A 72,089-nucleotide genomic window follows, 5' to 3' on the forward strand; every position below is an offset into this window, starting at 1 on the left:
CTGATTGCAGTTCTGACTGGGGTATTTAGGCATGTAGGATTCATTAGTCCTTGCCAGTTGTCAATTGTTGTTGGGAGGTGTTGGACCTCTGCTTGGTTCCTCCTGCCTTTCTGCCAAATCAGCAAAGATAAGTGTCTGTTTTTGTTTCCTGTGGCACACATGCTATGTGCTTCACAATTCAGTGCTATTCTTTGTGTTTTCTTGTCCAGCTTAGATTGTGTTAGTATTTTCTCAGTCTTGTTGGATTCTCTGGAGTGGCAGATATACATTCCATGTCTTTAGTTAGATTGTGGAACTTTTTGTATTATCTGCTGTGGATATTTTTGGAAGGGTTTTAATACTGACTGCCTAGTAATCTGTCCTATCCTTTCCTATTTAGCTAGAGTGGCCTCTTTTGCTAAATCCTGTTAACTACCTGCGTGTGTCTATTCTTCTCCTACTCACAGTCATTATTCGTGGGGGGCTGCCTATCCTTTGGGGGTCTGCTCTGAGGCAAGGTAGCATTCCTATTTCCATCTATAGGGGTATTTATTCCTCCGGCTGTGTCGAGGTGTCTAGGGTATGTTAGGCACACCCCACGGCTACTTCTAGTTGCGGTGTTAGTTCAGGATTTGCGGTCAGTACAGGTTCCACCGACTCCAGAGAAAGTTTCATGCAGCTCCAAGGTCACCAGATCATAACAGTACAACTGGACAATAATGAGTTAAATGCATCTCAGAAGAAGGGAAGAAAGGTGTTGAGCCATTTTTTTTTCTGCAGTCTGTTTTTGTCTTTTCTTCCCTCTTTATTTATGGGTGGCTGAGGAGTCTTGTGCCAGCATGGATGTTCAGGAATTAGCTTCTCGTGTAGACCAGCTTGCTGCTAGGGTACAGGATATTTCTGATTATATTGTTCAGACTCCTGCTTTAGAGCCCAAGATTCCTACTCCTGATTTGTTTTTTGGTGATAGGTCCAAATTTTGGGGTTTTAAAAACAATTGTAAACTGTTTTTTGCTCTGAGATCGCGATCCTCCGGTGATTCCATTCAGCAGGTTAAAATTGTCATCTCCCTGCTGCGTGGCGATCCACAGGATTGGGCATTTTCCCTGGAATCTGGGAATCCGGCCTTGCTTAATGTAGATTCCTTTTTTCAGGCTTTAGGATTATTATATCATGAACCGAATTCTGTGGATCAAGCGGAGAAAACCTTGTTGGCCCTGTCTCAGGGTCAAGAGGCGGCAGAATTGTATTGTCAGAAATTTAGAAAATGGTCTGTGTTGACTAAATGGAATGATGATGCTTTGGCGGCAATTTTCAGAAAGGGTCTTTCTGAATCTGTTAAAGATGTTATGGTGGGGTTTCCCACGCCTTCCGGTCTGAGTGATTCTATGTCTCTGGCCATTCAGATTGATCGGCGTTTGCGGGAGCGTCAAACTGTGAGCGCTGTGGCGTCGTCCTTAGAGCAAAGTCCTGAGCCAATGCAGTGTGATAGGATTTTGTCTAGAACGGAACGACAAGGATTCAGACGTCAGAATAGGTTGTGTTATTATTGTGGCGACGCTTCTCATGTCATTTCAGTCTGCCCTAAGTGGACAAAAAGGATCGCTAGTTCATTTACTATCAGTACTGTACAACCTAAATTTCTGTTATCGGTGTCCTTGATCTGCTCATTGTCATCATTTTCTGTCATGGCGTTTGTGGATTCATGCGCCGCCTTGAACTTAATGGATTTTGAGTTTGCCAGGTGTTGTGGTTTTCCCTTGCAGCCTTTGCAGAACCCTATTCCTTTAAGGGGGATTGATGCTACACCTTTGGCTAAAAATAAGCCCCAGTTTTGGAACAGGTGACCATGCACATGGCGCCAGCCCATCAGGAAGATTGTCGATTTCTGGTGTTGCATAATTTGCATGATGTTATCGTGCTGGGTTTCCCGTGGTTGCAGGTACATAATCCTGTGTTGGATTGGAAATCTATGTCTGTGACTAGTTGGGGTTGTCAGGGGGTTCATAATGATGTTCCTTTGATGTCAATCTCCTCTTCTTCCTCTTCTGAAATTCCAGAGTTTTTGTCTGATTTTCAGGATGTATTAGATGAGCCCAAGTTCAGTTCCCTTCCACCGCATAGGGACTGTGATTGTGCTATTGACTTGATTCCAGGCTCTAAGTTTCCTAAGGGCCGACTTTTCAACCTGTCTGTGCCTGAACATACCGCCATGCGGAGTTATGTTAAGGAGTCTTTGGAGAAAGGGCATATTCGGCCATCTTATTCACCGTTGGGAGCAGGGTTTTTTTTGGTTGCTAAGAAGGATGGCTCCTTGAGACCTTGTATTGATTATCGCCTCTTGAATAAGATCACGGTCAAGTTTCAATACCCTTTACTAGGGTTGAGCGACTTTTATTTTTATAGGATCGGGTCGGGTTTCACGAAACCCGACTTTCTCAAAAGTCGGGTCGAGTGAAATCGGCCGATCCTATAAAAAAGTCGGGGTCTGGGTCGGCCGAAACGCGAAACCCAATGCAGTGCAATGGGATACTATGGTTCCCAGGGTCTGAAGGAGAGGAAACTCTCCTTCAGGCCCTGGGATCCATATTTAAGTGTAAAATAAAGAATTAATATAAAAAATATTGATATACTCACCCTCTGACGAGCCCTTGTGATTGGTCGCTGAGCGGTCACGTGGGCCGCCGCGACCAATCACAAAGCAGTGATGTCATCTAAGGCCCTGAACACGCTCATTCTTAAGAAGGAAGGCTGCCGGAAAGAAGCAGGGCACGTACGAGGGTGAGTATATACCTAATAGGAATATACTCACCCTCGGCTTCTTTCCGGCAGCCTTTCTTCTTAAGAATGAGCGTGTTCAGGGCCTTAGATGATGTCACTGCTTTGTGATTGGTCGCGGCGGCCCACGTGACCGCTCAGCGACCAATCACAAGCCGTGACGTAATTCTCATGGCCTAAATTCCTAGAATGAGGAATTTAGGACCTAAGAGAATTACGTCACGGCTTGTGATTGGTCGCTGAGCGGTCACGTGGGCCGCCGCAACCAATCACAAAGCCGTGACGTCTTCTAAGGCCCTGAACGCGCTCATTCTTAGGAACGGAAGATGCCGATTACTACCAGGGCTCGTCGGAGAGGTGAGTATATCAATATTTTTTATTTTAATTCTTTATTTTACACTTAAATGTGGATTCCGATACCGATTTCCGATATCGCAAACATATCGGAACTCGGTATCGGAATTCCGATACCAGATTCAGAAGATCGCCGACCTCATGGCCGACCCCACACAGGGGTCGGGTCGGGTTTCATGAAACCCGACTTTGCCAAAAGTCGGCGACTTCTGAAAATGGTCGACCCGTTTCGCTCAACCCTACCCTTTACCTTTGCTTTCCGATTTGTTTGCTAGGATTAAGGGGGCTAGTTGGTTTACAAAGATTGACCTTCGGGGGGCATATAATCTTGTTCGAATTAAGCAGGGTGATGAATGGAAAACTGCGTTTAATACACACGAAGGCCATTTTGAATACCTTGTGATGCCATTCAGGCTCACTAACGCTCCATCTGTTTTTCAATCCTTCATGCATGATATCTTCCGGACTTATATTGATAAATTCTTGATTGTATATTTGGACGATATTTTGATTTTTTCCGATGATTGGAAGTCTCATGTGGAACAGGTCAGGATGGTATTTCAGATCCTTCGTGACAATGCCTTGTTTGTGAAGGGGTCTAAGTGTCTCTTTGGGGTGCAGAAGGTTTCTTTTTTGGGCTTTATTTTTTCTCCCTCATCTATGGAGATGGATCCGGTTAAGGTTCAGGCCATTCATGATTGGATTCAACTCACATCCGTGAAGAGCCTTCAGAAATTTTTGGGTTTTGCAAATTTTTATCGCCGTTTCATTGCTAACTTCTCCAGCGTGGTTAAACCCTTGACTGATTTGACGAAAAAAGGCGCTGATGTGGCGAATTGGTCCTCTGCGGCTGTCTCTGCCTTTCAGGAGCTTAAACGCCGATTTACTTCTGCTCCGGTGTTGCGCCAACCAGATGTTTCTCTTCCGTTTCAGGTTGAGATTGATGCTTCTGAGATTGGGGCAGGGGCCGTTTTGTCTCAGAGGGATTCTGTTGGTTCTTTGATGAAACCGTGTGCCTTCTTCTCCTGCAAGTTTTCGCCTGCTGAACACAATTATGATGTCGGCAATCTGGAGTTGTTGGCTATGAAGTGGGCGTTTGAGGAGTGGCGACATTGGCTTGAGGGAGCTAAGCACCGTATTGTGGTCCTGACTAGGGTTGAGCGACTTTCATTTTTTTAAGATCGAGTCTGGTTTTGTGAAACCCGATTTAGTCCAGAGTCGAGTCGAGTGAAGTCGGCCGATTATCGCTAAAAGTCGGGGATCGACCGAAACACGAAACCCAATGCAAGTCAATGGGGAAGCATAGCCGGCAGTGAGTGGAGGCCAGGAAAACACCTACAGTGCACATTTTACTGCCAAAAACATCCATTCTTGTTTTCTGAAGCTTGTCAATCTTAATTAACTTTATAATAATAGTTGGGCACTGGAAATTGGGGGTCATTTGGCAAAAGTTGTGGGGGTAGGGCTGGTTCAAGGTTTTAGTGGGCCCAGGAAACATGGACTACGTCATGGCGGTGGAGCAGGGAGAGGTAAGTATTTCAACGTTGCAAGTGCTGTGATCCTGAGCAAGCAGGGGGGGCCCACTCGTTCGCATTGGCACTGGCACAGGGCCCCTCAAAGTACGGCGGTGTGTTTGCATGGCGGGGGCGCCTCCCACCAGCAGCGACACTTTTGCGTACTCTGAGTGGCCCTGTGCCAGTGACGTCGCCAACGAGTATGCCCCCCCACCTGATGAAGGAACCTGCACTTTCATCTGCACCTTCCTCTTTGTCCCTGTGTAAGGTGGTATAATATGCGGGAAGGGGAACCTTACTTTCAGCAGGGTCAGATTCTGGCTGTGTAGAGTACAAGGGGAATGTAGTGGTCTAGGTCAATGTACCAGCAGACTCATCTAGCAGTGGCTGGGCAATGGGCAGGATGATGAGGAAACAGATATAGGGCCAAAGAATAAAGTAGGCTAAATGCAGATCAAAATTGGTAACAGGACTAAACAGGCGGCATTGCTTTGTTCAGTGGAGTAGCAAACCCAAGAGCAGCAGACACTGTTTCAAGGGCCTAACCACACTAGTAGGCCAAATGCAGTTTAATATCTGATAGTATAGGCCGAAAGCCAGAATGTGGAAGCTCAGCTTTGTTCAGTTGAGGACAACACCAGGGAGGGGCAGACACCGTTAGTAGGCCCGAACCACCATTTTGTTTTTTAAAAAACACTTAATGAGAGCCAGAAGTTTGAAGCTCAGCTTTATTCAGTTGAGGGCAACACCAGGGAGGGGCAGACACCGTTAGTAGGCCCTAAACACCATTTTGTTTTTTAAAAAACACTTAATGAGAGCCAGAAGGTTGAAGCTCAGCTTTATTCAGTTGAGGGCAACACCAGGCAGGGGCAGACACCGTTAGTAGGCCGGAACCACCATTTTGTTTTTTAAAAAACACTTAACGAGAGCCAGAAGGTTGAAGCTCAGCTTTATTCAGTTGAGGGCAACACCAGGCAGGGGCAGACACCGTTAGTAGGCCGGAACCAGCAATGTGTTTAAAAACAGCAGTTAATCAGAGCCGGAAGGTAGAAGCTCAGCTTTATTCAGTTGAGGGCAACACCAGGGAGGGGCAGAAGCCGTTAGTAGGCCCTAACCACCATTTTGTTTTTTAAAAAACACTTAATGAGAGCCAGAAGGTTGAAGCTCAGCTTTATTCAGTTGAGGGCAACACCAGGCAGGGGCAGACACCGTTAGTAGGCCGGAACCACCATTTTGTTTTTTAAAAAACACTTAATGAGAGCCAGAAGGTTGAAGCTCAGCTTTATTCAGTTGAGGGCAACACCAGGCAGGGGCAGACACCGTTAGTAGGCCGGAACCAGCAATGTGTTTAAAAACAGCAGTTAATCAGAGCCGGAAGGTAGAAGCTCAGCTTTATTCAGTTGAGGGCAACACCAGGGAGGGGCAGAAGCCGTTAGTAGGCCCTAACCACCATTTTGTTTTTTAAAAAACACTTAATGAGAGCCAGAAGGTTGAAGCTCAGCTTTATTCAGTTGAGGGCAACACCAGGCAGGGGCAGACACCGTTAGTAGGCCGGAACCACCATTTTGTTTTTTAAAAAACACTTAATGAGAGCCAGAAGGTTGAAGCTCAGCTTTATTCAGTTGAGGGCAACACCAGGCAGGGGCAGACACCGTTAGTAGGCCGGAACCAGCAATGTGTTTAAAAACAGCAGTTAATCAGAGCCGGAAGGTAGAAGCTCAGCTTTATTCAGTTGAGGGCAACACCAGGGAGGGGCAGAAGCCGTTAGTAGGCCCTAACCACCATTTTGTTTTTTAAAAAACACTTAATGAGAGCCAGAAGGTTGAAGCTCAGCTTTATTCAGTTGAGGGCAACACCAGGCAGGGGCAGACACCGTTAGTAGGCCGGAACCACCATTTTGTTTTTTAAAAAACACTTAATGAGAGCCAGAAGGTTGAAGCTCAGCTTTATTCAGTTGAGGGCAACACCAGGCAGGGGCAGACACCGTTAGTAGGCCGGAACCAGCAATGTGTTTAAAAACAGCAGTTAATCAGAGCCGGAAGGTAGAAGCTCAGCTTTATTCAGTTGAGGGCAACACCAGGGAGGGGCAGAAGCCGTTAGTAGGCCCTAACCACCATTTTGTTTTTTAAAAAACACTTAATGAGAGCCAGAAGGTTGAAGCTCAGCTTTATTCAGTTGAGGGCAACACCAGGCAGGGGCAGACACCGTTAGTAGGCCGGAACCACCATTTTGTTTTTTAAAAAACACTTAATGAGAGCCAGAAGGTTGAAGCTCAGCTTTATTCAGTTGAGGGCAACACCAGGCAGGGGCAGACACCGTTAGTAGGCCGGAACCAGCAATGTGTTTAAAAACAGCAGTTAATCAGAGCCGGAAGGTAGAAGCTCAGCTTTATTCAGTTGAGGGCAACACCAGGGAGGGGCAGAAGCCGTTAGTAGGCCCTAACCACCATTTTGTTTTTTAAAAAACACTTAATGAGAGCCAGAAGGTTGAAGCTCAGCTTTATTCAGTTGAGGGCAACACCAGGCAGGGGCAGACACCGTTAGTAGGCCGGAACCACCATTTTGTTTTTTAAAAAACACTTAATGAGAGCCAGAAGGTTGAAGCTCAGCTTTATTCAGTTGAGGGCAACACCAGGCAGGGGCAGACACCGTTAGTAGGCCGGAACCAGCAATGTGTTTAAAAACAGCAGTTAATCAGAGCCAGAAGGTTGAAGCTCAGCTTTATTCAGTTGAGGGCAACACCAGGGAGGGGCAGAAGCCGTTAGTAGGCCCTAACCACCATTTTGTTTTTTAAAAAACACTTAATGAGAGCCAGAAGGTTGAAGCTCAGCTTTATTCAGTTGAGGGCAACACCAGGCAGGGGCAGACACCGTTAGTAGGCCGGAACCAGCAATGTGTTTAAAAACAGCAGTTAATCAGAGCCGGAAGGTAGAAGCTCAGCTTTATTCAGTTGAGGGCAACACCAGGGAGGGGCAGACACCGTTAGTAGGCCGGAACCAGCAATGTGTTTAAAAACAGCAGTTAATCAGAGCCGGAAGGTAGAAGCTCAGCTTTATTCAGTTGAGGGCAACACCAGGGAGGGGCAGAAGCCGTTAGTAGGCCCTAACCACCATTTTGTTTTTTAAAAAACACTTAATGAGAGCCAGAAGGTTGAAGCTCAGCTTTATTCAGTTGAGGACAACTTGAATTAGGGACTGCATACAGACTTAGCAGGCTGTCCCCTGTGTGGACCATGCATCCAATACATTAACCCATTGAGCCACAAAGGACACGTAACCTTCCGTGGCCATGCCTACAGGTCCATGTGTCTGTTGTCAGGTGTACCTTTGTCAGTGTAGGCCTATTGGAAGGAGGGACCGCAGACAGGCTTCGAAGGCCTAACACAATAAAATGGGCTGGCTGTAGGCACTTTAAAATTGGTTCCAGGGGTACACGGGCAGCAGTGGTCTGGTCAGTGGAGGCCTAGTGGAAGGAGGGACCGCAGACAGGCTTCGAAGGCCTAAAATAACAAACAATAGGCTCATGGCAGTTTTACAGCGGTTACATGGATACACGGGCAGGCAGCTTGGTGGTGAGTGGAGGAGTATTTAAAGTAGGGACCGCAGACAGGCTATCAAAGGCCTAAAATAACAAACAATAGGCTCATGGCAGTTTTACAGCGGTTACATGGATACACGGGCAGGCAGCTGGTGATGAGTGGAGGAGTATTTAAAGTAGGGACCGCAGACAGGCTATCAAAGGCCTAAAATAACAAACAATAGGCTCATGGCAGTTTTACAGCGGTTACATGGATACACAGGCAGCTTGGTGGTGAGTGGAGGAGTATTTAAAGTAGGGACCGCAGACAGGCTATCAAAGGCCTAAAATAACAAACAATAGGCTCATGGCAGTTTTACAGCGGTTACATGGATACACGGGCAGGCAGCTGGTGATGAGTGGAGGAGTATTTAAAGTAGGGACCGCAGACAGGCTATCAAAGGCCTAAAATAACAAACAATAGGCTCATGGCAGTTTTACAGCGGTTACATGGATACACAGGCAGCTTGGTGGTGAGTGGAGGAGTATTTAAAGTAGGGACCGCAGACAGGCTATCAAAGGCCTAAAATAACAAACAATAGGCTCATGGCAGTTTTACAGCGGTTACATGGATACACGGGCAGGCAGCTGGTGGTGAGTGGAGGAGTATTTAAAGTAGGGACCGTAGACAGGCTATCAAAGGCCTAAAATAACAAACAATAGGCTCATGGCAGTTTTACAGCGGTTACATGGATACACGGGCAGGCAGCTTGGTGGTGAGTGGAGGAGTATTTAAAGTAGGGACCGCAGACAGGCTATCAAAGGCCTAAAATAACAAACAATAGGCTCATGGCAGTTTTACAGCGGTTACATGGATACACGGGCAGGCAGCTGGTGATGAGTGGAGGAGTATTTAAAGTAGGGACCGCAGACAGGCTATCAAAGGCCTAAAATAACAAACAATAGGCTCATGGCAGTTTTACAGCGGTTACATGGATACACGGGCAGGCAGCTGGTGATGAGTGGAGGAGTATTTAAAGTAGGGACCGCAGACAGGCTATCAAAGGCCTAAAATAACAAACAATAGGCTCATGGCAGTTTTACAGCGGTTACATGGATACACAGGCAGCTTGGTGGTGAGTGGAGGAGTATTTAAAGTAGGGACCGCAGACAGGCTATCAAAGGCCTAAAATAACAAACAATAGGCTCATGGCAGTTTTACAGCGGTTACATGGATACACGGGCAGGCAGCTTGGTGGTGAGTGGAGGAGTATTTAAAGTAGGGACCGCAGACAGGCTATCAAAGGCCTAAAATAACAAACAATAGGCTCATGGCAGTTTTACAGCGGTTACATGGATACACGGGCAGGCAGCTGGTGATGAGTGGAGGAGTATTTAAAGTAGGGACCGCAGACAGGCTATCAAAGGCCTAAAATAACAAACAATAGGCTCATGGCAGTTTTACAGCGGTTACATGGATACACGGGCAGGCAGCTGGTGATGAGTGGAGGAGTATTTAAAGTAGGGACCGCAGACAGGCTATCAAAGGCCTAAAATAACAAACAATAGGCTCATGGCAGTTTTACAGCGGTTACATGGATACACAGGCAGCTTGGTGGTGAGTGGAGGAGTATTTAAAGTAGGGACCGCAGACAGGCTATCAAAGGCCTAAAATAACAAACAATAGGCTCATGGCAGTTTTACAGCGGTTACATGGATACACGGGCAGGCAGCTGGTGGTGAGTGGAGGAGTATTTAAAGTAGGGACCGCAGACAGGCTATCAAAGGCCTAAAATAACAAACAATAGGCTCATGGCAGTTTTACAGCGGTTACATGGATACACGGGCAGGCAGCTGGTGATGAGTGGAGGAGTATTTAAAGTAGGGACCGCAGACAGGCTATCAAAGGCCTAAAATAACAAACAATAGGCTCATGGCAGTTTTACAGCGGTTACATGGATACACGGGCAGGCAGCTGGTGATGAGTGGAGGAGTATTTAAAGTAGGGACCGCAGACAGGCTATCAAAGGCCTAAAATAACAAACAATAGGCTCATGGCAGCTTTACAGCGGTTACATGGATACACAGGCAGCTTGGTGGTGAGTGGAGGAGTAGTGCAAGGAGTGTCTGTCCCAGTACTCCCAAAATATAAATAGATGTTAATGTCTCGCAAAACAACCAAAACAAAAAAAAAGGTGGCATACTTAGGTACAGGGGTGGGCTCATCTACTGAGTTTCTGACATAGTAATTTGGCAGTAACTATTTAATGGTGCCAATATAGGACACAGACACAGACTACTTTAAGTTGCATCATAGATGTCTACAAATTTGTATTGTCAGTGCCAGACATTGAATGATGTCAGCGAATAGACTAAAGATTGGTGGAGCTGTGCGACATAATTTTGGACGTGGTAGAGCACATTTTGAGCTGGGGTAGGGGGGAACTCTCTTGAGGCCGGCGGGACCGCCCCAGGGCCCCTCATGTTACAACGGTGTGTCTGACGGGTGCGCACCACCACCGCCAGAGACACTACATTGTACTATGAGGGACCCAGTAGCAATGCCGTCAACCAAAAGCGAGCACACCCACCTCTTCAGACAAACAGCAGTCTCACGGGTGCTTGCGCCAAGTCGCGATACCACGGCCCCGTGTGGGGAGTTTTGCCATTTAGGGAGGTGTAAACATGTCGTATGCTGTACAATCAGCTGCAGCAAATTAGACATTAGAAAAGTAATTCACAGGCAAGAGCTTTTCATAGGAAAGCTAGGTGTCGGCCGGGCAAGGTGGGGCAAAAGATTTCGAAAACCAGTTGTGGTTCATTTTAATGAATGTTAGATCGTCAACATTTTGGGTAGCCAGACGAGTCCTTTTTTCGGTTAATATTGAACCTGCAGCACTGAATACTCTTTCTGATAGGACACTTGCTGCCGGGCAAGCAAGCTCCTGCAATGCATATTCTGCCAATTCTGGCCAGGTGTTTAATTTGGAGGCCCAGTAATCAAATGGGAATGACGGTTGAGGGAGAACATCGATAAGGGATGAAAAATAGTTAGTAACCATACTGGACAAATGTTGTCTCCTGTCACTTTCAATTGATGCAGCAGTACCTGTCCTGTCTGCGGTCATAGCAAAATCACTCCACAACCTGGTCAGAAAACCCCTCTGTCCAACGCCACTTCTGATGTGTGCACCCCTAACACTCCTAGTCTGCTGCCCCCTGGAGCTCGTGTGAGAACGATCACGTGCGCTGTGTGCTGGGAATGCCTGAAGCAAACGGTCAACAAGAGTTGATTGTTTGGTTGCTAATATTAGTTCCAAGTTCTCATGTGGCATAATATTTTGCAATTTGCCTTTATAGCGTGGATCAAGGAGGCAGGCCAACCAGTAATCGTCATCGTTCATCATTTTCGTAATGCGTGTGTCCCTTTTTAGGATACGTAAGGCATAATCCGCCATGTGGGCCAAAGTTCCAGTTGTCAAATCTCCGGTTGTGATTGGTTGAGGGGCAGTTGCAGGCAAATCTACGTCACTTGTGTCCCTCAAAAAAACAGAACCCGGCCGTGACACACAACCAATTTCCTGTGCCCCCGGGAAAGGTTCGGCATTAAAAATATACTCATCCCCATCATCCTCCTCGTCCTCCACCATCTCTTCGCCCGCTACCTCGTCCTGTACACTGCCCTGACCAGACAATGGCTGACTGTCATCAAGGCTTTCCTCTTCCTCTGGTGCAGACGCCTGCTCCTTTATGTGCGTCAAACTTTGCATCAGCAGACGCATTAGGGGGATGCTCATGCTTATTACGGCGTTGTCTGCACTAACCAGCCATGTGCATTCCTCAAAACACTGAAGGACTTGACACATGTCTTGTATCTTAGACCACTGCACACCTGACAACTCCATGTCTGCCATCCTACTGCCTGCCCGTGTATCCTCCCACAAATAAATAACAGCACGCCTCTGTTCGCACAGTCTCTGAAGCATGTGCAGTGTTGAGTTCCACCTTGTTGCAACGTCTATGATTAGGCGATGCTGGGGAAGGTTCAAAGACCGCTGATAGGTCTGCATACGGCTGGCGTGTACAGGCGAACGTCGGATATGTGAGCAAAGTGCACGCACTTTGAGGAGCAGGTCGGAGAACCCAGGATAAGTTTTCAATAAGCACTGCACCACCAGGTTTAAGGTGTGAGCCAGGCAAGGAATGTGTTTCAGTTGGGAAAGGGAGATGGCAGCCATGAAATTCCTTCCGTTATCACTCACTACCTTGCCTGCCTCAAGATCTACTGTGCCCAGCCACGACTGCGTTTCTTGTTGCAAGAACTCGGACAGAACTTCCGCGGTGTGTCTGTTGTCGCCCAAACACTTCATAGCCAATACAGCCTGCTGACACTTGGCAGTAGCTGGCCCATAATGGGACAACTGGTGTGCAACAGTGTCATCTGCCGATGGAGTGGTTGGCAGACTGCGTTCTGTGGAAGAGCTGTAGCTTCTGCAGGAGGACGAGGAGGAGGAGGAGGAGGGGGTGCGAACGCCTACAGCCAACTGTTTCCTAGACCGTGGGCTAGGCACAACTGTCCCTAAATTGATGTCGCCTGTGGACCCTGCATCCACCACATTCACCCAGTGTGCCGTGATGGACACATAACGTCCCTGGCCATGCCTACTGGTCCATGCATCTGTAGTCAGGTGCACCTTTGTACTCACAGATTGCCTGAGTGCATGGACGATGCGCTGTTTAACATGCTGGTGCAGGGCTGGGATGGCTTTTCTGGAAAAAAAGTGTCGACTGGGTAGCTCGTATCGTGGTTCAGCGTACTCCATCAGGGCTTTGAAAGCTTCGCTTTCAACTAACCGGTAGGGCATCATCTCTAACGAGATTAGTCTAGCTATGTGGGCGTTAAAACCCTGTGTACGCGGATGCGAGGATAAGTACTTCCTTTTTCTAACCAGAGTGTCATGTAGGGTGAGCTGGACTGGAGAGCTGGAGATCGTGGAACTTTCGGGTGTGCCGGTGTACATGGCAGACTGAGAGACGGTTGGAGACGGTATTGTTTCCGCCGGTGCCCTAGATGCAATATTTCCTCCTACAAAACTGGTGGTTCCCTGACCCTGACTGCTTTTGGCTGGCAAAGAAACCTGCACAGATACTGCCGGTGGTGCGGAAAATGGTGGCCTTACAGTGACGGAAGGGATGTTGCGTTGCTGACTAGCTTCATTGGCCGAGGGTGCTACAACCTTAAGGGACGTTTGGTAGTTAGTCCAGGCTTGAAAATGCATGGTGGTTAAGTGTCTATGCATGCAACTAGTATTTAGACTTTTCAGATTCTGACCTCTGCTTAAGCTAGTTGAACATTTTTGACAGATGACTTTGCGCTGATCAGTTGGATGTTGTTTAAAAAAATGCCAGACTGCACTCTTCCTAGACTCGGATCCCTTTTCAGGGATTGCAGACTGAGCTTTAACCGGATGGCCACGCTGTCCTCCAACAGGTTTTGGCTTTGACACGCGTTTTGGGCCAGATACGGGCCCGGCAGATGGAACCTGTTGCGATGTTGATGCCTGCTGCGGCCCCTCCTCCACCTCCGCTTCTGAACTACTGCCGCCTGCACCCTGTTCCCCCAATGGCTGCCAATCGGGGTCAATAACTGGGTCATCTATTACCTCCTCTTCGAGCTCGTGTGCAACTTCGTCTGTGTCACTGTGTCGGTCGGTGGTATAGCGTTCGTGGCGGGGCAACATAGTCTCATCAGGGTCTGATTGTGGATCTGTACCCTGAGAGGGCAATGTGGTGGTCTGAGTCAAAGGAGCAGCATAGTACTCTGGCTGTGGCTGTGCATCAGTGCACTCCATGTCAGAATCTACTTGTAATGGGCATGGCCTGTTAAATGTTTCACTTTCTAAGCCAGGGACGGTATGTGTAAAGAGCTCCATGGAGTGACCCGTTGTGTCGCCTGCTGCATCCTTCTCTCTTGTTGTAGTTTTTGCTGAGGAGGACAAGGAAGCGACTTGTCCCTGACCGTGAACATCCACAAGCGACGCGCTGCTTTTACATTTACCAGTTTCAGAAGAGGAGGCAAAAGAGCTAGAGGCTGAGTCTGCAATGTAAGCCAAAACTTGCTGTTGCTGCTCCGCCTTTAAAAGCGGTTTTCCTACTCCCAGAAAAGAGAGCGTTCGAGGCCTTGTGTAGCCTGACGACGAAACTGGCTCCACAGCTCCAGACTTAGGTGGAATATTTTTATCCCCACGACCACCTGATGCTCCACTATCACTACCATCATTACCAGCTGACAATGAACGCCCACGACGACCTCTTGCACCAGACTTCCTCATTGTTTTAAAATCTTAACCAAAGTAACTTTATTTGTTGCTGTCAAACAGCTTACACGGTGAGCTATAACTTCAGTATGATTTCAATATCCCTTAACAGGTTGGTGAGACCACAAGGAAAATCAGGCACAATGTTACACACTCTGTTTTCTGTGGCACAAAATCACAGAGATGACACACACGCAGGACTGTCACTCAAGCACTAATGTCAATATTAATCTCCCACCTAATTTTTTTTTTTTTTTTTCTCAGGGAGACTTTAGAAACCAAATAATATTAAAAAAAAAACAAAAAAAAAAAAGGCTTTCTATGGCCCACAATTAGAGAGAGAGAGGTGGCACACCCAGGAGTCAAGACTGGCGCACAAGCTGAAAGGGCAATATTACTCTCCCACTGTTTTTTTAAGTTTTTTTTCTTTTATTTTCAGGGAGACTTTAGAAACCAAATAATATTAAAAAAAACAAAAAAATAAATAGCCTTTCTATGGCCCACTGAATGAGAGAGAGGTGGCACACCCAGGAGTCAAGACTGGCACACAAGCTGAAAGGGCAATATTACTCTCCCACTGTTTTTTTAGGTATTTTTTTTTTTCAGGGAGACTTTAGAAACCAAATAATAAGAAAATAAATAAATAAATAAATAGGCTTTCTATGGCCCACTGAATGAGAGAGAGGTGGCACACCCAGGAGTCAAGACTGGCACACAAGCTGAAAGGGCAATATTACTCTCCCACTGTTTTTTTATGTATTTTTTGTTTTTTAAGGGAGACTTTAGAAACCCAATAATATTTTTTTAAAAAAATAAATAGGCTTTCTATGGCCCACTGAATGAGAGGGAGAGAGGTGGCACACCCAGGAGTCAAGACTGGCACACAAGCTGAAAGGGCAATATTACTCTCCCACTGTTTTTTTATGTTTTTTTTTTTTTTCAGGGAGACTTTAGAAACCAAATAATATTAAAAAAACCAAAAAAATAAATAGCCTTTCTATGGCCCACTGAATGAGAGAGAGAGGTGGCACACCCAGGAGTCAAGACTGGCACACAAGCTGAAAGGGCAATATTCCTCTCCCACTGTTTTTTTAGGTTTTTTTTTTTTTTCAGGGAGACTTTAGAAACCAAATAATATTAAAAAAACCAAAAAAATAAATAGCCTTTCTATGGCCCACTGAATGAGAGAGAGAGGTGGCACACCCAGGAGTCAAGACTGGCACACAAGCTGAAAGGGCAATATTACTCTCCCACTGTTTTTTTATGTATTTTTTGTTTTTTAAGGGAGACTTTAGAAACCAAATAATATTTAAAAAAAAACAAAAAAAAAAAGGCTTTCTATGGCCCACAATTAGAGAGAGAGAGGTGGCACACCCAGGAGTCAAGACTGGCGCACAAGCTGAAAGGGCAATATTACTCTCCCACTGTTTTTTTAAGTTTTTTTTTTTTATTTTCAGGAAGACTTTAGAAACCAAATAATATTAAAAAAACCAAAAAAATAAATAGCCTTTCTATGGCCCACTGAATGAGAGAGAGAGGTGGCACACCCAGGAGTCAAGACTGGCACACAAGCTGAAAGGGCAATATTACTCTCCCACTGTTTTTTTATGTTTTTTTTTTTTCAGGGAGACTTTAGAAACCAAATAATATTAAAAAAACCAAAAAAATAAATAGCCTTTCTATGGCCCACTGAATGAGAGAGAGAGGTGGCACACCCAGGAGTCAAGACTGGCACACAAGCTGAAAGGGCAATATTACTCTCCCACTGTTTTTTTAGGTATTTTTTTTTTTCAGGGAGACTTTAGAAACCAAATAATAAGAAAAAAAATAAATAAATAAATAGGCTTTCTATAGCCCACTGAATGAGAGATAGCACACACAGCAGTGGCACACAAGCCCTGACTGAGGCCAATATTTTTCTCCCACTGATTGATGTAGTGTTTTTGTGTTGAGGTAGATTTTAGAACACAAATCAAGGAAAAAAATAAATAAATGCTTTCTATGGCCCACTGAATGAGAGAGAGGTGGCACACCCAGGAGTCAAGACTGGCACACAAGCTGAAAGGGCAATATTACTCTCCCACTGTTTTTTTATGTATTTTTTGTTTTTTAAGGGAGACTTTAGAAACCCAATAATATTTAAAAAAATAAATAAATAGGCTTTCTATGGCCCACTGAATGAGAGGGAGAGAGGTGGCACACCCAGGAGTCAAGACTGGCACACAAGCTGAAAGGGCAATATTACTCTCCCACTGTTTTTTTATGTTTTTGTTTTTTTTCAGGGAGACTTTAGAAACCAAATAATATTAAAAAAACCAAAAAAATAAATAGCCTTTCTATGGCCCACTGAATGAGAGAGAGAGGTGGCACACCCAGGAGTCAAGACTGGCACACAAGCTGAAAGGGCAATATTACTCTCCCACTGTTTTTTTATGTATTTTTTGTTTTTTAAGGGAGACTTTAGAAACCAAATAATATAAAAAAAAAAACAAAAAAAAAAGGCTTTCTATGGCCCACAATTAGAGAGAGAGAGGTGGCACACCCAGGAGTCAAGACTGGCGCACAAGCTGAAAGGGCAATATTACTCTCCCACTGTTTTTTTAAGTTTTTTTTTTTTTATTTTCAGGGAGACTTTAGAAACCAAATAATATTAAAAAAACCAAAAAAATAAATAGCCTTTCTATGGCCCACTGAATGAGAGAGAGAGGTGGCACACCCAGGAGTCAAGACTGGCACACAAGCTGAAAGGGCAATATTACTCTCCCACTGTTTTTTTATGTTTGTTTTTTTTTTCAGGGAGACTTTAGAAACCAAATAATAAGAAAAAAAATAAATAAATAGGCTTTCTATAGCCCACTGAATGAGAGATAGCACACACAGCAGTGGCACACAAGCCCTGACTGAGGCCAATATTTTTCTCCCACTGATTGATGTAGTGTTTTTGTGTTGAGGTAGATTTTAGAACACAAATCAAGGAAAAAAATAAATAAATGCTTTCTATGGCCCACTGAATGAGAGAGAGGTGGCACACCCAGGAGTCAAGACTGGCACACAAGCTGAAAGGGCAATATTACTCTCCCACTGTTTTTTTATGTATTTTTTGTTTTTTAAGGGAGACTTTAGAAACCCAATAATATTTTTTTAAAAAAATAAATAGGCTTTCTATGGCCCACTGAATGAGAGGGAGAGAGGTGGCACACCCAGGAGTCAAGACTGGCACACAAGCTGAAAGGGCAATATTACTCTCCCACTGTTTTTTTATGTTTTTTTTTTTTTCAGGGAGACTTTAGAAACCAAATAATATTAAAAAAACCAAAAAAATAATTAGCTTTTCTATGGCCCACTGAATGAGAGAGAGAGGTGGCACACCCAGGAGTCAAGACTGGCACACAAGCTGAAAGGGCAATATTACTCTCCCACTGTTTTTTTATGTTGTTTTTTTTTTCAGGGAGACTTTAGAAACCAAATAATATTAAAAAAACCAAAAAAATAAATAGCCTTTCTATGGCCCACTGAATGAGAGAGAGAGGTGGCACACCCAGGAGTCAAGACTGGCACACAAGCTGAAAGGGCAATATTACTCTCCCACTGTTTTTTTATGTATTTTTTGTTTTTTAAGGGAGACTTTAGAAACCCAATAATATTAAAAAAAAAAAAAAAATAGCCTTTCTATGGCCCACTGAATGAGAGAGAGAGGTGGCACACCCAGGAGTCAAGACTGGCACACAAGCTGAAAGGGCAATATTACTCTCCCACTGTTTTTTTATGTTTTTTTTTTTTTTCAGGGAGACTTTAGAAACCAAATAATATTAAAAAAACAAAAAAAATAAATAGCCTTTCTATGGCCCACTGAATGAGAGAGAGAGGTGGCACACCCAGGAGTCAAGACTGGCACACAAGCTGAAAGGGCAATATTACTCTCCCACTGTTTTTTTATGTATTTTTTGTTTTTTAAGGGAGACTTTAGAAACCAAATAATATTTAAAAAAAAAAAAAAAAAAAAAGGCTTTCTATGGCCCACAATTAGAGAGAGAGGTGGCACACCCAGGAGTCAAGACTGGCACACAAGCTGAAAGGGCAATATTACTCTCCCACTGTTTTTTTATGTATTTTTTGTTTTTTAAGGGAGACTTTAGAAACCCAATAATATTTAAAAAAAAAAAAAAAAAAAAAAGGCTTTCTATGGCCCACAATTAGAGAGAGAGGTGGCACACCCAGGAGTCAAGACTGGCACACAAGCTGAAAGGGCAATATTACTCTCCCACTGTTTTTTTATTTATTTATTTTTTTTTCAGGGAGACTTTAGAAACCAAATAATAAGAAAAAAAATAAATAAATAAATAGGCTTTCTATAGCCCACTGAATAAGAGATAGCACACACAGCAGTGGCACACAAGCCCTGACTGAGGCCAATATTTTTCTACCACTGATTGATGTAGTGTTTTTGTGTTGAGGTAGAATTTAGAACACAAATCACGGAAAAAATAAATAGGCTTTCTATGGCCCACTCAGTGAGAGATGGCACACACAGGGATGGCACTGTAGCAGAAATGCCAATCTTAATCTCCCACAAAAAAAAAAAAAAACAGGGACTGTCCTACAATTACTATCTCCCTGCAGTAATCTAAGCCAGGTATGGCAGGCAGCAATAGGAGTGGACTGATGCACAAATTAAATAAAAAGTGTGGACAAACAAAAAAGATAGCTGTGCAGAAAGGAACAAGAGGATATGTGCTTTGAAAAAAGCAGTTGGTTTCCACAGTGGCGTACACACAGCAATACAGCTATCACGGAGCCTTCTAGGGCAGCCCAATGAGCTACAGCGCTGAGGAAAAAAAAAAAAATAGCTTCCACTGTTCCTGCACACCGAAGGTGGTGTTGGACAGTGGAAATCGCTACAGCACAAGCGGTTTGGTGGTTAGTGGACCCTGCCTAACGCTCTCCCTGCTTCTGACGAAGCGGCAGCAACCTCTCCCTAAGCTCAGATCAGCAGCAGTAAGATGGCGGTCGGCGGGAACGCCCCTTTATAGCCCCTGTGACGCCGCAGACAGCAAGCCAATCACTGCAATGCCCTTCTCTAAGATGGTGGGGACCAGGATCTATGTCATCACGCTGCCCACACTCTGCGTTCACCTTCATTGGCTGAGAAATGGCGCTTTTCGCGTCATTGAAACGCGACTTTGGCGCGAAAGTCGCGTACCGCATGGCCGACAAGCACAGGGGTCGGATCGGGTTTCATGAGACGCCGACTTAGCCAAAAGTCGGCGACTTTTGAAAATGATCGACCCGTTTCGCTCAACCCTAGTCCTGACCGATCATAAGAATTTGATTTACCTCGAGTCTGCCAAACGGCTGAGTCCTAGACAGGCTCGATGGTCCTTGTTTTTTTCCCGTTTTGATTTCGTGGTTTCGTATCTTCCGGGTTCTAAGAATATTAAGGCTGATGCCCTTTCTAGGAGTTTTTTGCCTAATTCTCCTGAGGTCCTTGAACCGGTCGGCATTCTGAAAGAAGGGGTGGTCCTTTCTGCCATTTCCCCTGATTTACGGCGGGTTCTTCAGGAATTCCAGGCTGATAGACCTGACCGCTGTCCTGTGGGGAAATTGTTTGTTCCTGACAGATGGACTAGTAGAGTGATTTCTGAGGTTCACTGTTCTGTGTGTTGGCTGGTCATCCTGGTATTTTTGGTACCAGAGATTTGGTTGGTAGGTCCTTCTGGTGGCCTTCGTTGTCACGTGATGTGCGTTCTTTTTTGCAGTCCTGTGGGACTTCTGCGCGGGACAAGCCTTGTTGTTCCCGTGCTAGTGGGTTACTTTTGCCATTGCCGCTCCCTGAGAGGCCCTGGACGCATATTTCTATGGATTTTATTTCTGATCTTCCGGTTTCCCAGAGGATGTCGGTTATCTGGGTTGTTTGTGACCTGTTTTCTAAGATGGTTCATTTGGTGCCTTTGCCTAAATTGCCTTCCTCCTCAGAGTTGGTTCCGTTGTTTTTTCAGCATGTGGTTCGTTTGCATGGTATTCCGGAGAATATTGTGTCCGACAGAGGTTCCCAGTTTGTTTCTAGGTTTTGGCGGGCCTTTTGTGCTAGGCTGGGCATTGATTTGTCTTTTTCTTCTGCATTTCATCCTCAGACAAATGGCCAGACCCAGCGAACTAATCAGACTTTGGAGACTTATTTGAGATGCTTTGTGTCTGCCGATCAGGATGATTGGGTGGCCTTTTTGCCATTGGCCGAGTTTGCCCTTAATAATCGGGCTAGTTCGGCTACTTTGGTTTCGCCTTTTTTTTGTAATTTTGTTTTTCATCCTCGTTTTTCTTCTGGGCAGGTTGAGCCTTCTGACTGTCCTGGTGTGGATTCTGTGGTTGACAGGTTGCAGCAGATTTGGGCTCATGTGGTGGACAATTTGGTGTTGTCTCAGGAGGAGGCTCAACGTTTTGCTAACCGTCGTCGGTGTGTTGGTTCCCGGCTTCGGGTTGGGTATTTGGTTTGGTTGTCTTCCCGTCATGTTCCTATGAAGGTCTCTTCCCCTAAGTTTAAGCCTCGGTTTATTGGTCCTTATAGGATTTCTGAGATTATTAATCCGGTGTCTTTTCAATTGGCGCTTCCGGCCTCTTTTGCTATCCATAATGTCTTCCATAGATCTTTATTGCGGAAATATGTGGTGCCCGTTGTTCCCTCTGTTGATCCTCCGGCCCCTGTTTTGGTTGATGGGGAGTTGGAGTATGTGGTTGAGAAGATTTTGGATTCTCGTTTTTCGAGGCGGAGGCTTCAGTACCTTGTCAAATGGAAGGGTTATGGCCAGGAGGATAATTCTTGGGTTTTTGCTTCTGATGTCCATGCTGCTGATTTGGTTCATGCTTTTCATCTGGCTCGTCCTGATCGGCCTGGGGGCTCTGGTGAGGGTTCGGTGACCCCTCCTCAAGGGGGGGGTACTGTTGTGAATTCTGCTTTTGGGCTCCCTCCGTTGGTTGTAGGTGGTAATGCAGTTGCCCCTGAGTTGCAGTCCTGGTCAGGTGTATCTGCTGATTGCAGTTCTGACTGGGGTATTTAGGCGTGCAGGATTCATTAGTCCTTGCCAGTTGTCAATTGTTGTTGGGAGGTGTTGGACCTCTGCTTGGTTCCTCCTGCCTTTCTGCCAAATCAGCAAAGATAAGTGTCTGTTTTTCTTTTTCCTGTGGCACACATGCTATGTGCTTCACAATTCAGTGCTATTCTTTGTGTTTTCTTGTCCAGCTTAGATTGTGTCAGTATTTTCTCAGTCTTGTTGGATTCTCTGGAGTGGCAGATATACATTCCATGTCTTTAGTTAGATTGTGGAACTTTTTGTATTATCTGCTGTGGATATTTTTGGAAGGGTTTTAATACTGACCGCCTAGTAATCTGTCCTATCCTTTCCTATTTAGCTAGAGTGGCTTATTTTGCTAAATCCTGTTTTCTACCTGCGTGTGTCTATTCTTCTCCTACTCACAGTCATTATTCGTGGGGGGCTGCCTATCCTTTGGGGGTCTGCTCTGAGGCAAGGTAGCGTTCCTATTTCCATCTATAGGGGTATTTAGTCCTCCGGCTGTGTCGAGGTGTCTAGGGTATGTTAGGCACACCCCACGGCTACTTCTAGTTGCGGTGTTAGTTCAGGATTTGCGGTCAGTACAGGTTCCACCAACTCCAGAGAAAGTTTAATGCGGCTCCAAGGTCACTAGACCATAACAGAACAGATAACGTTATTAACCTGCAGACACTGAGTTAATCTGCAGGTAAATAGTGGTAGAAAGGTGCACAACTGCCAGGAGAAAATAAAGCTTTATACCTCCTAGGAGCTACCAGCCTACAGTAATAAGCACGTGCACCGAGTGACTACAGTCATCACTTATCATGCTGTAAGTGGCAGCTGGAAGTGCGCCCTGCACAGGTCACTCTACGCACATGCACTGCAGAGGCAGCTGTCAGTCAAAGTGCTGGTGCATGCTCACAGCCGCCAATCTCAGTGCTGGGAGCGGTATCTGCAGCTGCTCCGGGCACGCCTGTATTACTGAAGCCGGCAACTCCCAGGAAGAATTAAGCTCATTTTCTCCTGGGAGCTGCGCATCCAGTACAGCGGTCGGGCACCTTTCGAATGCCAATTACCTGAACATTAACCCTGTAACTGCAGGTAAATAGTGTTATCTGACATAACAGGTTCCATTTAATTCAATCTTTGCCTCCCACAATTTTGTAGTTACCTATTCATATTGTTTTTCATTACATTTTAAAACCAGTCTCATAGAGCGGAAAGAATACTCTTAATCAGAGCTCGGCAAACTTCGGCAGACATAAGGCCCACTGGCTGTTCCAGTCCAGGCCCGCACCCCAGAGAAAGCAAAGGGCTGAAATAGTGGTCCACAAGCTGCACCATGCTCTCGGAATACATTGGTGGAGGAGGGGCTGCCGGCTCCTTCCATCAATCAGCGTGTGCTATTGAGATAACGGATGCCTTGACGTCACTACATCGCGTTTGCTGTGCAGAGACAGGAGCAGAGTGCAAGAGAAACAGGAGTATGTGGTTTTCTTTCATGTGTATGGGATGTTTTCATGTCCATAGGAGGCTATGTGGGGGCTCATACTGAAGTGACATGAAGGATCACAGTGTATATGTGTATAACTCTTGCGTTGCTTTGGCTTTATGTTTTGGGTCATTGTCCATCTGTAGTATGAAACGACGACCAATCAGTTGGGCTGCATTTGGCTGGATCTGAGCACACGGTATGGCTCTGAATACCTCAGAATTCATTCGGCTGCTTCTGTGCTGTGTCACATCATCAATAAACAGCAGTGATCCAGTGCCACTGGCAGCCATGCATGCCCAAGCCATCACACTGCCTCCGCCGTGTTTTACAGATGATGTGGTATGCTTTGGATCATGAGCTGTACTATGCCTTCGCCATACTTTTCTCTTTCCATCATTCTGGTAGAGGTTGATCTTGGTTTCATCTGTCCAAAGAATATTCTTCCAGAACTGTGCTGGCCCAAGTCTTTTTGCATTGATGAGTTCACCAGTGCTTTCTTTCTTTCTCAGGATGTACCAAACTGTAGATTTTGCCACTCCTAATATTGTAGCAATTTCTCAGATGGTTTTTTTCTGTTTTCGCAGCTTAAGGATGGCTTGTTTCACCTGCATGGAGAGCTTTGACCGCATGTTGACTTCACAGCAAAACCTTCCAAATGCAAGCACCACACCTCAAATCAACTACAGGCCTTTTATCTGCTTAATTGAGAATGACATAACGAAGGGATTGCCCACACCTGTCCATGAAATAGCCTTGGAGTCAATTGTCCAATCACTTTTGGTCCCTTTGAAAACAGGGTGGCACATGTTAACCCTAGAACGCATACCTGGGGCCTCGCAGGCTTGCCAGGTTACTTGTTTTCTATTTGCTGTAAAAGTACTTTAGTTAGAATTTTGAAAATCTAGGTAATCCTCAGGTATATAGTTGTTAGTAATTTCCAGTTATTCATATATGTTTATGTTACAGACATTTCGGTATAACAACCTTTTTTTGGGACTACCCCATATTCACGCACCTGGGGCCTTTTAGGCCTGTACTAGGTTTACATGTGATACTTTTGTTTACATGTGAAGGCAAATTACGGAGGCAATGATCTGATGTGGAATACGCTTTCTGGAACATCCAGAGCAAAGAGAAAAAAAAAGAAAGCGCTGCTATATTTGTCCAGCAAAGAAGGAAAGAAAATCAGAGCGTTTCTGTTCTACTTGCGGACAAAATGTATGCAAGGAACATTCAGCCGAAAAAATAATATGCGAGAATTGTCGGGGGAATATGTAAAGTTACAAATAAATATTCCTGCACCAAGTTTGCTACAACCAAAAAATGTTTTCATAAAAAAATTGCATATAGAATGCCTATATTTGGCGTGCCCGTTTACTTACTTTTTTGTTGTTTTATGCACATAATTGTTTTGAAATATACACATCTTAGGCTGTGTTCCCAGTAGCGCTGGGGTTCGCCAGAAGGGGATCCATAATGGATCTGACATCCTGGTAACTCCAGCTAAGGCTGCCGGAATGGCAGGATTCCGCCAGCCTTAGCTGGGGTCACCAGGAGGTCAGATCCATTACGGATCCCCTCCTGGCGGACCCCAGCGCTAGTTGGAATGGATCCTTACCTTGCAATTGTCAAATAAATTTTGAAAAGTATTTTTATTTGAGTTATTCCGTGTTATTTGCACACAGGCCTAAAAGGCCCCAGGTGTGTGAATGTGTAGATTTCTATGGGTATGCGTTCTAGGGTTAAGGAGCTGAAACTCCTAAACCCTTCATCCAATTTTAATGTGGATACCCTCAAAAGAAAGATGAAAGTCTGAACTTCAACTGCATCTGAATGGTTTTGTGTAAAATTCATTGTGGTAATGTCTATAACCAAAATTAGAAAAATGTTGTCTCTGTCCAAATATATATGGACCTAACTGTATGTGGCAGCTCATACTATATTTAGAAGGGCTACGTGGGGGCTCATACTGTATATAGGGAAGCTATGTGGGGTTCTCATACTGTGTTTACAAAGTCAATGTGAAAGCTCACACTGTAAACAGGAGGCTACATGGGGGCTCACACAGTATATAGAAGGCAATATGGGGGCTAATACTGGATACAGTGAGAGGGAAAGTAATATCCAGCATCTTGTCCAGAAAGTGAATAAAGCGGTTTTCCATTATTAAACCATATTAAAAATACAAAAAAAAATATGAAACTCCTTAGTACTATGACTAAAAACGCTTTTGTTTGAAACCCGTAATATTAATAATGCAATATTAATATGGTTGCACCGCTTGATTGGCCCATATGTGAGTACTATTAGATATAGAAGGGGTGCAGGAGAGAATATCTGACGCACTCCCCTTGATAAAGAATCCATGCGAAACGCGTGTCGGGGTAGCAGTGGTGATCTTAACGATCCATTCATTACATTATGGGTAAGGTATAATACTTTACTAACTTTACTTATATGGCTTTGCCTTTCTTATGGGGGTCAATTCCAGACTGTGTGTGTAAATGTGTGGCAGCCATCTTTGAATACACCATATGTAACCAATACTAACCCTGGCCATTAGGACTCTCTATTGACTTTCTTTACTTTATCCTCTTTAAATTTCTCATATGTGTACTTGTTGCAAATGTTTTTTTAAAGTGCATTAATAAAAATGTATTTTACTATTTAGTATTATTTATTTATATAGCTCCATTGATTCCATGGTGCTGTACATGAGAAGGGTTTACCTACAAATTACAGTAAACAGACTAACAATAATAGACTGATACAGAGGAGAGAGGATCCTGCCCTTGCAGGCTTACATTCTACAGGATAGTTGGGAAGGAGACAGTAGGTTGGGGGGTTGCGGCAGCTCTGGTTTTGGTGATGCAGTAGCTCCGGTAGTGGTGAGGAGGCAGTGGGGTCATTGCAGGCTGTAAGCTTTCTTGAAGAGGTGGGTTTTCAGGTTCCGTCTGAAGGATCCGAATGTGGCTGGTAGCCAGACGTGTTGGAATTCTAGAGGATGGGGGGGGATATTCGGGAGACGTCTTGGAGGCGATTAGGTGAGGAGCAAATAAGTGTGGAGGAGGACTGGAGATTACGTGAGGGGAGATTAGTTCAGAGATATATGGAGGAGACAGGTTATGGATGGCTCTGTAGGTCAGTATTAGTAATTTGAACTGGATACACAGAGGGAAAGGGAGCCAGTGAAGTGATTTGCAGAGGAGTAGTGAGGAGAGAGATGAATTAGTTGGGCAGCAGAGTTAAGGACAGACTGGAGAAATGCGAGAATGTTAGCAGGGAAGCCACAGAAAAGGATGTTGCAATAGTCAAGGTGGGAGATGATGAGGGCATGCACAAGCATTTTAGTAGATTGAGGGTTGAGGAAAGGACGGATTCTGGAGATATTTTTGAGCTGGAGGCGACAGGAGGTGGAAAGAGCTTGCATGTGCGGTTTGAAGGACAGGGCAGAGTTAAGGGTTACTCCGAGGCAGCGGACTTACGGTACACGGGAAAGCATGATGTCACTTATTGTGATAGATAGATCAGGTAAGATCTGTGAGATGGAGGAAAGATGATAAGTTCAGATTTGTCCACATTGAGTTTGAGGATACGAGAGGAGGATATGGCTGATAGACACTCCGGGATTCTGGACAGCAGAGAGGTGACGTCTGGGCCAGAGAGGTAGATCTGAGTGTCATCAGCATACAGGTGGTACTGGAATCCATGGGACTTTATGAGTTGTCCCAGGCCAAATGTATAGATTGAGATGAGTAAGGGTCCTAAAACAGAGCCTTGTGGGTCTCCAACAGAGAAAGGGTGGGGTGAGGAGGTAGTGGGAGATGATGAATGTTGGAAAGGTATGAGGAGATCCAGGATAGGGTGAGGTCTTTGATGCCAAAGGCGGAGAAGATCTGTAGTAGGAGGCAGTGGTCAACTGTGTCAAAAGCAGAGGGCAGGTCTAGAAGAAGGAGTATAGACTATTGTCTGTTAGCTTTGGCTGTAAGTAGGTTGTTAGTTATTTTGGTCAGGGCAGTCTCAGTGGAATGATGGGGACAGAAAATAGATTGTAGATTGTCAAAGAGCAAGTTAGATGAGAGGTGGGAGGAAAGTTCAGTGTGGACGTGCTGCTCCAGGAGTTTAAGTGAAAGGGAGCAGCAATATTGGGCGACAGTTGGACATAGTGGTTGGGTTGAGGGTTGGCTTTTTAAGGATAGGCGCGATTGAGGCAAGTTTGAAAGCAGAAGGGAAGGTACCAGAAGTTAGTGATAGGTTGAAGAGATGGTTTAGGGATGGGATGTGTGGTGGTGAGGTTGGAGAGGAGGTGGGATGGGGTCTAGTGTACAAGTGGCGAGGTGTGATTTGGAGAGGAGACAATTAAGCTCTCCTTCAGTGACGTTGGACAGGGAGGTTATGGGGTTTGGGCACTAGTCTGGTATACAAAGGGGTTGTGGTGATTGAACAATAAAGACTTGCCTCGTTTGGTCGATCTTATTTTTGAAGTGTGTGGCAAAGTCCTCAGCAGAGATGTGAGAGGTTGGAGGGGGCAGTGGTGGGCGGAGGGAATTAAGTTTTGAATAACTGTTTGGGGTTGTAGGATAGGGAAGATACGAGGGTTGTGAAGTAGGGCTGTTCAGCAGAGGTGAGGGCAGATTTGAAAGCGAGCATTGCCTGTTTGAATGCAGTGAAGTCATCTTGCGAATTTGTTTTCTTCCAACGTTGATCTGCAACCCTGAACACTTGCCAAAGCTTTTTATGTGAGTGGTTTAGTGAATACTTTGGTTTTCATATGTTGGTTGTTCTATGGAGTAATCCAATCCTGAATTTCCTCAAAAATTAACGGAGAGAAGGATAGCGACTAGAGATGAGCGAGTATACTCGTTGCTCGGGTTTTCCAGAGCATGCTCGGGTGGGTCTCCGAGTATTTGTGACTGCTCGGAGATTTAGTTTTCATCGCTGCAGATGAATGATTTACAGCTACTACTAAACCTAAAACTGATGTGTGAAAGGGGCCATCGCTGTGCGTTTTTTGGACTGACACAAAAAAGTTAGAGCCCTTTCACACATCAGTTTTTTGCCATCAGCTGCAATCCGTCGAATTTTGAAAAAAAACAGATCCGGCGACTGATGCTGCCGGATCCGTTTTTTTCTCATAGTCTTGTATTCGCAATGGATTGCAACGGATGGCCTCACGTTTCATCCGTCATTCTCAGGATCCGTCGAAAATTGTTTGTTTGTTGTCTCCGGCCGCCGAATAAAGTAATGCTTTTTGTGTACATGGAAAAAACGGACAGCGATGGATCCGTCGCCATCCATCGTTTGCTAGAATGGAAGCGTATGGCACCCGATCCATCAAATGACGGAATCTGGCAACGGAATCCATTTTTTTTAACTGAGCATGCTCCGATCCAATTAGCCAGATCCGCTAGTTGGATCCGTCCAAAAAACAGATCCGTCACATCAGTTTTTCACAATCTGCGAAGGATCCGTTGAGCCAACTGCTTGCGACTGACGGCACAAAAACTGGTGTGTGAAATTTGACGGATCAGGCGCCATAGGCTTCCACTCTAGCAAACGATGGATGGCGACGGATCCGTCGCTGTCTGTTTTTTCGATGTACACAAAAAACGTTACTTTGTCCGTTGTCTCCGGCAGCCGGACAAACAATTTTCGACGGATCCGGCGAACGACGGATGAAACGTGAGGCCATCCGTCGCAATCCGTCACTAATCTAATCTATGAGAAAAAAACGGATCCGGAAGCATCAGTCGCTGGATCCGTTTTTTTCAAAATTTGACGGATTGTGACTCATGGCAAAAAACTGATGTGTGAAAGGGGGCTTAGATGTATGTTTTTTCCTGAGGAAGAAGTATATTATACTTTGCAACGCATTGAAAAAAATCCTAATGTCTATGTAACTTTCTTAAATTGGAGTCTTCAAAAATCAGCAGCACGAACAAGTCCACAAATTCTTCCTGGTCTTTACTGCAATTGGTCTGACAACCTGTGGATCTGCAGCAGCTGAACACAACGCTAAAGCACAGAATTCTATGGATCAGGTTAGCATAATCTGCCGTTCTTAATTTTAAGTGTTTGTAGGATAGTTCCCTATTGCACCATTTTTTCTCCAGCCTACTTTGATATGGTGTAGTCATTTTCACAAAACACATGGTTTCACAATGATATCAGTAGCACAATGCAATAACATTAAAATAATATTTATTGGTGGAAATCTGATAAACTTTATCCATAAAGTCTGTAACTACTGCTTCATAAAACAAAGCAAAGAGAAAAATCAAGGAAAAATAAAATATTCTATGAGGAATACCTGGATCTTTCTATCATATTTAACAGAAAAAACAGCAGCAAGTAGTGTCTTTTTTTTGTAAAAAAAACAAAACAAGAAACAGAAAAAAACAGGTCAACACAGAGATGCCATTATATGCGACTAAGGTGTCAGGTCCAGGTGGAGCTTGCGGTGTATGGATGTGACGGAGAACTGTGACATCAGCTATCCGTGAGGGTCACACTGCAGATGTAAACAAGGCCCCACATGCATCTACTGTAATCCAGGCACTGGGCTATGCAGTGATCAGGATAAAGGCACATACTACACAACTGATTGTGTTACTGGCTACAGGCAGCACATCAAAGCATGGCAATATCTAGGTAATGGGATATTCCCATCTTAATAGATGGATATTGTCAGTGCCTCTAAAAACAAGCAATTTGTAGCACTTCTTGAAATATTAATATATTTTGAATACAGCTTGTTTCCTTGGTGACCGACCACCGCTTCTGTTTAGCAGCAGTGGCCAAACATGCAGAGTGCTTACAACTGCTTTTCTACTGAGATTTTAAGCACTGTTTTAAAGCCAACTGGTATCGCTGGAGCGTACAGCCATTTCCTAATCCCAACCAGCTTTTGTGCAGCGCTTACAAGTTAGACAGCAGTGGTGGTCAGTTTCCTAGGCAACAAGCAGTAAATAAAAGTGTTACTTTCTCAGGAATGGCTGAAAGTCTTGTTTTTATCAACACTATCCAACAACATTTTGTAAAGATGGAAAAAATCATTTAGCAGAATCCAATAGAGAAAGATTCCCCATTAAAACCTCTTTTGCCGTAACGTATATTTTTGACCCTTTCTAGATTTGTTACACATAGTGTATTAAAGACTTCAGTCTAGAGCGCTTAGAAATTCATCCGGTTAACAGCCGCAAACAGTGATGAATACTACCAGCTGCTCTTGTCGGCTTCCAGTATCACAAACCTACATAATCTAATTTATCTTCTCATTTCAGGATGAGAACTTGTGGCCAGAAACTGCTGCCCCGAGGTGCGTCTAGCGCCCTAATCCCACTGCGGAGAGTAGTTATATCCGCCACAGAGGAAGACTTTCGGTTAGCGTAAAAACCTCAGTTTCTTTTTTTTCCACCGCTTATTGTCCACATCTTCAGCAAAATCTGGGGGATCTGGTGTTACTAATCCATCTGTCAATTTGTAGTACACTATTGTTGAGTCTGTTTCCACAATAGCTAAGAGAACAGAATTGTCAGCCTTTGGGTTCTCCTCTGATGTGTGATTCAATTTCAGAAGCTGCTGAATTCTGAAAAATAAGAATAAAATAACTTACAATAATTACTGTACATTTTGAGCACATAGAATTCATATCCGATATAACAAATTACAAGACGTCCTTGTACGGAGTCTTTAACATAAGGAGAAGCTTCTTTTTATGTATTTCTTGCTTAATATATTTGAACATTTTTCTTTTTATCACCGTATAGCAGTTACTTGCCAAGAATTTGCAAACATCCAGGGAAACAATGGATCAAAGGTAATGGTTAGGAAAAATGGATATGAAAGAAAATGACCCTGTCTGTGATTATGGCCAAAGTATCTGCTGTAAAACTGCCTACAGGTCGTCTATTAACACAAGCAGTCATACTGCCTGTACCTTGTAAAAAGGACAAAGGATAAAAGGTCTCTGGGGCACATATTCAGGTAAACATTGGTCTGGAAACAGAGAACTAATTTAATTTGTACCAATTCTAATTAAAGAATGCACAGCCGTTCTTCATAGACTAGTAATATAATGTTGCTATAAAGCTGTACTAGCTAATGAACAAGGCACACAGTTTTAACCCCAAATTATACAAATTAAAAAAAAAAATACAAAAAAAGAAAAATCTAGGCTGCAAGGACATTTACAAATCCAAGGTATAAAAATCAGCTTTCAGAATCCAGTGTTGTGCCAGTTATACTAGACCCTAGAATTCTGTAAAGCTGTATGAACTGGCACTTCATGCCGTTTTCAACACACAAACCACCACACCCTACTAGACCCCAAACTGACCATAAAAGTCTATTTCTTAGTCACCAGACACTATTATTATTAGGAATAACAGCTTTTAGAAAAAAAAAATTTTAAATAAAGATATAACTAAATTCACATTTTTTTTGATATATATATTGACATCAGGGCTCTATCATCACTTCCAGGACTCCATGTTTCTCTTCACACATAAGACAGTTCTTGCCAATGTTGACTGTAGGTTTGGGGTTATTGTTCTGCTACAGCATAAATATGGCGCCAATCAGATGCCTCCATGTAGGATCCATTGTAGGATGATCAAAAGATGGTCTGCCTGTATTTCTAAATATTGAGGACACCAAGAGATGAGCAACGCTGAGGACTGTAGAAGCCGCGGTCGGCCAAGGAAACTTGGTGCAGATGTTGAGACACATCCTGCTTACTCAACTTTCTAATTTTCATATCCAGCAGTGCCATCAGCTCAGAACTGAACCAGTGGGATCCAGCTACACTCATCTCCTGTTCACAGAAGACTGGCCAGAAGTGGTCTTCATAGGAGGATTGTGGCAAAAAGCCATACTTTCTATATGGAAACATATGCAAGCGACTCAACTATGGATGAAATCGTAGGAACGAAGACGCACAAAAATGTCAGCAGGTGCTCTGGACTGAAGAGTCAAAATCTACTATATAATTGTCTAAGGGTCACTTCTGTCTTTCTGTCTGTCCTTCTGTCTGTCTGCAACAGAAATCCCATGTCGCTGATTGGTCGCAGCAAAACAGCCACGACCAATCAGCGACAGGCACAGTCCGGTGGCAAAATGTCCGCTCCTTACTCCCCGCAGTCAGTGCCTGCTCCATACTCCCCTCCAGTCAGCGCTCACACAGGGTTAATGGCAGCGGTAACGGACCGCGTTATGCCGCGGTGTAACGCACTCCGTTAACGCTGCTATTAACCCTGTGTGACCAACTTTTTACAATTGATGCTGCCTATGCAGCATCAATAGTAAAAAGATCTAATGTTAAAAATAATAAATAAATTAAAAAAAAATCGTTATATACTCACCGTCCGTCGGCCCCTCGGATCCAGAACAGGCCTTTCCCGCTCCTCGCGACGCTCCGCTGACCGCTCCATGCATTGCGATCTCGCGAGATGATGATGTAGCGGTCTCGCGAGACAGCTACCTCATCATCTCGCGAGACTGCAATCCACTCTCGGAACCGGAGCGAGCGAGGAGCATTGGTAAACGCATCGCCTGTATCCGGGGGCCAACGGAAGGGGAGTATATAACTATTTTTTATTTTAATTCTTTTTTTTTAACAGGGATATGATGCTCACATTGCTATATACTACGTGGGCTGTGCAATATACTACGTGGGTTGTGCAATGTACTACGTGGGCTGTGCAATATACTACGTGGGCTGTGCAATATACTACGTGGGCTGTGCAATATACTACGTGGGCTGTGCAATATACTACGTGGGCTGTGCTATATACTACGTGGGCAGTGTTATACACTACGTGGGCTGTTATATACTACGTGGCCTGTGTTATATACTGCGTGCGCTGTTATATACTACGTTAGCTGTGTCATATGCTACGTGGGCTGTGGTATATACTACGTGGCTGTGCTATATACTCCGTGGGCTGTGCTAGATACTATGTGGCTGAGCTATATACTACGTGGCTGAGCTATATACTACGTGGCTGTGCTATTTACTACGTGGCTGTGCTATTTACTACGTGGCTGTGCTATTTACTACGTGGAGTGCTATTTACTACGTGGAGTGCTATTTACTATGTGGCTGTGCTATATACTACGTGGCCGGCCACGAACAATCAGTGACAGGCGCAGTCCAGCCGCGAATTGGTGCGGGATTTGAACCACGCTTCGCTAATTGGTCGCGCCCGGCCGGCCGAATCCTGTGTATAAATTGCATTATTCTAAAATCTTCATAAATAAACTACATACATATTCTAGAATACCCGATGCGTTAGAATTGGGCTACCATCTAGTGTGAGATATTTGGCTGTAACAGAAGGCAGATTGTTCGATGAAGGGCTGTAGAACAGTACAATAATAAAGGTCTGCAGGAAACTGGCCGAATTCAGTTTTATGGGGGGAGGGGCGGATGTAAGCCCCAATGGGACCAATAAACATGGGCAAAAACACAGTGTGGAGCCTAAAGCCTCATCCAGACGTCAGAGTTTTACATATGTGAACTTATTTATTTTAACAGATAGGCTGGGATGGGTGACACTCTGAGACGTACATTTTTGATCCAAGTCACGGATCAAACTCACCAATGCACAACTATGGGCCTGTAAAAAGTAGACAGAGTGAAGGAACTGCACACCTAAAGGCACTTGGAGATGCTTCAAATAGGGTGTCAGTATGTCATATCCATCGGATACACCGCGGTAAGTACAGTATTACATTAACGTTTTGGGTGAAGACCCTTCATCCGAAATATAGGCTATGTTCAATGCTTACAGGTCCAGGTAGAGGAATGGGATTCCCCCAAACAGGGGCAACCAAGATCCAGCTGTATCAAGGCCTGTAGTGTGTCACACAGTTCCTTCACTCAGTCTACTGTTGGTCTACAGAAGATCAATGCTTGGCTCCAGAGGAACTAGCACCTTTCTCAAGCTAACTATTTAACTGGCGCGTGTCACGAACAGACACTGGTATGTCCGGCAGACAACACAACATATACGTACAACATAGTGATAAAAGGAGAGGAAGGCCCTAACGGTAGGGAGAGGTGGATGGGACACCTCCTGGCACCAACCTTTGCCTGTCCCTATTCTCACCTAATGCCCTATGCAGGTCCTTCACCCCGCTGCAGTCACCTCTACTAACCCTGGCTATTGCACTGGCTGGCAAGGACGCTAGCCTTGCCACTGCAGGCAATATTAATTACACAGGGAGAGAAACAAACAAGGGACAGACAGAAAGACTACAGCTCAGAATCTGCTGCTACGTTCCACAGCAGCAAAGTAAACGGTACCAGGATAACAGAACTCCAGCAGCGGCAATACCACCGTCACAGGAGAGCTACACACACCAAACTAGTTTGCATTGAAGCAACTCTATAACCGATGATCAGCTGATGGGACATGTGACTATTTAAAGGGAGGTGGGAGTGGTTACCAACCAACATCAGCTGACCAGCCTGAAAGAAGCTGCCAACAAGAGACTGACATTAACTCTCGCTGGACCAGCAGACCCAGAGCGGCCACAAATCCCATAATGACTCATGACAGTGAGCCACCTACTTGTTTGATTACTATATTGGCCCGTAATAAAAAAAAAAAAAAAACAGTTTCTCTAACTGCTAGGAGAAGCTAGCAAACCTTCATCAGTTTTTATTTTACATATAAGAAAAATGATGATGATGATGATGATGATGATGATGATGAAACATTTGCAAAAACTGACACACTGACTAAATGCTGATGAAAATCTGATGCAAAACATTGATGAAAATTAGTTTTTTACATACAGGAAAAAAAAAAGTCCAAGCACCGATATGTGCGATCGGACAATGATGTCAATTGCACCAAAGTGCACAGACGCGATCTGACCCCACAGTGGCTGCTCTGCACTTCCTCATTCCGGCTTGGGCGCGTTACAGAGTGGTCACTGTGCTGTTCTGTCGTGCTTTGCTGGGTCTTGTGGTGCCACAGACTTTTCCAAGCCCATACCATCAACGCTGCTAGGGTTGCTGTGATTCCTGTAAGAAGATGTTCCTGAAGCACCCCATTCCCCACCCCATTTCTAACCCCCTCCTGCAGCCAAGCACTAATCAGTACTTGATTGCTCGTTTTTTGGCAGTTTCTTTGTTTGTGCGCCCTGCAGCTGCCAAACGATCACTGATCGGCACCTTTGCTCGCTGTTTTTCCTCCTTACTAATGTCATCCTTTTTTGCACCACCTGTGAGCTCTGCAGCCGCCGAGTGCTGATGAATGACACAAATCACTGATAGGCACCAGCACTCGTTTTTTTCCAAGATTTTTTTCCCCCTATATTTTATCCCCCTTTTGCACCACATCCGTGCATTGTGTCCTACAGCCGTTGAGCACTGGTCAATGATGATCATCACTAATCTGCATCCGGTTGTTTTTTCTTTTGTGTGAAAAAAAGAATTGTATAAAAAGTAATTTAGATTAGATGATAGGACTAGATTAGGGATAGTAAAATTTGGTACACACAAACACTGCATACATGAAAAAATTTCTCACTAGTCCTAATTACGGAATACTGTGTCCAGTTCTGGTCACATTTTACGAGCAACTTCAGAAAAGAGCTACCAGGATGGTGAGCAGACTGCAAAATATGTCCTACGAGGAACGGTTAAAGGATCTTGGAATGTTTAGCTTGCAATAAAGAAGACTAAGAGGAGACTTAATAGCTGTCTGCAAATATCTGAAGGGATGTCATAGTGTAGAGGGATCATCCTTATTCTCATTTGCACATGGAAACACGAGAAGCAAATAGATTTAAACTGAAAGGGAGAAAATACAGATTAGATATTAGAAATAACTTTTTTGAAAGTGAGGTTGATCAATAAGTGGAAAAGGATGCTACGAGAGGTGGCGAGTTCTCAAGTGTTCCCCATGACTATGACCTGTAACATTTTGAGGCCATCCACAAATTTTTGCATTACAATGATAATGCAGGGTGTGCTCCCTGAGATGACCCCAACTTCACAGATAATACAGTTCACCCGCAACCTCCACCTGCCGTACGGCTAGCGCTTGCCTTGCCGACTGCTGCTCCATAAGTTACCGGCACGCCGCTACCTCCGGGACTCCATATATGACACGACGGCGCTGCTCCGCCGCTACCACTTGCTCCATGGGTTACCAGCACGCCGCTACCGCCGGGACTCCATACATGCTAGGATCGAGCTGCTCCGCCACTGCAGCTGGGAAGGAAGGGGTAAAACACCCCTGGGGAAGAGAGACGGACCGGGGGAGAGGGGAGACACACCGGTGGGGGTGACGGGAGACAGACCGGTGGGGGTGACGGGAGACAGACCGGTGGGGGTGACGGGAGACAGACCGGTGGGGGTGACGGGAGACAGACTGGTGGGGGTGACTCGAATATAAGCCGAGAGGGGCACTTTCAGCCTAAAAAAAAATGGGCTGAAAATCTCGGCTTATACGCGAGTATATACGGTAACTCTGGTTTAAAAGCAAAAAAATAAAAAAATTTAAAATTGTGAAATGTTCAAAAGTTTAGCCAAATTTCTGATATTTTCAGATATAAACGCAAATCATGTTGAACAAATTTTACCACTATCATGAAGTATAATATGTCACGCAAAAACAAATCTCTGTAACTCTTCAACGTATCCCACTGATTCTGAGTTATAACCTCATACAGTTATATGAAAAAGTTTGGGCACCCCTATTAATCTTAAGCTTAATATTTTATAAAAATTGTTTTTTTTTGCAACAGCTATTTCAGTTTCATATATCTAATAACTGTTGGACACAGTAATGTTTCTGCCTTGAAATGAGGTTTATTGCACTGTGTCCAACAGTTACTAGATATATGAAACTGAAATAGCTGTTGCAAAAAAAAAAATTTTTTAGAAAACATTAAGATTAATAGGGGTGCCCAAACTTTTTCATATAACTGTAAAGCGACAGTGGTCAGAATTGTAAGAATTGGCCCGGTCACGAAGGCAAAAATAGGCTGTGGCGCGAAAGGGTTAAACCTCTACAAACAGCATGATCGGTCTGGTGTTATAGCCAATACACGGAGCACATTACTACATATTATAATGGGTGCTTTGTGCACTCTACTTTGCCTTATTGTAGAAAAGCACTGGCACACTAAACTGATTTCCTCTTGAATCCTATTTTTCAGAAAGTGAATGCCTTTAAAATGCCCAGTATTGGAATAAAAAGGGACATGCTCTGCCCTTATGTGTAATACAACCTGACAATGCAGCTGAATAGAAGACATTCATGGGAACAGTAATGGCTCTATAGCCGAGCATAAGAACACCAGAGCCTCCACTCCAGCCCTGTTCTTCCTAAAACTCCTGAATATGCAAAGACAGACAACGGACACAGGAGCTATACACACCACAGAGCGTTTGTGCAAGGGACTGTAAGAAATGAAAGGAAGCCGTTCCCCAGGGAAGATCCTGAACAATCGCGCACTTGTGTGGCTGCAAATGTAGAAGTGTCTACGGAAATTCAAAGCTTTCATGGAAATTTGGAGTTAAAGTTAAAATGTCACCAAATTGAGCGACACATACATTATGTATATAGCTGGCAAAGTTCTCCTTTTTACAGGTAAGCAATGGAGCATGCACTACATGTATCAGACAAAAATAATAGATGGTGTGAAACGGAATCTATCAGCTATACCCTAGTAATAAAGAAGTATTGTCACTCCGCAGCTGGAAGGCGAGGGAGTGTGCCCATCAAACACGTCACACTCCTGGACGGCAGCACATCAAGGAATAGCATCTCCAGCAGGGCCCCCAAGCTTTCTTATGTAGCTCAAACAAAGCTGGGCATTACGTTTATATGGCTTCCCAAGGCTGGGTGTCCATAGTCGGCCCCGGTCCTGCTTGGCCCTTATTCACACTGAGGTCATTTTTGAAACATGATAAGGTTTTAATACTAAAGGAGAGAACTGTCCCAACTGGGTACGCCTTGGCGCTGGTGGGATGGCCTTTACACTTTTTTTTAATCAAAAACAGTGTTTACTAAGTACCCTATGTTATTTATATGCATTACTGCTTTTTACTTACTAATAGCAGGGTATATGCTCATTTTATTTCTATCTTAGGTCTCATCTGAGAGCAGCATGATGTAGGGACCGAAACCTTGAATCCAGAGATGTATCACTTAGTTTACTGGGTGCAGCAGCTGTAACACGATCAGGGTTCTTAGATGTAGCTGATCTGAGAAATCTGCTCCGGCCCACACCAGGCTCTGTATGTACATAGTCTATAGACAGTGAGCTGCTCATCACAGGAGGTGGTATGTTCGGATGAGTGCCCGCACGCCAGCTAGTCACAGCAATGATAATGTCCTGGTGTTAAAACCTTCACTGTAAGTAAACAATGGCACACAACCTGATAAGTGACAGCACTGAAATCTATGTTTTAGCCCCTATCTCTTACTATCCTCAGATTACATAGCAAGAACCTGCTGACAGATTGCATTTAAGGGTGGCAATCTCTTGACCAGATAGTCATGAGCCAAATAAGGGGCCAATGAGCCACAGCTGGGGACCCCTAATATACAGTAATCTCTCAAAATACTGCACATAGACACAAGTGACAGCCTGGTGAAATCACTGCATGTCACTAACCCTTAGGGTATGTTTCCACGCTCAGTATTTGATGCGGATTGGATGCTGTGTACAGCTGCAGCATCCAATCCACAGCGCCAGATGTTACAGCATAGTGGAATGGATGCTGCAGCTGTACACCGTCTCCACTATGCGTTCAAAGACGCAGGTGACAGATCTACGTATACGCACATGCTGCGCATCTTTCTAGACTGCAGCATGTCTATTTATCTTACGGAGATAATGTGCATAAGGTGCAGCACAGATTCATCTCACCTCCGACCCCACAGCAGTGGTCATTAGTGATGAGCGAGTATACTCGTTGCTCGGGTGGTCTCCGAGTATTTGTCAGTGCTTGGAGATTTAGTTTTTGTCAAGGCAGCTGCATGATTTACGGCTGCTAGACAGCCTGATTACATGTGGGGGTTGCCTGGTTGCTAAGGAATCCCCATATGTATTTAAGTAGGCTAACAGCCGCAAATCATCCAGCTGCTTCAACAAAAATGAAATCTCCAAGCACTCACAAATACTCGCAGACCACCCGAGCATACTCGCTCATCACTGTTGAGCATGTTCATAAAGTGCAGCACAAGTTCATCTCACCTCCAACCCCACAGTACTGGTTACTACTGAGCATGTACATAAAGTGTAGCACAGATTCATCTCACCTCTGACTCCACAGCACTGGTCACTACTGAGCATGTACATAAAGTGCAGCACAGATTCATCTCACCTCCGACCCCACAGCACTGGTCACTACTGAGCATGTACATAAAGTGCAGCACAGATTCATCTCACCTCCGACCCCACAGCACTGGTCACTACTGAGCATGTACATAAAGTGTAGCACAGATTCATCTCACCTCTGACTCCACAGCACTGGTCACTACTGAGCATGTACATAAAGTGCAGCACTGACTGATAGCAGACTCTATGCTAGTATACTGGTGAGCCGGCTGTCAGTGCCGAGCTGTGGTTACGCCCTGCTCACTATGTACTAAGCCCTGATTAAAGCTGCATTGGCAGCGCCTTCTATGACAAAAGCAGAGGCTGCTGGGGGGGGGAATAAACTCTGGAACATATCACTATATGAGATGGAAATAATAAAAAAAATGAAGCCCTCTTCCCACAGAGGAATATGAAACTATGAACATAATCCTTTTTAGAGTACATTAATTATTTAAAATGATACAACATTTTTAGAAGATCTGTATGGAGGAGTGGGCCAAAATCCCTGCTGCAGTGTCTGCAAACTTGGTCAAGAACTACAGGAAAGTCTGACCTCTGTAATTGCAAATAAAGGTTCCTGTACCAAATATTACGTTCTTTTTCTATTGTATCAAATACTTAATTCATGCAAATTATGCAAAAGTCATACAATGTGATTTTCTGGTTTTTATTTTTAGACTGTCTCTCACAGATGAAGCATACCTACGATAAAAATTACAGACCACTCCATTCTTTGTAGGTGGGAAAACTTGCAAAATTGGCAGCGTATCAAACACTTATTTTCCCCATTGTATATTGCAGGACATGATGACTATTGTTTATTGGTCGGCTAATAGTAGATGCAGTTTTTTTTTTAACCCCACATTTAGACCAGCCAGTGCACACAAGGCAAAATTCACAATAGGTATTTGATCCATGAATTGCCCAATAAATGTCAGGGTTCAATTTAAACAGTCCTCCTCATCATGCTGTTCACATTAGGACATAATGAGACCAAGAAGACCCAAATGATCAACAGTACCTATCCATTGCGAGGCTTCAAGCAGGATGCTCTCAGATGGAAGTGGTCACTGAGCTTAGAGAGAGTCATCAGCCGATTGCAACAGAAGTACAGAGAGGCTGGGAGAGTCACAGAATGGCAGAGAAGTGGATATCCTTTCACCACATCTCCACGAAGCCTATGTCCCATCCCCTGATGACACCGCTAGCGTGGTGAAACGTGTTGGGGGACGCTGGTGATAAAATCTGTTGTCCTATTCTGCCAATATGTATTAGCATACCGGGTGCTATACACTTTATAAATATAAATTAGCAGGAATACTGCATAAAATAACTGCAGAATTTTGAGACATTAGAAACAAAATGTTTTATACTCTTTGCTACCCACTTTATTTTAATTAATAGAAATAAAAGTTAAATTTTATGGTCTTCTCATGAGGGTTTATTTGGGGTTCTCCCCAATTTGGAAATTTCCCCACATCCTACTCCGATGAACGCTTCATTGTGAACAATGCCCTTCAGAACCGGATGATGAATGCCACATAGCTCCAGGCACATTTAAGGGAGGTGAGAGGCATCCAAGTGTCACATCAGACTATTCAAAACCGTTTATATCAGCGTTGTTTGCATGTTAGATGACGTGCAAGTGCACCTGGACACACCACCAGGCACATGGGTCATCCTTCATGGGCCAGGGAGCATTTACGTTGGACAAAGGATCAGCGGGCCTTGGTGCTGTTCACTGATGAAAGTCGGTTCACACTGAGCAAAAATGATGGCAGCGATATTGCAGATTTCAAGGAGAGCACTACACATCAGCCATTGTTGTCACCATATGATCCTCTGGTGATGGTACAGTGTGGGCATGTGTGTCTAATGAATACAGAACTACCCTACACTTTGTGAACCTGACAAGCTCCTACTACTTTAACAACATCATCAATCTAGTCATTGTGCCTCTGCACGAACAACACAGACCCAATTTCATCTTCATGGATGACAATAATACAGCTAGTCGAGGTCGCAACATTAGCGAACAAATTCTGGAGTACGGGGTACCTGAAAAAGAGTGGCCTGCACTTCTTCCAGACCTGAATCACATAGAAAACCTATTTATAGAAAAACAAATTACCTTAGGGAGGGACCACGTCTTGCAGCTCCCATCTACCAAGGGTTAGGTCAGTAGAGGAGGATAGATCCAGTCTGTAGTGCTTAAAGAATGTTGAAGGTGAGGACCAAGTTGAGGCCTTACAAATGTAGTCTCTGGATACCTCCACCTTTTCCACCCAGGAGGCCGTGACAGCTCTGGTGAAATGAGCCCACCGGAACTGGAACTTCACAGGCGTAGTAAGCTAACCTACCGTATATACTCGAGTATGAGCCGAGATTTTCAGCCCATTTTTTTAGGCTGAAAGTACCCCTCTCGGCTTATACTTGAGTCATTGTTGGTGGGTGAGGGGGAGTGGCGGCTGTCACATACGCACCTGCTCCTTGCGCGGTCCCCGCATGTCCGATGGTCTCCGGCAGCTCTTCCTCTGTTCAGCGGTCACGTGGTACCGCTCATTAAAGTAATGAATATGGGCTCCACTCCCATAGGGGTGGAGCTGCATATTCATTACTGTAATGAGCGGTACCAGTGACCGCTGAACAGAGGAAGAAGGTGCCGGCGCCCATCTGTCCGGGAGAAGCTGCCAGGGACCGCACTGGGAGCAGGTGAGTATAACGACGAGGGTGAGCATTTTATATTCACCTTTCCCCATTCCACCGCTGGGCGCCGCTCCGTCTTCCGCGTCTTCTGGCTGTGACTGTTCAGGTCAGAGGGTGCCATGACGTGTTAGTGTGCGCGCCGCCCTCTGTCTGAACAGTCACTGCAGAGAGACAGGACGGTGAGGAGCAGCAGGCAGCGACGAGAGGCGAGTATGTCATTTTTTTTTTATTGCAGTAGCATTACATGGAGCATATTTTTGTATGGAGCGTCTTATGGGGCCCATCATAAACTGTATGGAGCATTATATGGGGCGTATTTTGTATGGAGCATCTTATGGGGCCCATCATGAACTGTATGGAGCATTATATGAGGCTCCTGATTCAATATGGATATTCAAAAACACAACCTACTGATGTCTCAATTAATTTTACTTTTATTGGTATATATTTTTATTTTTTAAATTTACCAGTAGCTGCTACACTTCCCACCCTAGGCTTATACTCGAGTCATTAAGTTTTCCAATTTTTGGGGGGCAAAATTAGGGAGGGTCGGCTTACACTCGAGTATAAACGGTAATAGCATCCCTAATCCATTTTGCTATGGTACTTTTCAACACCTTACACCTCTGCCTGGCAGCTGGAAAGACAACGAACAAGGACTGGCTCTTTCTCCACTGACTTGATAGGGACATATAGTCTATCAATGCTCTCCTGACATCTAGACTGTCTAGGTTTCTAGGATTATTACAGAAGGAAGGTAGTATGATCTCCTGACTCCTCTGAAATCTAATAGCTACCTGGGGGAGGTAAGAATAGTGTTGAGACCTGATCCAGCCTATCATCACAAACTTAAGTATAAGGAGAGTTCACTGATAAGGCTTGGATATCACTAACCATATGAGCCTAGGTCAGTGCTACCAATATTATTGCTTTCAGGGTAAGATTCCTTAACTGATGATTCTTGCAAAGGTTCAAATGGACCCTTGGTTTAGCGCCTCAAGAACCAAATTTAGATTCCAAGGAGGAATTCTTGGATTAGGGACTGGCCTAGATTTGATGAATCTTGATATTCACCTGTTAGCTGCCAGGTTACAATCATATAATGCTCCAACGGCTGATAGCTGAACCTTAAGGGTACTAGTAGCTAATCCAAGCTCTAACCCTTTCTGGAGAAGTTCTAATGGCTTTAATTGGGACCTTCCCCTAATTTTTCCCCTGAAAAGTCTAAAACTTTTTCCAAGTTCTGCCATAAATCTTTTTGTTACTTGTTTCCTACTCTTTCATTAGGTGGAAACTAATCCTGGAGAAAACACTTTTTGCCCAAACAGTGCCCTTTCAAATTCCAGGATGTCAGATGGAAACCTTTCACCTGAGAGTGACAGATTGTTCCCGGAGTGAGTAGGACCTAAATCTCCAGCAAGATCCATGGATCAGACACTGACATTAGTCTCAAAGGAAAACCATGGTCTATTTGACTAAAATGGACCTATCAATATCACCCTCGCATGATCTTCCTTGATCTTCCACAAGACCGTTGGAATCATAACTATTGGAGGAAATGCATATGCTATCCTGAAATCCAAAGAGATCTGAAGGACATCTACAGCACGAGAGCTTTCTCTTTGATTCAACTAACAGAACCTCTCCAATTTTCTGTTCTCCTTGATTGCGAACAGATCTATCTTCTATCTGCTGACACACCTCAAGTGGAATTCAGGACCCATACACCTTGCCTTAGTCTATTGTGACTTAGGAAGTCTGCCCTGTCGATCTTTATCCCCTTTATGTGTAACACTGTGAGGGAAAGAAGGTGTTGACCAGCCTGTTGAAAACGATCTTTTACTGCTTTCATTAGGGAGTAAGATCTTGTTCCCCTCTGGTGAATGATATACGCCACTGTAGCATGATTGTCTGACATAATACGGACGTGAGGGATGTAAGGAACCCTATTAGTGCTTTGTCCACTGCCCATAGCTCCTTTAGGTTAGAAGACTTCCTTCTCTCATAAAATGACCATGAACCCTGTACTGCCTGATCTCTCAGATGTGTCCCCCAACCAGTCCTGATTGTGTCTGTGGTAATAGTAGCGCTTATTTGGGGCATCCATGGAACGCTTGATTACAGATTTTTCCTGCCTATCCACCATGAGAGGGAACTTCTGGTTACAGACGAAAGAATCACGCTTCCTTCCAAATGCCCTCTAAATTGTTTTTGCGCTGACAATATTTCCCATTGAAGCTGTCTTGTAAGCAACTGGGCCCATAGCACCGCTGGGATACAGGAAGTCAGAGTCCACAACAATGACATTACCTTCCTCAATGTCATTCTCCGATTGTCCACTGCTGCTGATACCAGCGTTACCACTGTCTTTTCTCCCTTCTTGAAGGAGGCAAATCTGGATCTCCGAATCTAGTATACGATCTAAAAAGGACTGAATTTTTCCTTGCCTTAGTCTTGATTTTTGTGTATTCACAATCCAGCCCAGCTTTTCTAAGATGTTCCTGACTCCTTCCAGCTGCGCTGCGCAATATTCCTCTGATTTCCAAACAATTAGGAAGTCGTCCAGGTATGGGACAATCAGAGTATCTTGAACTCAAAGATGAGCGGTCATCTCTGCTATTACTTTGGTGAACACTCTCAGATAGGATGAAGGGCAGGGCTTTGATTTTGAAGTGTTTTATTTCCCCCTGTACAAATAAGGCAACTCTCAGAAATTTTTGATGGCTTGGAGAATAGGGATGTGATAGTACATAAACTTTAAGTCCATGACCACCATGTAGCAATTCTGAAATAGAAGCTTTATAGCCGTGCTTATTGATTCCATGTAGAAAACATGGTACTTTTTTCAAAGGTGTCAGACTATAGAGTACAATCGATGTGTTGATATGCACATCATTATACGCCTTGGTTCTATCCTATACAGGGCTGAAATAGCAACATACAACCAATTGGACAGCATTTCAGGGCTTCGAGATATTGTTATTTAGGACTTGATTGTTTAGGACTTTTTTCTCCAACGAGGCTACTCGGTCTCCCCAATAAAGGGTTTTTTTTATGGTTCTATTGATGTATGTGTGTTTCTTTACCTTATGTCCTAGTATGTTAAGGGTGCACCAGGGCCTTCAGGGCTACTGACGTTCAGGGGGGCACATCAACAACTAGGGTGCCAACCTCCACTGGTAGGTAGGGTGACTCTCAGGGCATTCTAGGGAGAGACTAGCCACATATTTCTGTATTGGATCATGATATTTAAATGTCTATACTTGTATTTGCCTGATGGCTCATACCTGGTAGAGCAACATTTTTTAAGTGTAATTGTGAGTGTTTTACTTTTAGTCGATTATTAAACGTTACATTTTAGGGGCCTATTTTTTCTGAGCATGCACAGATCAGTGTCACTGCTGGATGGCAGGCTGTATAGTCGCATCAAGCAACAATGTAGCCTGCAATCTAGATGAAGCAGAGCCAGACGCTGGACAAATGGATTATCTTCTCAGCGGACAGGTGAGGAATATGGTTATTATTTTAATTCTATTACAGGGGACACTGATTTCAGTGGATTGGGCGTTGACACAAATATAGATGGTTTGGTTTAATTTAGATTTAATAAAGGAGTCAGTGTCATTATTTCAACTGAAGGACTTTATTCTGGGTGTGTGTTTTTTATACAATAGTTAGTTAGTTAGCCTCTCCATTGCAAACCTCTGGGTTTTATGTCACCTGATAATACAAAAGGTGTCATCAACCCCCCCCATCACCCCACTTGCCACCGCACCAGGGCAAGTGCAAAGAGTGAGGCTAAGTGCCAGAGTTGGCGCGTCTTATGGATGCGCCATTTTTGGGGTGGCTGAGAGCTGATATTTTTAGTCTGGGAGGGGGCAAATATCCATGGCCCCTTCCTAGGTTATTAATATCAGCCCGCAGCTGTCTGCCTAGCCTTTGCTTGTTATAAAATATAGGGGGACACTACGTAATTTTTTTTTTTTTTTAGGGGGTTCCCTATTTTAAAAACCAGTAAAAACTATGTATACAGCTGTGAGCTGATATTAATAGCCTTGGAAGCTCCATGGGTATTACCTCCATCCCAGACTATAAATATCTGCCTCCAGATGTCCGCTTTCCCCCTGCTGGTTAATAAAATGTTGGGGAATCCTACGCCAATTTTTTTTCCAAAAGGAATTTATTTAATAAAAAAAAAAAAACATGTACAATAAACTACACACACAAAGCACTGGTTATATCTCTCACTCACATATTTATATTGAACTTTTTGTATAACTATCTGAACTCTCTCTCTCTCTATAAATTACTTTGCAAAACTGTGTGTAGATTACATAGAGAATTTCTCTTTGAAAATGCTCATTTTAAAATCGCATTCCAATTGGATGTAAATCGAATGTTAGGTGTTAAAAATCGTATTGTACTTGCATGAAAAATCGCATGACACTCGTCCCACTTTTCTGGACCAAAATCGGACCTTTTCTTTTTTTTACGGTGATGGGTATGAGCCCTCAGAAGTGATTTCTGGTCTGCCCAGCAAACGCTAGACTGATCCAGCAGGTCACAACTCCGGTCATGAGGTGCAAAAGATGACCAGATCGGTGCTGGGAACAGCAGAAGATGCTGGACAGTAAGTATTTTACTACAAATGGAGGAACATACATTACTGATACGTAACCGATGGTGAAATAATTTTAAAAAAAAATGAAGTGGTACTTTAATGGTTACAGTCACTATTGCCCTTATGAAAGTGCAAATGCACATAATCATACTATAGAGAAAGCATTAAAAATTTCACCACAGCTAAGGAACCATAAGGGTGCGTGTCCACTTTCCGGATTTATGGCGCTTTGGACGGAGCGAAACACCAGCTCCGCCCAAAGCGCCGCCCCCTTCTGTACGAGCGGTGATTCCGGATGTGTTCATTGCACACATCCGGAATCTCCACACCCTATGCATAGGGCCCTGTGATTTACCTTGCGGCAACGGAGCATTGTCTAAAAAGACGCACCGCATGTCCATAAATGCAGGGCTGCCGGGTCCGTGTTCGTACACAGTGGAGATGGGATTTCATAAAATCCCCTCCACTATGCTGTAACATGTGAACGCTGCGGGTTGAACGCTGCGGTTGAATGCAGCGTTCAATCCGCAGCTAATCCGGATGTAAACCGGACTGTGGACACATACCATAACAAGTGTTCCTCTGACATAGGTAGCCAATATCATCATCTGATGAAATACTGGTTCTACATACAATATGTCTTCACTAATAAGGCCACATTCACACGAGCAGTATTTGGTTAGTATTTTACATCAGTATGTGTGAGCCAAAACCTGAAATGGGTGATAAATACAGAAGTGGTGACGTGTTTCTATTATATTTGTCCTCTGATTGTTCCTCACCTGGTTTTGACTTACAAAGTGATAAAATACTGACTAAGTACTGAACGGGACCTTAGGCACAATGATAGCTTTGTAGCTAGACAGCGTACCTGCCATGGCTGCACGACGTGCTGACTGGTGTGGGGATTATGACCTGAGGAGCACTGTCGTCATCTTTTTCTTTCCCACACAAGTAAATGAGATGAAGTTCTGGTGAGCTCAGGATCTGCACGTCGTTCCAGTTCCTTACTACACAAAAATAAAAAGATGTACAAGTAAAAGATGGTGCAAGTAAGCAACACAAGAGCTCATAGCCTAGTGGTAGAAAATATACAATTTACAGAGCAAAATCCCTCCCTGTAATACATTTCTGAGGAGGAATTCAAGGTATAGCTGGCCTCACTACAACACACAGGACACGTTTTCTGTCAGAGAGGAACATGTGTGTCTGCAAACAGACAGGCGGCTGCTGAGCAAGAGGCATCGCAGGCCGCCATTACCTCTCTTCTGTCTGTGTGTGACAGGCTGCCACTCCGCACCTGACCAATGGATAACTGGGCCCCAATTATGAGCAACTTAACCCTTTCACCCTCAAGCCGGTTTTCACCTTCCTGACCAGGCCACTTTTTCCAATTCTGACCATTGCCACGTTATAAGGTAATAACTCTGGAACACTTCAATGGGGATCTCAGTGATTCTGAGAATGATTTCTCATGACATATTGTACTTTATTATAGTGGGTACATTTCTTCGATATAACTTGCGTTTATTTGTGAAAACAAAATCAGAAATCTGTGAAAAATTTTGAAACTTTTATAATTTTCAAAGTTTTAATTTTTATGCCCTTAAATCAGAGAGTTATGTCACCCAAAATAGTTAATTAATACCATTTCCCACATGTCTACTTTACATCAGCACAATTTTTGAAACATAATTATTTTTTGTTAGGAAGTTAGAAGGGTTAAAAGTTGAGCAGCGATTTCTCATTTTTACAACAAAAGTTAGAGAACCATTTTTATTTTAGGCTCCACCTCACATTTGAAGGGACTTTGAGGGGCCTATATGGCAGAAAGTACTCAAAAGTGACACCATTCTAAAAACTGCACCCCTCAAGGTGCTCAAAACCCCATTCAAGAAGATTATTAACCCTTCGGGTGCTTCACAGCAATAAATGGAACATGGGAGGAAAAAATAAACATTTTCCTTTTTTTTCAAAAATGTACTATAGACCTAATATGTTTTACTTTCACAAGAACAACAGGAGAAAATGGACCAAACGTTTTGTTGTGCGATTTCTCCTGAATACACCGGTACCCCATGAGGGAGGAAAACCACTGTTTGGGCGTACGGCAGGGCTCGGAAGGGAAGGAGCGCCATTTGACTTTTTTAATGAAAAATTTGCTGGAATTAGCAGATGCCATGTCGTGTTTGTAGAGCCCATGATGTGCCTAAACAGTGGAAATCCCCCCACAAGTGACACCATTTTGGAAACTTGATCCCTCAGAGAACTTATCAAAATGTGTGGTGAGCATCTTGAACCTCCAGATGCTTCACAGAGGTTTATAACGTTAAGCCATAAAAAATAAAAAAAAAATTAAAAAAATCACATTTTTCCCACAAAAATTATTTTTGGCATCAAGTTTTGCGTTTTCATAAGGGCAACAGGATAAATTGCGCTATACAATTTGTTGTGCAATCTTTCCTGTGTAAACAGATACCCCAAATGTGGTCGAAAACTACTTTTGAGGCACGGCTCAGAAGGAAAGGGCACCATATTACAGTTGAAACAGAAATAAGTCCAGACAGTAATAGATGTCCTTAGGTGTTCGGAGCACAGGAAACGCTGTGTCAAGGCGTAGAGCAATCACAAAACACAAGAAAACCCAGCTCAAATAACTTGTGAACAAACTTCTTTTTTTATTCACCAAACGTGCTCAGAAGATAAAACAGCATCAGCGTTGTAAGTTACATATGCGACATCAATGTGAATGAAGAAAGAAGTTTGTTCACTAGTTTGTTGAGCAGGATTTTCTTCTGTTTTACCATATTACAGTGCAGATTTTGCTGCACTGTTTTGAGGGTGCAATGTCTCACTGGCAGAACCCCCCCATAAGGCTACTTTCACACTAGCGTTAACTGCAATACGTCGCAAATGCTTCGTTTTGCCGAAAATACGCATCCAGCAAAAGTTCTTGCTGGATACGTTTTTTCGTCATAGACTAACATTAGCGACGCATTTGCGACGCATTGCAAAACGTCGCGTCCGTTTTGCGACGCTTGGGCGTGTGGTAGCGGACCGTCGGGAGAAAAAAACGTTACATGTAACGTTTTTTGCTCCCGACGGTCCGCTTTTTCCGACCGCGCATGCGCGGCCGGAACTCCGCCCCCACCTCCCCGCACTTCCCCGCACCTCACAATGGGGCAGCGGATGCGTGGGAAAAATGCATCCGCTGCCCACGTTGTGCGGCGGAGACCACGCTAGCGTCGGGAACCTCGGCCCGACGCACAGCGACGGGTTGTTGCCGACACTAGTGTGAAAGTAGCCTAAGTCACCTCATTTTACAAACTCCACCTCTCAATGAGTTCATCTAGGGGTGCAGTGATCATATTGACACCACAGGTGTGACACAGACTTTTGTACCATTGGGCAGTGAAGAAAATATAATTTACTTTTTTACCATAAAGTTTGTGTTAGCCCCAAATTTGACATTTTCATACAAGAGAAATGGGTAAAATGGCATCAAAATGTGTCCCACAATTTCTACTGAATGTAGAAGTACCCCATATGTGGCTGTACAGTACTGTTTAGCCATACGGAGAGACTCGGGAGGAACGGAACGCTATTTGCCTCCTGGAGAGATTTTTCTAGAATAGTTTGTGGACACCATATAAAGAGCCCCTAAGTGCTAGAAAAGCAGAATCCACCTCAAGTTACCCTATTTTAAAAATTAACCCCCTTTGAGAATTTATCTACAGGTGTAGTGACGATTTTGACTCCATAGGTGTTTTCCAGAAACCATCAGTGGATGTTGCTGAGTGAAAATTGCAACTGCCATTATAGTGACCAGTACATTATCCCCAACTCATGTTTCTGGAGACACGCACCTGTAAATTAGGAGGGCTCTCATTATTACAGAAATGCCAAACATGTGGGCGCTAAATGTGGATTAGGCACACTGGGGCTCAGAAGGAAGGGGGCATTTGCTGAATTTCTTTTCGAGGGTGAGGAGCCATTTCGCTATTCCAGAGCCTTTGTGCTACCAGTAACATGGAAGCCCCATACCTCCATTGACAGATGACGGACCTGAATGGGGACTTGCTTTTTTTGTGTGGATTGAGTTGAAGCTTTTACTGGGAACATCTTACATAACATTTAGGATCACATTTATGCGGCGCTCTACACCGAGCACTTAACTGTGAGGTTTCCATCTAAATCTCAGAGTGACGTGACAGATGAAACCCTGGAGGGATCCATTCACTATATTGAGGCAGCAGATTTACTCTGGACTCCGTCTTACCTCTGTTCAGTGGTGTCCTTTTTAGAAGTGCACAAAACTGCGGTCAACTGGGCTTTTATACAATCATAAAAAGATGTACACCGCCTGATCATAGGTCGGATGGCATCCACAGTTCCTCCATCTGCCTCATTAGAGGGAATCTTCCGCCAGAGGTTTCGTCTGAATCACGTATTTCAGACAGTTACACGAAAACCCCGGTGTAAGCGCTCAGTGCAGGATAAATGTGCGCCGAGCCTTAATGCGATCTTTGGGAGGCAACATGAACAATCAACAGCAGGTGAAGAATCGGTTTTATTTATTTTTACGCCAATCCTTGCCTGGTATAAGTGATTAGGCAACTTTATTCTTCAGGTCGGTGTGAGAACAGTGATACCAGAATTTTATGTTTGGCTGCTGTCACACACTAAAAGACTTTTTTATTGCAAAAACTAGTTTTTGCATCGCCATATTTAGACAGCTATAATTTTTCCATATTTCGGCCGACAGTGTCATGTAAGAACTTGTTTTTTAAGGGGAAAGTTGTTGTTTTTATTGGCATCATTTTCGGGCACACAATATTTTTTTGATCGCTTTCTATTCCGATTTTTTGGAGTTAGAATTATCAAAAACCAGCAATTCAGAAATTGTTTTTTGTTTTTGTTTCTTTTTTTTGTATACCGTTCCGCGTATGGTAAAATTGATAAGGCAGTTTTATTCTTCGTGTCAGTACGATTACAGCGATACCTCATTTATAGCCTTTTTATGTTTTGGCGCTTTTACATAATAAAAAATATTTTATAGAAAAAAATATTTTTGCATCACTTTATTCTAAGAGCTATACCTTTTTTATGTTTCTGCTAATGGAGCTGTATAATGGCTTGTTTTTTTGTGGGACAAGATCATGTTTTCAGAGAAACTATTTGCATTTACATTCATCTTTTTGATCGCGTTTTATTGCACTATTTGTTCGGGCGTATGATGGTAAAACAAGTTATTTGCCTCACTTTTTATTTATCCTTGCCTTTTTTTTTTTTTACGGTGTTCGATTAAGGGGTTATCTAGTGGGGCAGTTTTATAGGTCGGGTCATTCCGGATGCGGTGATACCAAATATGTGTACTCTTAGGGTATGTGCCCACGTTGCAGAATCCGCAGTTAAAAACGCCCTACGTTTTACCTGCAGTTTTTGTGGCGATTTTGCCAGCGTTTTTACACCTGCGGATTCCTATTATGGAATAGGTGTAAAACGCTGCGGAATCCGCACAAAGAATTGACATGCTGCGGAAAATAAACTGCATCGTTTCTGCGTGGTATTTTCCCCAGCATGTGCACTGTGGATTTGGTTTTCCATAGGTTTATATGGTACTGTACAACGCATGGAAAACTGCTGCGGATTTGCAGGCAAATCCGCAACTTGTGCAGAGACCCTTATTGTGTTTATTTGTTTTACAGAAATAGATGTATTTATTGGATTAATTTTTTTTGTGTTCTTTATTTGGGGATTTACATTGTCCCAGAATAGGACAGCGACAGGTCGCTGATCTGATACTCTGTAATACTTCTGCACTGCAGAGCATCAGAGCAGCATCTGACAGGCAGGGAAGGCGGTGTATTAGCTACTGACATTAGCAGGTGCTCACAAGCCACCTTCCCTGCAGGACCCCGCAGCCATCTTGCGACCGGGGGTCACCATGGAGACCATCAGCATATGTGCTGATGGAAGCGAACAGGGAGCATACATGGTGGCGGGAAGCTGACAGGGTCCTTTCATCCTAGAAAACCCTTTTAATGCTAACACAGGTTACCTTCTAGGAGATCCATGTACACAAGAAATGCTGTATAAACTTGGGTACTTTCTGCCCCGTCCATCATCTTCATCTCCTTGAACTGCAAAAAAAAAAATTCCAATAACATGAGTCCTTTATTTTATTTTTCTCTGATGATCAAAGAAGTCAATATGGAGCAGAAGAGGCAGAGACCCCAGGGCTTAATGTCCGTCAGGCTGTCTGACGGTCTCTGCCTGCTGCAGCGGCGGCTCTCTACATGGTCTGCAGTCCCGATTCCCCGGTGTCCCCGATGTGACCCCATGTGTAAGACTTCCATACTTGTGGCCACAAGCTGACTTGCTGCCATCTTTGCAAGTGAGTCCAGTCCGCACCTGACCACAAGAATTAAAATTGTGTAGACGCGACCACTCACGGAGAATACGACTAGGCAGTCTGCAGTCACAGAGTCTGGACGAGCCCTTTACCTGTCCTGTAATGAGCGGCCATCAACACCCCTGATGGACACCCCTCTGTTGCATTATTAGGCCCATGGATTAGCAGGACGGTGGGGCACTGTGTTCAGTATGCGGCGGGCACTCACTGGTTTATTAGGGAGACAAGAGTGACCCTTAGGGCTTGTTTCCACTTGCGAGATAAACGTCTGTGTCTCACATGTGGAAACCCAGCTCTGGCGCCAGCACTTTGGAGCGGAGCGTGCAGCTCCATGTATTGCTATGCGGCCGCACGCTCCGCTCCAAAGTGCCAGCGCCACAGCTTGGTTTCCATATGCGAGACACAGACGTTTATCTCACAAGTAGAAAGGAGCCCTAATAGTGGCTCCACACAGAAGTAGGTCACAGAGCACTGCTCCACTCACTGGCACAAAGCCCGTGCACCCCTATATAACGCGCAATGCTTGTCTGACCGAGGTCGTAGGCGTTATAAGGTGATGAGCCGGGAGTGGGACACACGGCTCCTTCATGGGATCTGTACGCCTCTATAATGTCTGACCCTTACAGGTCAATCACATGACGACAGGGCTGCGTATAGGGCTGCGTATAGGGCTGCGTATAGGGCTGCGTATCCTGCTCTCCGGGCTCCCGGAACTCTGCGCCTGGGATGGACACGGCAGGAGCCGACTACAGACACCAGGCGAGATCCCCCCCCCGGAGCGCGCACACGCCGGCATCCTCGCCCACACAGCGCATGTGCCGCAGCACGCTGATGGTGAGCAGAGGCACCCGTCTGTCCCACTGGGAAGATTGGAGAATGTGGCTGTCACAGTGCGGGGCCCAGTGATGTCACTGCAGAGGAGGTGTAGACGGAGCCCTGTATTATACACACACCGCCACACATGGCCGCAGCCGCTGAGCACATTACCCCCCCATCACCTTCGGGTGTTGCTCTATCCATGGCTCCTCCCCTTCCCGGGTACCAGGACTTAGCCGATCAGGACCGTCCATGAGAATTATCCGGCAGAGACAAGGACACTGAAAGCGCTAGGACCCGTGGGACGTCACGGCCACGTGATCACGTGTGTGGGAGGAGTCACGCTCTTGTGAGCCGGAGTGTAGTGATGGGCACTGGGCAGGCCAGTCCGGCTCTTTCTGGTGATCCGGCTCTCTCGGCTCCGCTCACTATTCGGCTCACCAACCGGCTCTCTCCGCTCACCAACCGGCTCTCTCCGCTCACCAACCGGCTCTTTTTTTAAAAAAAAAAATAGAACTACGTTTTCCACAGTGATGGTTCCAGGTGTTTGCCTGTACAGTGAGCTCCTCAGTATACCCCTGTATAAGTATGTGGTGAAGCAGGACACACTGTTCAGCATTGCTGTTTCCTCAGATCTTGTGCACAGCGCCCCCCTGCTACTCGGTTGTAGTCTTAACCTGTATTACTCTCTAATAAGTGGCGGTTTTGTACATTGCTGTAGTCGTTCCCTCTTGGCCACCATTTATCTGCATCCGGACTTTTTCTGCAAACGCAGGAACTGCCTCCTGATCAGGATTTGGGTGGAAATGTGAAACTCTGACTTCTGCCTGGGCAGAGGGGAGAGAAGAGACTGGTGAAAGGATAAAATGGGGCTCCGCGCCTGCGCAGTGTGACATCCACATGCAGATTGGACGCAGCAGCCTGATTCGGGCGCTCCTACATTGACAGTCGGATGTCTTTTGGACGCACTGCCATGTACCAGGATGTCTGCAGATTTTTTTTAACACCCAAAATCCACAACAAGCTGCGTTTTGGGAGCACATGAGAAATCCTGATGCAAATGCGGGTCCAGGCTTCCCTATGTTAAGTGTAGGGATGCAATCTGGATCAGGACGCGTCAGGATTGCTACACAGCACAACGCACCGTACCAAAGCGCTAGTGTGAAGGCAGCCCCAACCAGGTGCCCCATGTTCCATACAGGCTCCCAATACATTTTATTACCATTAGCACACTAACATGGGGCACAAGCCCTTCACTGCATGACAGCACAGCAGGCAGAGTCTACACTATGTCTGCATCCTACTCCCATACAGTTTCATCACTTTCCCATACAGCACATCCCTTGCTTCTGAGCATGCTCAGTCCCGCATAACAGATCCCTGCACATGGAAGCACACAGATCCGTGTTGTCCTGGATCCATGCTCCATGGTAATTCCAGACGTGTAGCCACGGATCTGTGCCTGTCCCTGCGTGTTTTTCAGACGACACAAAGCTGCAACAAGTTGTGTTTTTGTGCGTTTGGTAAAATATGCAGATATACGGATCCGTGGGAAAACAGTAAGGCTAGGTTCACATTGCGTTATGGCAATCCGTTTAGCGCTAGTGGATTGCGCTAACGCAATGTATTTCTAGGGGTCGCGCTAACGTCCCCGCTCTCGCAGATCCCCGATCTGCGAGAGCGGGGAACGGACCTCGGGCACGCCGCGGACGCTGCAAGCAGCGTCCGAGGCGCGCCACAAAAGAACGGCACATCGCTAGCGCGAGCCGAAAAAGGCACGAGCTAGCAATGCGCTACAGGCTGAAACAACATTGCTGTCAATGGGTGCGCTAACGGACCCGTTGCACGGCGTTAATTGCGACATTTTCGCCGTGCAACGCTGTCCGTTAGCGATCACCCACTAACGCAATGTGAACCTAGCCTAACAGCTGGATGCACACGCAAGTCCCATCTGTCACCACTGAAAGTCAATGGAGACAAAAATGGATCCGTGTGCAGCCATTGTCACATAGATTGCGAAATATGCAAGTGTGAAATCAGCGTAACTCTATATGATTGGAGCTGTACTAGATGTCGCCACAGGGTTTGCACAAAATCACTTTATCTTATTTACCCTCCGCAGCAACAACTGATCCATCCTCCTCCCTGTAGTGTTCCTGTCCTGAATCCTCCTCAGTCCTGACTAATACTATGATACCAAACAATGTGCCGAGTCCCTCCTCCTATACTCGGTATATACAGTATATGCCATGAATGAGGCCAGTAAACTATATATTTGGGACTAAGGTAACTCAGATCCTGTCTCCAGCACTGAATGATGGTGGAACACTAATGCTTGCAGTCTGGGGGCACTGAAGAGTTAACAATAGGAAGCCCTTTTTTTTATCCTTTTCCCATCCTCCCTGTCCGGGGCTTGTCTGCACCATTTCTCCAGTACTCACATGCATTTACTAACAGTCACATCTACCTCTCTCCTCACTGCTCCTCCCACAGGAGTCACAGTCAGGGTTCACTAAGCTGAACCTGATAAGCTCCAGGCACCAGCCAGGAAAGGAAAAGAAACTCACACGCTCACTCACACTGCAGAGCCGACTCCTTTCATTCACAGCAGGGAGCCGGCTCTTTGTATCGGATCGTTCAGGAAGGACACATCACCGCCACCACTGTGTCCCTGTACATGTGTCTACAGCTTTTTATACATATTAGTCCATACAAATTCAAAAAGAACACATCCAAAGATTCAATATACCTAAAGACCCCTCAAGATATTATATAGGCCACAGAATGTTTAGTTCAAAAATATAAAGTTTATTTTTCATCCATAAAATTATTACATCTCTTTAGTATCCATAATTATATAATGTGCAAAGTACCTCCAATCCAAAAAACTGGTCATATAAGCTTAAAACATAATTGTAGCAATCTGACCACCTATTGCATATATTACATAAATTTCTTATGTGTCAGATCAATGCTTTGCTATATCTTCAGGTAGATGTACTTCAATTCCAAAGATGCCAATATACATAAATGAATAACAATGTGCAAAAGCTTTTGCAGCCTAGCTGAGATAATGCCTTTGTGTCATCAATATCAATATATCGGTAAATAGAGTAAGACTATAATATGATATTTTGGCATTTTTTCCACTCAAAGGTGAAGCCTATACCCAATTTAACCCGTGCACTATGGAAGAGAAGGAAATAAATAACTAAATATGATATAAATTATCTAAACACTTACCTTACAAGCACATATGAACCAGGAACCCAGGGGTTCACAGGGGAATGGACCCCAGGGGCCCACCCTACAGCTATGTGTAAATATCTGTAGGCCATTGTCCCTATTATATTGGAGTGTGGACTGTAAACCACAGGCGGCTCCTCCACAGCTGCTGTGCGCCCCCATAACTGGGCTGTACAATCATGGTAGCGTACATTAAATGAGTTCGCATCTCGGCTTCAGGAAAATGGCCGCCGCGATCTCCATCTGCGCACGCGCGGCATCCCGCGGCCATTTTCCTGAAGCCGCGGCCAGCAGAGCGCCGCTTCTGCGCACGCGTGGCCAAAGGAAGATGGCAGCCCCCACCTATCACCAATGAAATCGTGCACATTGCGCTCTTTTAACTCCCCTGTGCAGTGGATTCGGGACCTTGGGCATGCGCACACCACTACGCCACCAACGGAAAACTAAGCAAGATCTGGGGGAAGACACCACGCCCTTTTGACCAGACCAGCCTGATTGACAGGCGAAAACGACTACTTTGGTAACGTATTTCGGCAGCATAGGTGGGGAATCGGGGTCCACAAAATACACTGTTGTAATGCACAGCTCAGGCCCTATTTAACAGTATTTTTATCTCATACTGAAAAAACGGGGTGACAGGTGCCCTTTAAGGATGAAGGGGAGATTGGAGACTGGTCTGTAGTTGTTTGTGCAGGATGGGTCAAGGGCGGATTTCTTTAATAATGGAGTAATGATAGAGTGTTTGAAGATGGACAGGAAAATGCCAGAGGAGAGGGAGAGATTAAAGATTGTAGTTAGATGAGTTGTGACGACTGGAGAGAGAGACGGGAGGAAATGTGAGGGAATGGGGTCAGCAGTGCATGTTGTCAGATGAGAAGAAGAGAGGAGCTTGGACACTACTGTGATGGGATCGAATGTGGAGAGTGAGCCAGGGGAAATGCAGGGGGGATGGGAGTCGCTGCACTTAGTGGTTGGGAGCGGATTTCCTGACATATTCTCTATTTTCTCTGTAAAATGGGAGACCAGGTCATCAGCACAAATGTCTATGATAGGGGCCTGTGTCTTCGGACTGAGGAGGGAGTGAAAAGTATTGTAAATGTTTTTTTTGGACTGTTAGTGAGGAGATCAGGGTGGTGAAATAGGTCTGTTTGGCGAGGTGAAGAGCAGAGTTATAGGTCCTTTACCCCTTCCAACATCAGGCATAATAGTATGCCGATGTTAGACTTCCCCTATTTGGTGCAGGCTCCGGCGATAAGCCTGCACCTTTCCGGGCATGTGGCAGCTGATATTTACAGCAGACGTGCCTGCAACAGCCGTGGGTTGAATCGCGATCCACCTGCGGCTGTTAACTAGTTAAATGCCGCTGTCAATCTCTGCAGCAGACTTCTATGGTTGTCATAGCCGGATTGCTATGAGTGCCGTCCGGTGGTTGGCGCTCATAGCAAGTAAGCATTTCTGCTACATACAGGCGATCTGATCATTGCCTGTATGTAGCAGAGCCAATCAGACAACTGCAGCTTCTAGTCTCCCATCGAGACTACTGAAGCATGCAAAAAGTTAAAAATGTTTTTAACAGAATTTTGCTAAGTAAACTACACACTCTGTCAGGTTGGCGCTGTTATACTGATTTAAATACCATGGTGGAAGAAAGCCGTCTTGTGGTTGTTGTTTAGGGTAAAGGCCCCGTCTCACATAGCGATTTACCAACGATCACGACCAGCGATACGACCTGGCCGTGATCGTTGGTAAGTCGCTGTTTTGTCGCTGGGGAGCTGTCACACAGACCGCTCTCCCCAGCGACCAACGATCAGGGGAACGACTTCGGCATCGTTGAAACTGTCTTCAACGATGCCGAAGTCCCCCTGCAGCACCCGGGTAACCAGGGTAAACATCGGGTTACTAAGCGCAGGGCCGCGCTTAGTAACCCGATGTTTACCCTGGTTACCAAAAAAAACAAACAGTACATACTCGCCTTTCGGTGTCCAGGTCCCTTGCCGTCTGCTTCCTGCTCTGACTGAGCCGCCGTACACTGGGAGCAGAGCGCAGCGGTGACGTCACTGCTGTGATCTGCTCTCACTGTACGGCGGCACTCAGTCAGAGCAGGAAGCAGACGGCGAGGGACCTGGACACCGAAAGGAGAGTATGTACTGTTTTTTTTTTTTGGTAACCAGGGTAAACATCGGGTTACTAAGTGCGGCCCTGCGCTTAGTAACCCGATGTTTACCCTGGTTACCAGTGAAGACATCGCTGGATCGGTGTCACACACACCGATTCAGCGATGTCAGCGGGACCTCAACGACCAAAAAAAGGTCCAGGCCATTCCGACACGACCAGCGATCTCACAGCAGGGGCCTGATCGCTGGTACGTGTCACACATAGCGAGATCGCTACTGAGGTCGCTGTTGCGTCACAAAACTTGTGACTCAGCAGCGATCTCGCTAGCGATCTCGCTATGTGAGACGGGGCCTTAAGTTCACACAGGGCATTTTTGCTTCTTTTTTCTTCAACAAAACCTGATCTTCTTGACAGGAAAGAAGCTGCGGCAAAAACACAGGTTTAGGTGCGTTTTTTGTTACTTTTTTTCATGCTTTTTTTTCTCTTTGTGCATGCCAATAAAGGGCAACATGGTGGTGCAGTGGTTAGCACAGCAGCCTTGCAGCGCTGGAGTCCTGGGTTCAAACCCCACCAAGGACAACATCTGCAAAGAGTTTGTATGTTCTCTCTGTGTTTCCGTGGGTTTCCTCCGGGTACTCCAGTTTCCTCCCACATTCCAAAGACATACTGATAGGGAATTTAGATTGTGAGCCCCAATGGGGGCAGCAACAATAATTTGTGCAACCTGTAAAGCGCTGCGGAATATGTTAGCGCTATATAAAAATAAAGATTATTATGCTTCTGACAGCGTGGGACCTGCGGCTCTCTGACCGGCGGGGATGATTTCCCTGCCAATCAGAAGCGGTGTTTGCCACACTGTCATGCATATGACAGGGGCAAACACTGTACTGTCAGGCCCCCCATTCAAGTGAATGGGGTCCGCTCTGCTGGATGACAGGCTGCATGGACACATCATGAAACCCAGAGGTGTATCTAGGGTTTCTGGCACCCGGGCAAGAATTCATTTTGGCGCACCACCACCACCACCAAGGACATATGCAATTTGCACACTTAGTCATGTACTCACGAGCTCCTCTCCTTAATGCTCTCAACATTCAGTGAAAAACAGAGAAGCAGAAGAGAAGCTCGGTGTCACAGGACCACAAGTATGAAAGTTACATGTGAGTGAAGTGTCCATGTGACGACTACTGGAACCTGCAGAGCTGAGTCCTGACATCACAGCTTCTGAATTCTCACAACTATTGCACTGCACACTTTTAGGATTCTCCCTTGCCGGAGGACAGTCATGTCAGCACAAGCATGCGATTTGTATACTTGTGACCACATTCCGACTAGACGTGCCCGGCCTCGCTGAGTTCATTTTCATTGAGTGAGGCCACACATGTCTAGTCAGCACGTGACTGCATGTATGTAAATCGCCAGCACGAGAGAATCCTGACAGCATGCAGTGCGCACTGTGAGAACTCAGAAGTCTGCGGTCTCAAAGAATGACTGCAGACTCATTACAAACCTGGACATCCCCTTTAATGCTCCTAACATAAATAAAAGCATGAAAATTAGTCAGTATCACAAAAAAACATTTACATCCAGGTACCTTATAGATGACGTTGTCTCTGGAGCCGTTCTTCTTTTCTTCATCTTGTCCAGACCTCATGATGAGTTTTCTCATCCACAACCGTCTCTGCAGACTTCCATCTTCTCCGCTTTTGCAGAAAATCTCCACATGATGCCCTTAAAGATAGAAGTGTCATTATAATGCTTCTGTATAAAAAATTGCCCCTCACTATATTGTCTGCACAAAATATGACTTCCACACTGTCCCTCTTATGGTACATGCTCTTTACACTGACCTCTCCTTTCCATACTGGCCCCCTCTTCACACTGTCCTCTCATACTGTGTCCCCACTATAGGTCCCAGTATTTATACTGTACTGTCTCATCACACTCCCCCTCCTTGGTATACTGTCCCCTCCTGGCTGTGCGGTCCGGGTCCGGCACTTCCCATCTTCATACGATGACGTCCTCTTCTTGTCTTCCAGCCGCGGCTCCAGCGCAGGTGTACTGTGTCTTCCTTGTTGAGGGCAGAGCAAAGTATTGCAGTGCGCAGGAGCCTCGGCAAGAAGACAAGAAGAGGACGTGATCATATGAAGATGGGAGGAGCCGGACACGGACTGCGACGCCCATCGGACCGGACCGCAGCGGGACCACCCCTGGGTGAGTATAATATAACCTGTTTTTCTTATCTTTCAGGTTACATCGGGGGCTTATCTACAGCATTACAGAATGCTGTAGATAAGCCCCTGATGCCGGTGGCCTTAGTTTATAGGCCATTTTTGGGTGACAGATTCCCTTTAAATTGTCTGTCATCCACTTCCGTCTGGATGTCCTCGAATCCCACAATCCACCGCGCCACACCAGAAGTACACCAACCGCCATATTGGAATACCCAAGTGATGGGTATTCCGATATGGCACCCGCTGGTGGTACCAGGCCTTTGCGCAGTACCACCAGCGGGTCATCGCCAGATCCCCACTGCTGGGACTCCCCCACCGCAAGAACTCATCCCCACCACTGTGATCCAGGCCGCCGGTGGGATCCCGGCCGCCGCTCGGATCCAGACCACAGGGCACCCTCCCAGCCGGGCAGCCATCTCATTGCTGCAAAGCCTGCCCCCATCGGGACGTCACCACCCTCCGGATGCAATGGCATCGGGCCTCCCTCTAGTATATATATATATATTGTGATATATGTGATGGTGTAGTGACCCCTGTGGTAGCTAGGGGGCGCTTTGTGCGCTCTGTGCGCTCTGTGAGATATGCATGGAAGCGTATCTGTTGTGGTGATATTCATGGTGTACCTGTAATCGGCAGTGTTATGAATGGCCGATGTGTGTCGCGGAAGGAGTCTGCGTAGTAAGTCAGATGTATTGTGGTTATGCTGGGACCTGTAGTCCCTCAAGAGTTTTGTTGCAATGTGTATAGTTAAGTTTGGGTGACTTACTAGGCTAGTCATGAGAGACGGGAGGGTCAGACTAGCCACACATCCACACACCCATCCAGGGGTGTGGTTTCAGGTATATAATGTGACCAGGTTGTGGGTCACATGGGAGGCGTGTCCGGCAGGTCCTGTGTGAAACCTGTGTGGTTCCTGTGTATGGACCTGGCCGGGGGGGGATTGTCCTAGGAATGACTAGGGTCCCGGGGATCGTCCTAGGAATGACTAGGGTCCCGAACAACGCTGACCGGTGGGACCGTCCTAGGAATGACTAGGGTCCCGGGGACAGTCCTAGGAATGACTAGGGTCCCGAAGATGCAGGACCGTCCTAGGAATGACTAGGGTCCTGAATGCTGCTGGATTGGCCTGGGAATGACCAGGGTCCTGCAAGCACCAGAGAACGAGGTGAAGGTGCTGGATTGTCCTAGGAACGACTAGGGTCCGGAGAGCACCTGAGAACATGGACTAGGCCACCGGCGTGATCCTGGTAACCTAAGGTAACAGGTGGAGGACGGGGTCCAGGACCTAAGCTGATAGGTGGAGGACGGGGTCCAGGACCTAAGCTGACAGGCGGAGGACGGGGTCCAGGACCTGTTGTGACAGGTGGAGGACGGGGTCCAGGGCCTAAGCTGATAGGTGGAGGACGGGGTCCAGGACCTAAGCTAACAGGTGGAGGACGGGGTCCAGGACCTGTGGGTACGAGGTGAGCACCAGGATCTGCTGGGCCGGTGTCTGTTACTGTGTGGGGAAGCTGGAGTCCTTCGGTGAGGTCTGGACTGACTACTGTATGCCGGACAGGCGAGTTGGTGATCCCCGTTAGGCAGCTTACCCGGAAGAGGGTTAACAGAGTGTGGGGAAGCTGGAGTCCTTCGGTGAGGTCTGGACTGACTACTGTGTATTGACCAGGCGAGTTGGTGATCCCCGTTAGGCAGCTTACCCAAAGGCTGTTGGAAGAGTCGGCAAGGTGGAGCAGGAGCTCCCGTCAGGTACCAAAGAGACTGTTGGTGCCTGTTGTGTTCTATGTAATGAACTGTGTTTAAACCCGGTTTACGTGGCTTAATAAACCGTATGAACTGTTTTGATATAAAAACCCATGCTGTGTGCTTAAATATCGCGGCTAAGCGAGTGTCCCCCAACACTCTCAGTAAGAGAAACCTTACAATATATATATATATATATATATATATATATATATATATATATATAAAATCTAGCAGCACATTCAGCATGGAAAGAATCTGGGTGCAAAAGAGCTTCCACAGGCATATACCAAACCTTGCATGTAGTAGTCCAAAAAAGGAAGCAGCACACCACTGTCTGTGAATAAGGAGCTATTTTATTTAGCCCATGATCACGACGGCCCCACGTGATCCGGAAGTTGGCACACCGCTGAGTCAGACATACAGTAGACGGACCGCACGGCACCATAGCGCATGCGCACCGTGATAGAAGATACAGAGGAGCCATATTTGATGTGGGCTAATTTACTGGCAAAGCATATCTACGCAAACCCACAGATCTCAACAATTAAAGCCATCTATACTTAATAACTGTGTGGGTATTAGTCTAATATTGCATATGTTTATCATTCAGCAAAATATCCTGATATGCATACCAGGTCAATATAGTATACACTGCATATACAGTGGGGCAAAAAAGTATTTAGTCAGTCAGCAATAGTGCAAGTTCCACCACTTAAAAAGATGAGAGGCGTCTGTAATTTACATCATAGGTAGACCTCAACTATGGGAGACAAACTGAGAAAAAAAAATCCAGAAAATCACATTGTCTGTTTTTTTTATCATTTTATTTGCATATTATGGTGGAAAATAAGTATTTGGTCAGAAACAAACAATCAAGATTTCTGGCTCTCACAGACCTGTAACTTCTTCTTTAAGAGTCTCCTCTTTCCTCCACTCATTACCTGTAGTAATGGCACCTGTTTAAACTTGTTATCAGTATAAAAAGACACCTGTGCACACCCTCAAACAGTCTGACTCCAAACTCCACTATGGTGAAGACCAAAGAGCTGTCAAAGGACACCAGAAACAGAATTGTAGCCCTGCACCAGGCTGGGAAGACTGAATCTGCAATAGCCAACCAGCTTGGAGTGAAGAAATCAACAGTGGGAGCAATAATTAGAAAATGGAAGACATTCAAGACCACTGATAATCTCCCTCGATCTGGGGCTCCACGCAAAATCCCACCCCGTGGGGTCAGAATGATCACAAGAACGGTGAGCAAAAATCCCAGAACCACGCGGGGGGACCTAGTGAATGAACTGCAGAGAGCTGGGACCAATGTAACAAGGCCTACCATAAGTAACACACTACGCCACCATGGACTCAGATCCTGCAGTACCAGACGTGTCCCACTGCTTAAGCCAGTACATGTCCGGGCCCGTCTGAAGTTTGCTAGAGAGCATTTGGATGATCCAGAGGAGTTTTGGGAGAATGTCCTATGGTCTGATGAAACCAAACTGGAACTGTTTGGCAGAAACACAACTTGTCGTGTTTGGAGGAAAAAGAATACTGAGTTGCATCCATCAAACACCATACCCACTGTAAAGCGTGGTGGAAACATCATGCTTTGGGGCTGTTTCTCTGCAAAGGGGCCAGGACGACTGATCCGGGTACATGAAAGAATGAATGGGGCCATGTATCGTGAGATTTTGAGTGCAAACCTCCTTCCATCAGCAAGGGCATTGAAGATGAAACGTGGCTGGGTCTTTCAACATGACAATGATCCAAAGCACACCGCCAGGGCAACGAAGGAGTGGCTTCGTAAGAAGCATTTCAAGATCCTGGAGTGGCCTAGCCAGTCTCCAGATCTCAACCCTATAGAAAACCTTTGGAGGGAGTTGAAAGTCCATGTTGCCAAGCGAAAAGCCAAAAACATCACTGCTCTAGAGGAGATCTGCATGGAGGAATGGGCCAACATACCAGCAACAGTGTGTGGCAACCTTGTGAAGACTTACAGAAAACGTTTGACCTCTGTCATTGCCAACAAAGGATATATTACAAAGTATTGCGATGAAATTTTGTTTCTGACCAAATACTTATTTTCCACCATAATATGCAAATAAAATGATAAAAAAAACAGACAATGTGATTTTCTGGATTTTTTTTCCTCAGTTTGTCTCCCATAGTTGAGGTCTACCTATGATGTAAATTACAGACGCCTCTCATCTTTTTAAGTGGTGGAACTTGCACTATTGCTGACTGACTAAATACTTTTTTGCCCCACTGTATATTGCTGCAAGTCATGGTGGAGATAGTAACATAGTCCAATTAAACATGCAGAACCACATATATATATATATATATATATATATATATATATATATATATATATATATATATATATATACATATGCACATATCCATCTATAAAGCACACATCTACCCATAATGAGCACTACAGATACACATACAGCTCATATACATTACTACAATTAACCACAATGAAGGTGATAACATTGCCATGGTAACCGTTCTAAATACATATACACTATGTTCCAAATTATTATGCAAATGACATTTTTCTCTGATTTTCCTAAATGGTTGGTGCAAATGACAGTCAGTCTAATAAAAGTAATCACCCGTTAGAGTATACATCGAATTTTATTGAATAAACCTCCCAATGATAACAGTATAATCTCCAAAATGAATAAAAACTCAAAATGCACTGTTCCGAATCCAAATTATTAGGCACAGTAGAATTTCTAAACATTTGATATGTTTTAAAGAACTGAGAATGCTCATTTGTGGAATTTACAGCATTAGGAGGTCACATTCACTGAACAAAAAGCTATTTAACTCCAAAACATCCTAACAGGCCAAGTTACATGTTACCATAGGAACCCTTCTTTGATATCACCTTCACTATTCTTGCATCCATTGAGTTTCTGCTTGTATTTCTTTGCATGAAGTCAGAATAGCCTCCCAGAGCTGATGTTTTGATGTGAACTGCCTCCCACCCTCATAGATCTTTTGCTTGATGATACTCCAAAGGTTCTATATAGGGTTGAGGTCAGGGGAAGATGGTGGCCACACCATGAGTTTATCTCCTTTTATGCCCACAGCAAACAATGACTCGGAGGTATTCTTTGCAGCATGAGATGGTGCATTGTCATGCATGAAGATGATTTTGCTCCTGAAGGCACATTTCTGCTTTTTATACCATGGAAGAAAGTTGTCAGACAGAAACTCTATATACTTTGCAGAGGTCATTTTCACACCTTCCGGAACCTTAAAGGGCCCTACCAGCTGTTTCTCCATGATTCCGGCCCAAAACATGACTCCTCCACCTCCTTGCTGTTGTTGCAGCCTTGTTGGGCCATGGTGCCATCCACCAACCATCCACTACTCCATCCATTTGGACCATCCAGGGTTGCTCAACACTTATCAGTAAACAAGAATGTTTGGAAATTAGTCTTCATGTATGTGTGGGCCCAATGCAACCTTTTCTGCTTGTGAACACTGTTTAAGGGTGGCCAAATATTAGGTTTATGCACCACAGCATGCCTTTGAAGGAGCCTACACCTTGAGGTTCGAGGGACTCCAGAGGCACCAGCAGCTTCAAATATCTGTTTGCTGCTTTGTAATGGCTTTTTAGCAGCTGCTCTCTTAATCCGATGAACTTGCCTGGCAGAAATCTTCCTCATTATGCCTTTATCAGCAAGAACACATCTGTGCTCAGATACAGCCACAAATCTCTTAGGCTAGGTTAACATTGCGTTAATGTGTGCACGCTAACGGACAGCGTTGCACGGCGAAAATGTCGCAATTAACGCCGTGCAACGGGTCCGTTAGCGCACCCATTGACAGCAATGTGAAGTTTCCCTGTAGCGCATTGCTAGCGCGTGCCTTTTTCGGCTCGCGCTAGCGATGTGCCGTTCTTTTGTGGCGCGCCTCGGACGCTGCTTGCAGCGTCCGCGGCGCGCCCGAGGTCCGTTCCCCGCTCTCGCTGATCGGGGATGTTAACGCGGCCCCTAAAAAAACATTGCGTTAGCGCAATCCGCTAGCGCTAAACGGATTGCCCTAACGCAATGTGAACCTAGCCTTAACAGTACGATGATCACGCTTAAGTTTTCGGGAAATTTCTAATGTTTTCATTCCTTCACCAAGGCATTGCACTATTTGATGCTTTTCAGCAGCAGAAAGATCCTTTTTCTTTCCCATGTTACTTGAAAACTGTGACCTGCTTAATAATGTGGAACATCATTTTTAAGTAGTTTTCCTTTAATTAGAATCACCTGGAAAACTAATTATCCCATGTGTTTAAGATTGATTTCAGTGATCCATTGAGCCCTGAGACACAATACCATCCACGAGTTTATTTGAAAAACAAAACAATAAATCTTTATCACACTTAAATCCAATTTGCATAATAACTTGGAACACAGTGTATATCCATAAAGCTATAAGCAATGTTTACAGGAGATATACTACTACAATGCTAAAACAGAGATGCAATAATAATCATGTAGAAATGCCCTAACTAAAAAACTTTATTGTTAAAAACCAAGGCAAACTCAAAAGTGAAACAAAAAAAAAAGACACAAAAAGTGCTCAAACACAAAAAAACAAATACCCTTAACCTATAGGGGATTACTAGAAGACCCTAGCGAGAAGCTATCTATAGGCCCCTACCTGGCTGCGGAGGTTGACGCCCTAAGGGGAATCGTTGTGGCGCCCCCGCTCAACGATGGCTGACCCTGCACGCCCTGATGCGACCTGCAGCCACTAGTGAGACCCCTACCCACAGGCTAAAGGGTCCTCTATCACTATACAGAGAAATTCTAAGCTAGGGAAATACTAGGTCCCCAGTGCGTATAAAAACATGGTATGAACACATGGCGGGTTTATACAGGATGTACCGTTCCATTGATGAACACGTCTATTTCAGCCAGAGTGATTTACACAGGTCAAGCATTTGTTGAATACTCCACTTTATAGACCCAAAAGGGAAACCAGTAACCTATACCATTCAGAAGGAGACCTCTCTTATATTTTATCCTGATAACACTGGTCAACAGCATTTTTGGTGCCAAAGATATTTCATCGAATTTAGGGTATTTTTGGGGTGCTGATTCTGAATATGTCATCAGTTTTGCCAGATTGGCTCAAGTTTTTGAGATTTTTGGTATCTTATTTATAGCACTTGTTGGTAAATGCGACGCATCATCTCATTAATTTCTTTGGATTAGTACTTGAACTGAGCAGTTCGCAGTTCTCAATATAGTTTTGTGTTAATTAGTGTTCTAAAAGTTTGTTCATAGCTTGATTTTTGCACTAACTTTATGTTGTTGTCTGTTTTCCAGTGAAAAGCATGAACTCATCAAGAAGAAGTTGTCTTAACAATCCAGACTCATTCTGTTACATTTGTGGTGAATACACACTGCCAAAACATAGAAGAAACATAACAGACTTCGTAAAAAAAGTGTATTTTGCCTATTTTGGGGTTATGCTTGGGGACCAAGACAAGTTTTGGGCACCACACATAGTGTGCAAAGCATGTATCGAATTATTACGAAAATGGAGCAAAGGACAAAGAAAAAGCTTCAAATTTGGTGTTCCAATGGTGTGGAGAGAGCCAAAAAATCATCATGATGACTGTTATTTATGGTAAACACAGGTACAGGCACATCTTCACAATGAGGGACAGGCCTTCTTGCATATTCCATGTTACTCCCATTTTCGTTTCTTATGCTTATTGAATCCTTGCACTTGCACTGCACAGAAATAACAGTCATCATGATGATTTTTTGGCTCTCTCCACACCATTGGAACACCAAATTTGAAGCTTTTTCTTCGTCCTTTGCTCCATTTTCGTAATAATTCGATACATGCTTTGCACACTATGTGTGGTGCCCAAAACTTGTCTTGGTCCCCAAGCATAACCCCAAAATAGGCAAAATACACTTTTTTTACGAAGTCTGTTATGTTTCTTCTATGTTTTGGCAGTGTGTATTCACCACAAATGTAACAGAATGAGTCTGGATCGTTAAGACAACTTCTTCTTGATGAGTTCATGCTTTTCACTGGAAAACAGACAACAACATAAAGTTAGTGCAAATATCAAGCTATGAACAAACTTTTAGAACACTAATTAACACAAAACTATATTGAGAACTGCTCAGTTCAAGTACTAATCCAAAGAAATTAATGAGATGATGCGTCGCATTTACCAACAAGTGCTATAAATAAGATACCAAAAATCTCAAAAACTTGAGCCAATCTGTCAAAACTGATAGCATATTCAGAATCAGCACCCCAAAAATACCCCAAATTCATTAAAATATTTTTGACACCAGAAAAAAATTTTTTTTTTGTTGACCTGTGTAATTAATTAGACAGTATACGTCTCCTGCAGGTACCACCAGTACTAATGCCAAGCAGGTACTGCATAGAAGGATAATAATCAGTGGAATAGGTGAAAAACAATACTCATCTCTGGTCGTGTTAACAGTAGCTCTCCACCCGCCATAGCTTAATGACGCCTCAACACGTTTCGCCCACTTAGGCTCCTCAGGAGGCCTGATATTTCGATGATATGTGTCACATCTTAATGATAGATGCAGTCAGAAAATGGAACATACATGAATGCAAAATAACAAATAATATCCATACAGCCATTGATTTATGTGGGACATGTCACTCAATAAAGAACTATGATACAATCATGTAATATCATAAAATGTCAATGGTGCCCAAATTTATACCATAGTAATAGATATACAAGTAAATACCTGTAAACCACACGGTCATGCACTAAAACTCCCCAGAGACTTACATATGTATTACAGTGTGCACACCTCCACAATAGCATACATGCAGTATATACAATTGCAACAAAAGTTAGTGATAGAAGTTGACTTCCTCTGTAGAGATGCAATAGGATCACAGATGTAGAGCAACTCCCAGACCTCAAAACATATACGAATAAAAACATAAGAATTAAAACCAAATAATAAAAGCAATGATGCGAGAATACATCAAAGCACAGCAACTAGATGACTAGAGGAACGATGCAAAACTAATATTTTCATTCAAACCCAGGGGATGGATGGTATTGAGGGTATTGAGTGTTTTATGACATACCGTCCTGTCTTGTTAGCTGTATAATGCAATGATGAATGATGGAGCATGGGAAAGCTTCTTTTCTAATGGAGGAACTTGCCGCGGCTCCGGCGCAGGCGTACTTTGTCTGCCCTGTTGAGGGCAGAGCAAAGTACTGCAGTGTGCAGGTGCCGGGAAAGGTTAGTGAGACCCGGCGCCTGCGCACTGCAGTACTTTGCTCTGCCCTCAACAGGGCAGACAAAGTACGCCTGTGCCGGAGCCGCGGCAAGAGGACAAGCAGAGGACGTCATCATATGAAGATAGGAGTCGCTGGACCGCACCGCGATGCCCATCGGACCCGGACCGCTCCGGGACCGCCCTTGGGTGAGTATAATATAACCTTTATTTCTCATCTTTCAGGCTACATCGGGGGCTTATCTACAGCATTACAGAATGCTGTAGATAAGCCACTAATGCCGGGGGCCGCAGCTCATATATAATTTTGGGGGTGACAGATTCCCCTTAAAAATCTTATTTTTTTGCTGTGTGTCCCTTAGGATATAACGTTAAGTCCTCCTAAGAAATGTATTTAAGCCGAAACGGAAAACTGTAGTTCGAGATTTCTACCTTAGAAAATTTCAGGTTGCTGTAATCTAGCCAAGTACTAAGAGCTGAGCTGATACAACTAGACTAGGCAAAAAAGAGATCTGAGCTATTAAATATGAAAAAGAGCCACGATCAAATATTCATTTAGAGATGATAGAACTTAACCTATTTTCTAGAATGGCATCAATTCTGCAACTTAAATGGATGCTAATAATCTATTCCAACCATGAAGATCGTTAGTTGAAAACAGTTAACCCTCCGTCACATACAACTGATCTGACAGGCGCTTCTCTTTTACTTTCATTTCTCCTTCCTCACCAGATTGTGAGGAAAGCCCCTCCCTCCAGGTAGTCTCCTGTCTCTTGAAGGTCTGTGAAACCTGATATCACAGTTGGATTTCAGAGCTTCAGGGGAGAGGATATAGCTGCACAGATCTCTCAGGCTCATTGTATATGAATACGTCACATTCAGTAAGGTTGGTATTTTATGTTTTTATTCATCACAATAGTTTATTTAGCTTGTTTTATGAATGTATAGCACAACATGTGAGGATATTTCATAGAAATAAGGAAGATTTTATAAAAGAAAGTGTGCTGCTCAGGCATATACAGTAGTTCCCTAACATATTCCTTCTCTTGCTTCAGATTATCTGCTGAAATGGAGAGGAAAATGTACAATTTATCCAAACAACTTGATGTTGAGGAAGTAACAAACATGCTGTTAGATGATAGAGACCTCACACTGAATGAGGATTTAGGAGAGGAAAGTGAGATTGATTCTCATGATGAGGTGGAAGAATGTGTCCTGGATTCTGAAACAGAGCAAGATGGTGACAGTGGTGAGGATGAAGAAGTTGGATCATATTATATTGGAAAAGATAAAAATACTAAATGGAACAAGAAGCCATTCCTGAAAAAACGTAGGGAACCTTTAAACATTATTACTCACCTTCCTGCAGTAATAGGAACTGCACGTAATGCAAAAACTGCAGTTGAATGCTGGAACAATATATTTACAGATGACATTCTGGACTCTATTGTCACATATACCAACCAATATATAGACATTATAAAGGACAAGTACATCTGCAACAGAACCATCAAGCCCACAGATGAAATAGAACTGCGTGCTTTTTTTTTTGATTACTGTACCTTGCAGG

At 44.6% G+C, this 72,089-nt stretch overlaps 1 protein-coding gene and 1 long non-coding RNA gene across 3 annotated transcripts; one reads left to right on the top strand and one right to left on the bottom strand.

Annotated features, from left to right (window-relative positions):
* The first annotated feature begins 28,978 nt into the window (after positions 1-28,978).
* LOC143788453 (uncharacterized) lies at positions 28,979-32,393 on the top strand. The gene is made up of 3 exons (XR_013218636.1): positions 28,979-29,039; positions 30,768-30,817; positions 31,763-32,393. It is a non-coding gene; the product is annotated as an uncharacterized LOC143788453 (long non-coding RNA).
* On the bottom strand, positions 29,183-54,380 carry TSEN15 (tRNA splicing endonuclease subunit 15). Of its 2 annotated transcripts, none has more exons than XM_077278139.1 (4): positions 54,089-54,380; positions 52,737-52,818; positions 47,547-47,685; positions 29,183-30,586 (listed from the first exon to the last, which is right to left on the bottom strand). In XM_077278139.1, the coding sequence occupies exons 1-4, from the start codon at positions 54,158-54,160 to the stop codon at positions 30,382-30,384; spliced, it is 498 nt and encodes a 165-aa protein (XP_077134254.1). In that variant the 5' UTR covers positions 54,161-54,380; the 3' UTR covers positions 29,183-30,381. The 2 variants fall into 2 exon arrangements, with proteins under 2 accessions (XP_077134254.1, XP_077134256.1); XM_077278141.1 differs by lacking the exon at positions 54,089-54,380 and adding an exon at positions 53,715-53,920.
* Positions 54,381-72,089: the final 17,709 nt, after the last annotated feature.

This window comes from Ranitomeya variabilis, chromosome 8 (genome assembly GCF_051348905.1).
Source record: "Ranitomeya variabilis isolate aRanVar5 chromosome 8, aRanVar5.hap1, whole genome shotgun sequence".
NCBI lineage: Eukaryota > Metazoa > Chordata > Amphibia > Anura > Dendrobatidae > Ranitomeya > Ranitomeya variabilis.

Bases quoted from the DNA above. Each gene is read 5' to 3' on its own strand.
- TSEN15 (XM_077278139.1), bottom strand. From the start codon at position 54,160: ATGGACGGTCCTGATCGGCTAAGTCCTGGTACCCGGGAAGGGGAGGAG. The intron at 47,686-52,736 runs GTAACCTGTGTT...ATTTTTGTGTAG, and splicing joins GTACATGGATCTCCTAGAAG to TAAGGAACTGGAACGACGTG. The intron at 30,587-47,546 runs GTACGCTGTCTA...CTTATTTTTCAG, and splicing joins ACGTCGTGCAGCCATGGCAG to AATTCAGCAGCTTCTGAAAT.